This window comes from Ipomoea nil, unplaced genomic scaffold, assembly GCF_001879475.1.
Source record: "Ipomoea nil cultivar Tokyo-kokei standard unplaced genomic scaffold, Asagao_1.1 scaffold2783, whole genome shotgun sequence".
NCBI lineage: Eukaryota > Viridiplantae > Streptophyta > Magnoliopsida > Solanales > Convolvulaceae > Ipomoea > Ipomoea nil.
This window is the reverse complement of record NW_017619211.1, coordinates 543,543-615,631: the sequence shown is the minus strand read 5'-3', so window position 1 is coordinate 615,631 and position 72,089 is coordinate 543,543. Positions and strand designations below refer to the sequence as shown.

Here is a 72,089-nt window from a genome sequence, read left to right as displayed (position 1 = left end):
GCAGAATAAGTTTGAGATGAGCATGATGGGAGAATTGAATTACTTTATTGGACTACAAGTAAAGCAACTCAGCGAAGGAATATTCATCAAATCAGGCCAAGTACACAAAAGATCTGATAAGGAAATTTGGTCAAGATGGAAAACCCTCAATCAAGATCCCGATGAGCACATCTTTACGATTAGATAAAGGATGATGAAGGCAAGAATGTTGATGAAACAAAATATCGAGGAATGATTGGATCATTACTATACCTCACTGCAAGTCGACCAGATATATCTTACTCAGTGGGAGTATGTGCTAGGTTCCAGTCAAAGCCAAAAAGAGAGTCATCTTCTTGCTACCAAAGAAAATCATCCGATACTTAAAAGGAACAGTCAATGTGGGATTATGGTATCCAAAGAAGGTAATTTTACACTAACTGGTTTCTCAGATGCAGATTTTGCAGGATGTAAAATCGATCGCAAAAGTACCTCAGGAACGTGCCAGTTCTTAGGGGGAAGGTTGGTTTCATGGTTCAGCAAAAAGCAAAACTCCATAGCTACAAGTACAGTCGAAGCTGAATATATAGCTGCTGGAAGTTGTTGTGCGCAAATTCTTTGGATGAAACAACAGCTGAAAGATTATGGCATGAATTGTGAAAGTGTCATATACTGTGTGACAATACAAGTGCTATTGCCATAACACGTAATCCCGTGTTACATTCAAGAACAAAACACATTGATGTGAGACATCATTTTATCCGGGATCATGTTGAAAAGAAGGAATTATCAATCGAATATATCTCGACCGAGAATCAATTAGCTGATATTCTCACAAAGCCTCTGTGTGAATCAAGATTTCGAAATTGAGACACGAAATGGGCATGATTGAATTGAGCTAAGTTTCTAAACTCTATTCTAATTATAAGCTCAATTTTTCATCTGATATTTCGACACTTTATCTGATTTAAATTTTCGTGCCTATGTGTCACACATGCAAAAAATGTCACATCTTTTTAAAGTCCACCTATATCTATTAAATTGGTGTTAAAGCACATAGTGCTTATATATCTTTCTAACCGTATATCTATATACATATATACAAGTAGAAATCATTTAGATATGCCAAATCTTACCATTTAAGAGTGATAAGATGGTGTGATGATAGAATGTCTTAAATGAGAACACCTTTTTATGGTAGTTGTGCACAATAAATAATCTAGAAAGAATAGATTTCTCTTTCTTCCATCTACATAAAAAACGTGTAGATACATACATATTATTTTCGAACAGATTTAGTGCTCTTTGAATTTTATTTCAGGTAAAATCAGTCCGAGTATCTAAATTTTTGGCGCCACATCAGCAGACAAATTGGATGGAGAATATATAACCTAAACTAACTATCAGTTAGGTCCAAGGTTGGAAGCTATTGGAATATCAAAATACCCCTCACTTATTAAAAGTCAACATTTAATTGTGAGGATATTTGTGTAAAGACACCTCTTTTCTACCCAATCGGTTGGAGAAGCCACCATCACACTCAAATTTTCAAAAGCCTTTTCATCTTCCATAGCCGAAATACAAACCTCTTCTTCCAAAAATTCTCAATCCCTCAAATCTCCTAAAAATATCAATCGCATTATGGCCACCATTGGAGATACAAGCTCACAACCGAATGAAGAACACACCACACAACTCAACCTTACAAAGCTAGCAGTGGGAATCAAGGCCGGAGGAAGTTTTGACCCTCAAGGATTCCTCAAAGAAGCCGAGAACTCTCATCTTGCACAAAGAATCATCAATGCACTTCAACAAAGCAATCTAATGAGGTTATGTTCTTACTCATATTCTGGATTTTATGATGAAGATGTAGCAGAGTTTTACATGAATGCCAAGGTTGTTGGATGGACCATTGAGTCCACTATGAATAGAACTCTCATCACCATTGATGAACACGAGTTACACACAACCTTTGGACTGCCCATATCTAGTCCAGAACAACCACTGTTGGACTTAGATGTTCATTTATATGATCATACGGAGATTTGGACAGAAATTCGGAATGAGAATGCCTCTCTCGAACCAAATCTTTCCGGTCAAAAATCTGAGTTGAAGTTGGAGTATGAAATGCTTGTTAAAATTCTCTATAAATGTGTGTTGTGCAAATTGAATAGTATGGAGGATATTTCACTCCGTAAGAATTGGTTTATGTACATGCTATCATGAATGTTGTTAGGGGTGATTGGAGTAAGCTTGTCTTGAGCTGAATTGCACACTTTGTGAAAGGTGCAAAAATAAGGAATGGGAAGTTCAACCGTATATTAGGGTTCGGTTTGCTCATTGGTGAGATTATCAAAAGAAAAGGGTTGACTATGAGGTCAAAGAAGCCTTTTGGGAGTAATAGAATCTTGTTTAAAGATCATGAAGTGATTAGTGATCTAAATTCCAAAAGAAAGAGGAAGCCGAGAGGTATCCCAGCTAGAAAAAGACCAGTTGCAGAAATTCTTGGTCTACCCTCTCAATCCCATGAAAACCCTACATCAAGCCAAAATCCAAACACAAGCCATAACCCTACCTCAAGCCTTAACCCTACCACAAGCCAAAATCCTATCACATGTCTTAACCCAAATGCAAGCCAAAGTCTCTTAAATCCTTTTTCCCAAATTGCCGAATTGGAAACAATGTTGAATGAGGAGATTCATCAAGTTGAAGGATTAGACTTTGTATTAGTGAATGAATACCGTAGAGTCCTAAATTGGAGAAAATGGAGACTTGGTCCTTATGATGAGTTGATGACTAAGGGACCAAGTATGCATGAAGAAGAATTGTTTTCATTAAATTGGATTGGCAATTTTGATGTTTGCCATGCAACCTTGTTGTCTACGGTGAATGGAGCATTTGTGAATAAATTGAAAGCCAAATTGGCCGAAGCTACTGTTGACTGCACTGTTCAAGGTGATTTGCCTACTGAAGAAAATTTTTTAGTTGATATGGCCGAATTTGTGACAAGGGATGTTGAAGAAAATGTCACGTATGGTGTACATTTGATGGATAGTGGCTTATATGATGTGAGTGTGTTAAATCTCACTGAAATAAGTCAAGACCAAAATGCCATGCAAGCTAGTCAACATACGGAGGAAATTCAATCTATTAATGCAGAAAGTGCACATGGTGACACTCACGTGCTACACACTCCGGAAAGGGAAGGAAATCTAGTGGAAAATCAAGCTCAATCTCACATGCTTGAAGCCAATTTTGCTCAAGAAGGAGCAAGATGTTTTCCCTCATCCCGAGAAGAGTAAGAACTTGATGGCACAGCTACAAATGAGAAATTAAAAAATCTAGAGAATGTTGTCTTAAGCCTTGTTGACCGAATGGAGAGCATGTTTCAAGGGATCTACACTCATGTGGATCAAGTTGTCAATATTCAAGGTGGAAAATTCGAAGCATCTTTTGATGAAAATCGGAGAAGTCAACAACATTTGATTGATACCCACCAAGCACTTGAAAGACAAGTTGGAAGTTTGAATAACAATGTCAAAGGGCAACTCAATGAGTTCTATATCCAACTTTCCCAAATCCTCAAGAATTCTGGAAAGGCAAATGAAGCAATTGCCGTGAGCCAAAGCCAAGGTATTCTCAATGTTGTTCATCAACATGAAAAGCAGATTATTGATGTCCACACGGATCTCATCTCAGTTAACACCAAAGTGGGCTGTCTTCGGGGTTCTTATGAGAATATTTCCGAATCCATTTCATCTCTTCGTGAATCGGTTCATACACTTCTTGATTACGCCAAAAAGGGGGAAGAGAGATTCAGTCATTTGGAGAGCATGATTGAGGTGATGATGACTGCCATGGCTAGCAGAAATGTTGGCACAAGCAGTAGTAGAGGTGGAGGAGGCAGATCTGCTGGAAGAAATGCACCAAGAAGAGGAGGATTGGAGTATTGGTTCAGTGGTGGTGAAGCTGGCAGTCCAGGAGGATCAAGCAGTGCTAATACCACTAACCGTTCTTTTCGTGATATTGTTTGTGCAGGAGGAAACATTGAGCAAATAAATTGGTACAACCGTGCAGCTCTTTATTTGGAATCCACACCAAGAGATGGTAGAGTTGAAATGCCAAAGTTGGTGACTTTGAATGATCTACCAAAGGGTATGAAGAAGAGTGGTCCAAGTGATCAAAATTTGTGGCTTTCGAATGAGAATTTCAGAAGAATCAAAAGCTATGCTAGAGCTTTGATGATCATGGTTCTAAGGGACAACATCAAAGTTAATGATGCCGAGCTACAAGATGGAAAAAGTCTAGAAGAGTGCATCATATGGTATGAGGAAGGTATACTGCCCGGGAGCAACATCACTGAAGCTTTCAACTACTATTCAGTTGGGCAGGTATGCAACAACTTTGCCATTAGTGACAATTTCGTTGATGTTCAGAACCATATTAACAATGTGCTCAAGGAAAAGAGAAACAAAGTGATTAGATGATTTGTATGATTGGTACAATTTTTGTGGTCCACGGGTACATGAACCCATGAAACAATTTGGAATGATTTGAATTATCTGTTTATGATGCTATTAAGTTGTTTCTTAATTTTATTATTTGTCTTGAAAGGTTACTTTTTAGCTTAGAGTGTATCAAATCGCATGAATTGGAAAAATGCAAAAATTCATTATCATTAAAATTCCAAAAAATGCAAAATAGGAATATAGTGGCTAAAAATACCTTTCCTAGAGTCAAAATCATTTGTTAAACTCATCTTGGCTATGTCAATGAAAATAAAATCTTTTGAAAAATAATTGTTTTAAAAGACAAGCCAAATGACTGAGTATAGGTTTTGGCGTCATCAAAAAGGGGGAAAATTGATAGGAATATTTTTGTAAGTTTTGATGAGCCAAATGTATCTTTAGATCCCCTTAGTTTTTAAGTCTTTAGTACAAGCATCATAAATCAGAATATTGAAATCAGAAGGAATCTACCATAGGAAGAACAAAATTAATTTGCGAAATTAATTTTGGTCCTACGAGTATTCATCCGTGAAAGAAGCATAAAGCAATGGCGTTGCAAGGAATGACCGGATGAGCCTAACGGCGAAATGGTAGAGGTCCTTACTTTAAACGATCACACCTGAGATCAATTTCCCCCCAAGGACCTATGTTTTTTATAAGGCAGATTTTAAAAGAGCACAATGTGTGCTAAAGGAGCATGATGTGTCTAAAAGAGCACAATGTGTCCGAAGGAGCACAATGTGAAGGAGCACAATGCCACCTAAGAAGCACAATGTTGTCAGAGGAGCACAATGCCACCTAAGAAGCACAATGTTGTCTAAGAAGCACAATGCTGTGAGAGGAGCACAATGCCACCTAAGAAGCACAATGTTGTCTAAGAAGCACAATGTTGTCAGAAGAGCACAATGTATCGAAAGAAGCACAATGTTCAAAGTCAAGGAGCACGATGTTCAAGTCAAAGGAGCACAATGTGGCAAAAGAGCAAGATGATCAGAAATTGGATAAATTCGAAGGAATTTACTCCAAGTCCACCCACATGCCACAAGACTCCAAAATTGCCTGAAAGACATTTGATCAGAACGGAAAAATATTTATGAAGGCATGAATATAAAAACTTATCCTAGAAATAAATTCTATCAGATGAATTTATTTCAAAGATTCGTTGGATATTCAAATTGACAATTAAAGTAATATTTTTAGAAACAACTAGAAAATTAAAGTTGTGCTAAAGAATTACTTTGTCAGGCAAGTTGACAAATCAAATCAAAATTGAAGATCTACTACTGTCAACAATATCAGGCTATGAAGATTCAAATTTCAAATTATCCCACTCCAACGGATATATTTGATTGACTATAAAAAGCCATGAAGACTTGAAGACAAAGTGTGTGGAGCAGAGGTGAACGAGATAGAAATGCAATACAAGTGCAAAATTCAAAAGTGCTAGTGCTCAAAATATTCTAAGAGACTTAGTCTGAATAGTCTCAAATCTAGTTGGAGAGAGAATTAGAGAAATACAAATCCTTGTATTTGTAAATTGTAGAAAGAGTGTAGCTGTGTGCAAAATACTCTAGTGAGTGTAGCTGTGTGCAAAACACTCGTAGTTGCTAAGTGTAGCTGTGTGCAAGACACTTAGTTGGCGTTGAGTATAGCTGTGTGCGGAATACTCGGAGTTGAGTGTAGCTGTGTGCGAGACACTTGGAGCAGGGTGTAGCTGTGTGCAAGACATCCGGAAGAAGTGCATGTGTAGCACTTGTTCACTATTGTAACTGTGTGTGGAAAATAGTGAATTTCTTCTAGACGTGAAAGGAGAAAAGTGGACTAGGAAGATTACGCCACTTCCGAACCACTATAAATTGTCTCTCTTATTTACATACCGCACTTACATTATTTGCTATATCTATCTATCTCATCCGACTAACCCGTTTACTATTCACAATTAATCTTAATCATCCGGGTTTAGTGTGTTCTCACGTATGCATGTGACTCAAACTTCTCAAGCTTAAATACTAATTTATTCTAAGCAAGTTTGACGTGCTGCATGTAACATTCGTTACACGGACGACGTGACACGATATTTATTTACAATCTTGAATATTGTTATTATATATTGAGTGCACCATCTCCTTTATATATTCAAGATATCTCTGCCACTTTACATATCACTTGTACCTATCTTACTTATACTTGCACACTTAATTTACTAGTTGGGCATAACTCTTTACTATTATTCCGCTGTGCAGTACAAACTTGCTCTATTTACTTGTTACTTAGAGTTGAAGTTACCGAAGAGTTATTTAATTTGAAAAAGCTTGAAAGTCTATTCACCCCCCCCCCTCTAGACTTTCACCAACCTATCGGGACCAACAATTGGTATCAGAGCGGTTGTCTATTTGAGTCAATTTTGACTGCTAGACAGATCTCGAAAAATCAAGATGATGAAAAGAGATAATGCTCTTGCCCAAAATTTATTATTTTCCTTAGAAAAATTTGACGATTGGAAAATTCGCATGCAGGTACATTTATCCGCATTACACGATGAAATGTGGGAAGTAGTTACAAGTGGTCCTATTGAGATTTTACAAGTCAACACTTCATCTGTACAAACAAGTGACACTCCACAGTACATTCCAAAACCAAAAGTGGAATGGTCTCGTGAAGATAGAACAAGAAATAACTTGGACAATATTGCCAAGGATATTTTGTTTAAATCTATCGATGACACGATATTTCCAAAAGTTCGAAAGTGTCAATCCGCGAAGGAAGTATGGAAACGCTCATTCAAATTGGTGAAGGAAACGAACAAGAAAAGGATAATAAACTCACTATAGCATTAAAGAAATTCGAGGATTTCAAAATGCTAACCGGCGAGAATATTACCGACATGGAAACAAGATTTGCCAAAATCTTAGGATAGATTAATGATCTTGGAAAAGATATTAATCAAAAAGAAATCTCACTCAAAATTCTACGTGGTCTACCATCTACATGGGACATGAAGGTCACAGGCATGAGAGATCATAGGGATCTAAAAACCCTATCAACCGATAAGCTCTTTAGTGATCTAAAAGCTTATGAATTTGAGATGAAATCAAGATTAGAGGAAGATCATGAAGAAAAGAACAACGCGCTTATAGCTGAGCAACCATCAACCTCAAGGTCAGTACAAAATGTTGAATTATTGCCTAATGATCAATTTGCTCTCTTTGTCAAGAAATTCAGGAAATTCATGAAGAGAAGCAACTACAAGAAAAATCCACAAGGGAAATCATGGAATACAACGAAGAATTCGAAGAAAGAAATTATTGAGGAAGATTCAAATTTGTGTTACAACTGTAGAAAACCGGGACACTTTGCAGCAAGTTGTCCATATCCCAAGGTGAGTAAAAGTCAGTACACAAATATTACTAACCCTCAACAGGAAGAATTCAAGCCCAAAGATAAAAGATTAAAAGAAAGAAGAAAAGCACTCATCAGTGACCCACTTGAAATAAGTGAGTCAGAAGAATCTTCAAGTGATGAAAGTGACACCTCAAAGGATGACAATGCAATGTTTTGCATGAGCATCTCCAACAACACACCACACGAGGACATGTGTCTTATGGCTAATGGACATGAAGAAAATGAGGTAACATCTAAATCTTATGACTCTGTTAATTCTTCATTTTCTATAGAGTCCCTCTTTCACTTAATGGAAGAATGTCAAACCGTAATGGACACTCACTCTCAACTCAAAGAGCGCAATAATCATCTGATTCTTGAAAAAGATCAATTAAATGAAAAATTGCAAAATGCTCTACTTGAAGTGAAAGACTTGAAAGATAAAATTATTTGTCTTCAAGAAGAGTGTAAATCAAGGGAAGTGAGAGAACACAACCTCAGAGAGGTTATAGCAACATTTACGCATTCATCCAAAATAATGGACAAAATGGTAAATATGCAAAAACCCTCAAGTGATAAAACCGGACTTGGTTATGATCCATCGTGTTCTCAAGCCTCCGAGAAATTGACCAATTCTACTACTACTTTAAGTAATAAAGTTCAAGTAGTAAAATTTGTAAAAGGTCAAGAAAGCACAGTGAGACAAGGAATTGGTTACCAAACTGATGTCAAAATTAACACTGTTGGACCAAAGCCTCAAAGAAACAATATTTCGTCCAAACAGTACACTAAAAGACAAAAGTTTGTTCCTAAATGGAAATACACCAATGAGTCTAGTGCACAAAGTCCTCATAGGAAAATGGGAAGAAATCCGAGGATTGGGGCAGGGAGATTATATCCCTCTAAACAAGATTGGTTTGGAAATATTAAACCATGGACTAAGTCCAGATTTAATGCTTATCACAGGCCCAAACAATCTATATCCCACGTGCCAAGAAATCGAGTCAATTTTCAAAAACCGGCACAAAAATTGTTTTCAAAAATTAAATATGATTATAATGTGTTTAATGGTTACCAATCACCTAAACTTATATCAGTGAGTACAAGGTGGATTTGGGTACCAAAAATGACTCACACCCAAGGACCCAAGTCAAGTTGGATACCTAAAAATGTTTAATTCATTTGCAGGAAGTTTGGTACTTCGATAGTGGATGTTCTAGACACATGACTGGAAATAAATCAAGTCTTGTGAATCTTAAAAATATCGAAGGACCAAAAGTCGTATTCGGTGGAAATGAACGATACGGCATAACAAAAGGAATCGGTACAATATTTCGAAATGGTTTGAAAATCAAAGATGTATCCTTTGTTGAAGGTCTAAAATTCAACTTGTTAAGTACAAGTCAATTTTGTGACAAAGGATATCTAGTAGAGTTCTTCAAAGAGAAGTGCCAAGTGAAAAATAATTCCACAGGAGAAATTGTTCTCGAAGGAATAAGAAAGAAAAATATGTACGTTGTGGATTGGAACACAACAAAAGAATCAGTGTGTCTACTAGCAAACAACTCACACGCAACAAGTTGGGAATGGCACAAGAAGTTGAACCATCTAAACTTCAAGACTATCAACAAGCTAGCAAGAAACAAATTAGTTGAAGGTCTACCCGACATTGTCTACAAGAAAGATCAAATATGTGATGCTTGCTAAAGAGGAAAGCAAGTCAAGTCATCTTTCAAATCCAAAGCTCAAGAATCTACAACAAGACCGCTAAGTCTACTACACATGGATCTATTTGGTCCAGTAGACCCAGCAAGTCTAAGTGGTAAGAAATATACACTAGTTGTTGTTGATGACTTTTCCAGGTACACATGGACAATATTTCTCAAAAAGAAAAACGAAGTGGAGCAAAAGTTGCCAGAGCTACTAAAGCTACTACAAAATGAGAAAGACTTGAAAATTGCAAAAATCCGAACGGATCGTGGAACTGAGTTCGTAAATCAAGTGATTGAAGCCTACTGCAATTCCCAAGGAATTCTACATCAACTATCTGCCGCATGTACACCTCAACAAAACGGTGTAGCCGAAAGAAGAAATAGAACGCTAAAAGAAGCCGCACGAGTGATGATTACGTCAGCCGAGCTACCTAAAAGATATTGGGCTGAAGCAATCAACACCGCTTGCTACACACAAAATCGGAGCTTGATACATAAGTCTTACAATAAGACTCCGTACGAATTATGGAAAGGGAGAAAACCTAAACTCAACTATTTCCATACTTTTGGTATCAAATGTTTTATTCTTAATAATGGAAAAACATATCTAAAGACTTTTGATGAGCGTGCAGATGAAGGAATATTTTTGGGATATTCATCTACCAGTAAAGCATTCAGAGTATTGAACAAGAAATCAATGGTGGTAGAAGAATCAATTCATGTCACATTTGATGAAGCTCATATGAAGGAAACCCAAAGCAACAAAAATGATCAGGAGATTTGTCAAGTTGAAAAATCATTTAATGATGCTGACATATCTTTTAAAGATCAAATTGTACAGGGTATGGAGCAATTGGACATTGATTGCAATAGTGAAGGACACGTGGAAGCCAATGAAGATGCAGACGTGGAAAATCAAAACTCTCAAGTCAATACACAAATTGGAGATCAATCTGATGAGCAAAATGTGTCTACCTCCAATTTACCTACTGAACAGGGAAACGTGGAAAGCTCATACAATCTACAACCTGACTTGAGATGGCTCAAAAATCACCCTCCAGAGCTAGTGATTGGAGATCCACGAGAAGGAGTAAAAACAAGGTCCTCAAGTATAAATTCTTTATTCTCTTGTTTTCTTTCTCATGTGGAGCCCACAAGCATTGAAGAAGCACTAAGTGATCCAGATTGGATCAATGCAATGCAAGAAGAGCTTGAACAGTTTAAGAGAAATGACGTATGGGAATTAGTTCCAAGACCTGAAAATTACAATGTAATTGGAACAAAATGGGTCTTTCGGAATAAAGCTAATGAGGATGGAATCGTCATTCGAAATAAAGCACGTTTAGTGGCAAAAGGATATTCACAAGAAGAAGGCATAGATTTCGATGAAACGTTTGCACCCGTTGCAAGACTAGAAGCCATCAGAATATTTCTAGCTTATGCCGCATACAAGAATTTCACTGTCTATCAAATGGACGTGAAAAGTGCATTTTTAAACGGATTACTTGAAGAGGAAGTCTACGTTGAGCAACCTCCCGGTTTCGAGGTAAAAGGTGATATTAATAAGGTCTACAGATTAAAGAAGGCGTTATATGGGTTAAAACAAGCATCGAGAGCTTGGTATGACACCCTATCAACGTTCCTAATTAACTGTGGTTTCACAAAAGGCCTTGTTGATAAAACCTTATTTAGAATTCAAGAAAATGATCACATTTTATTGGTACAAATTTATGTTGATGATATTATCTTTGGAAGTACTAATAAAATTCTTTGTGAGAAATTTTCTAAGCTCATGCAGAATAAGTTTGAGATGAGCATGATGGGAGAATTGAATTACTTTATTGGACTACAAGTAAAGCAACTCAGCGAAGGAATATTCATCAATCAGGCCAAGTACACAAAAGATCTGATAAGGAAATTTGGTCAAGATGGAAAACCCTCAATCAAGATCCCGATGAGCACATCTTTACGATTAGATAAAGATGATGAAGGCAAGAATGTTGATGAAACAAAATATCGAGGAATGATTGGATCATTACTATACCTCACTGCAAGTCGACCAGATATATCTTACTCAGTGGGAGTATGTGCTAGGTTCCAGTCAAAGCCAAAAGAGAGTCATCTTCTTGCTACCAAGAAAATCATCCGATACTTAAAAGGAACAGTCAATGTGGGATTATGGTATCCCAAAGAAGGTAATTTTACACTAACTGGTTTCTCAGATGCAGATTTTGCAGGATGTAAAATCGATCGCAAAAGTACCTCAGGAACGTGCCAGTTCTTAGGGGGAAGGTTGGTTTCATGGTTCAGCAAAAAGCAAAACTCCATAGCTACAAGTACAGTCGAAGCTGAATATATAGCTGCTGGAAGTTGTTGTGCGCAAATTCTTTGGATGAAACAACAGCTGAAAGATTATGGCATGAATTGTGAAAGTGTCAATATACTGTGTGACAATACAAGTGCTATTGCCATAACACGTAATCCCGTGTTACATTCAAGAACAAAACACATTGATGTGAGACATCATTTTATCCGGGATCATGTTGAAAAGAAGGAATTATCAATCGAATATATCTCGACCGAGAATCAATTAGCTGATATTCTCACAAAGCCTCTGTGTGAATCAAGATTTTCGAAATTGAGACACGAAATGGGCATGATTGAATTGAGCTAAGTTTCTAAACTCTATTCTAATTATAAGCTCAATTTTTCATCTGATATTTCGACACTTTATCTGATTTAAATTTTCGTGCCTATGTGTCACACATGCAAAAAATGTCACATCTTTTTAAAGTCCACCTATATCTATTAAATGGTGTTAAAGCACATAGTGCTTATATATCTTTCTAACCGTATATCTATATACATATATACAAGTAGAAATCATTTAGATATGCCAAATCTTACCATTTAAGAGTGATAAGATGGTGTGATGATAGAATGTCTTAAATGAGAACACCTTTTTATGGTAGTTGTGCACAATAAATAATCTAGAAAGAATAGATTTCTCTTTCTTCCATCTACATAAAAACGTGTAGATACATACATATTATTTTCGAACAGATTTAGTGCTCTTTGAATTTTATTTCAGGTAAAATCAGTCCGAGTATCTAAATTTTTGGCGCCACATCAGCAGACAAATTGGATGGAGAATATATAACCTAAACTAACTATCAGTTAGGTCCAAGGTTGGAAGCTATTGGAATATCAAAAATACCCCTCACTTATTAAAAGTCAACATTTAATTGTGAGGATATTTGTGTAAAGACACCTCTTTTCTACCCAATCGGTTGGAGAAGCCACCATCACACTCAAATTTTCAAAAGCCTTTCATCTTCCATAGCCGAAATACAAACCTCTTCTTCCAAAAATTCTCAATCCCTCAAATCTCCTAAAAATATCAATCGCATTATGGCCACCATTGGAGATACAAGCTCACAACCGAATGAAGAACACACCACACAACTCAACCTTACAAAGCTAGCAGTGGGAATCAAGGCCGGAGGAAGTTTTGACCCTCAAGGATTCCTCAAAGAAGCCGAGAACTCTCATCTTGCACAAAGAATCATCAATGCACTTCAACAAAGCAATCTAATGAGGTTATGTTCTTACTCATATTCTGGATTTTATGATGAAGATGTAGCAGAGTTTTACATGAATGCCAAGGTTGTTGGATGGACCATTGAGTCCACTATGAATAGAACTCTCATCACCATTGATGAACACGAGTTACACACAACCTTTGGACTGCCCATATCTAGTCCAGAACAACCACTGTTGGACTTAGATGTTCATTTATATGATCATACGGAGATTTGGACAGAAATTCGGAATGAGAATGCCTCTCTCGAACCAAATCTTTCCGGTCAAAAATCTGAGTTGAAGTTGGAGTATGAAATGCTTGTTAAAATTCTCTATAAATGTGTGTTGTGCAAATTGAATAGTATGGAGGATATTTCACCCGTAAGAATTGGTTATGTACATGCTATCATGAATGTTGTTAGGGGTGATTGGAGTAAGCTTGTCTTGAGCTGAATTGCACACTTTGTGAAAGGTGCAAAAATAAGGAATGGGAAGTTCAACCGTATATTAGGGTTCGGTTTGCTCATTGGTGAGATTATCAAAAGAAAAGGGTTGACTATGAGGTCAAAGAAGCCTTTTGGGAGTAATAGAATCTTGTTTAAAGATCATGAAGTGATTAGTGATCTAAATTCCAAAAGAAAGAGGAAGCCGAGAGGTATCCCAGCTAGAAAAAGACCAGTTGCAGAAATTCTTGGTCTACCCTCTCAATCCCATGAAAACCCTACATCAAGCCAAAATCCAAACACAAGCCATAACCCTACCTCAAGCCTTAACCCTACCACAAGCCAAAATCCTATCACATGTCTTAACCCAAATGCAAGCCAAAGTCTCTTAAATCCTTTTTCCCAAATTGCCGAATTGGAAACAATGTTGAATGAGGAGATTCATCAAGTTGAAGGATTAGACTTTGTATTAGTGAATGAATACCGTAGAGTCCTAAATTGGAGAAAATGGAGACTTGGTCCTTATGATGAGTTGATGACTAAGGGACCAAGTATGCATGAAGAAGAATTGTTTTCATTAAATTGGATTGGCAATTTTGATGTTTGCCATGCAACCTTGTTGTCTACGGTGAATGGAGCATTTGTGAATAAATTGAAAGCCAAATTGGCCGAAGCTACTGTTGACTGCACTGTTCAAGGTGATTTGCCTACTGAAGAAAATTTTTTAGTTGATATGGCCGAATTTGTGACAAGGGATGTTGAAGAAAATGTCACGTATGGTGTACATTTGATGGATAGTGGCTTATATGATGTGAGTGTGTTAAATCTCACTGAAATAAGTCAAGACCAAAATGCCATGCAAGCTAGTCAACATACGGAGGAAATTCAATCTATTAATGCAGAAAGTGCACATGGTGACACTCACGTGCTACACACTCCGGAAAGGGAAGGAAATCTAGTGGAAAATCAAGCTCAATCTCACATGCTTGAAGCCAATTTTGCTCAAGAAGGAGCAAGATGTTTTCCCTCATCCCGAGAAGAGTAAGAACTTGATGGCACAGCTACAAATGAGAAATTAAAAAATCTAGAGAATGTTGTCTTAAGCCTTGTTGACCGAATGGAGAGCATGTTTCAAGGGATCTACACTCATGTGGATCAAGTTGTCAATATTCAAGGTGGAAAATTCGAAGCATCTTTTGATGAAAATCGGAGAAGTCAACAACATTTGATTGATACCCACCAAGCACTTGAAAGACAAGTTGGAAGTTTGAATAACAATGTCAAAGGGCAACTCAATGAGTTCTATATCCAACTTTCCCAAATCCTCAAGAATTCTGGAAAGGCAAATGAAGCAATTGCCGTGAGCCAAAGCCAAGGTATTCTCAATGTTGTTCATCAACATGAAAAGCAGATTATTGATGTCCACACGGATCTCATCTCAGTTAACACCAAAGTGGGCTGTCTTCGGGGTTCTTATGAGAATATTTCCGAATCCATTTCATCTCTTCGTGAATCGGTTCATACACTTCTTGATTACGCCAAAAAGGGGGAAGAGAGATTCAGTCATTTGGAGAGCATGATTGAGGTGATGATGACTGCCATGGCTAGCAGAAATGTTGGCACAAGCAGTAGTAGAGGTGGAGGAGGCAGATCTGCTGGAAGAAATGCACCAAGAAGAGGAGGATTGGAGTATTGGTTCAGTGGTGGTGAAGCTGGCAGTCCAGGAGGATCAAGCAGTGCTAATACCACTAACCGTTCTTTTCGTGATATTGTTTGTGCAGGAGGAAACATTGAGCAAATAAATTGGTACAACCGTGCAGCTCTTTATTTGGAATCCACACCAAGAGATGGTAGAGTTGAAATGCCAAAGTTGGTGACTTTGAATGATCTACCAAAGGGTATGAAGAAGAGTGGTCCAAGTGATCAAAATTTGTGGCTTTCGAATGAGAATTTCAGAAGAATCAAAAGCTATGCTAGAGCTTTGATGATCATGGTTCTAAGGGACAACATCAAAGTTAATGATGCCGAGCTACAAGATGGAAAAAGTCTAGAAGAGTGCATCATATGGTATGAGGAAGGTATACTGCCCGGGAGCAACATCACTGAAGCTTTCAACTACTATTCAGTTGGGCAGGTATGCAACAACTTTGCCATTAGTGACAATTTCGTTGATGTTCAGAACCATATTAACAATGTGCTCAAGGAAAAGAGAAACAAAGTGATTAGATGATTTGTATGATTGGTACAATTTTTGTGGTCCACGGGTACATGAACCCATGAAACAATTTGGAATGATTTGAATTATCTGTTTATGATGCTATTAAGTTGTTTCTTAATTTTATTATTTGTCTTGAAAGGTTACTTTTTAGCTTAGAGTGTATCAAATCGCATGAATTGGAAAAATGCAAAAATTCATTATCATTAAAATTCCAAAAAATGCAAAATAGGAATATAGTGGCTAAAAATACCTTTCCTAGAGTCAAAATCATTTGTTAAACTCATCTTGGCTATGTCAATGAAAATAAAATCTTTTGAAAAATAATTGTTTTAAAAGACAAGCCAAATGACTGAGTATAGGTTTTGGCGTCATCAAAAAGGGGGAAAATTGATAGGAATATTTTTGTAAGTTTTGATGAGCCAAATGTATCTTTAGATCCCCTTAGTTTTTAAGTCTTTAGTACAAGCATCATAAATCAGAATATTGAAATCAGAAGGAATCTACCATAGGAAGAACAAAATTAATTTGCGAAATTAATTTTGGTCCTACGAGTATTCATCCGTGAAAGAAGCATAAAGCAATGGCGTTGCAAGGAATGACCGGATGAGCCTAACGGCGAAATGGTAGAGGTCCTTACTTTAAACGATCACACCTGAGATCAATTTCCCCCCAAGGACCTATGTTTTTTATAAGGCAGATTTTAAAAGAGCACAATGTGTGCTAAAGGAGCATGATGTGTCTAAAAGAGCACAATGTGTCCGAAGGAGCACAATGTGAAGGAGCACAATGCCACCTAAGAAGCACAATGTTGTCAGAGGAGCACAATGCCACCTAAGAAGCACAATGTTGTCTAAGAAGCACAATGCTGTGAGAGGAGCACAATGCCACCTAAGAAGCACAATGTTGTCTAAGAAGCACAATGTTGTCAGAAGAGCACAATGTATCGAAAGAAGCACAATGTTCAAAGTCAAGGAGCACGATGTTCAAGTCAAAGGAGCACAATGTGGCAAAAGAGCAAGATGATCAGAAATTGGATAAATTCGAAGGAATTTACTCCAAGTCCACCCACATGCCACAAGACTCCAAAATTGCCTGAAAGACATTTGATCAGAACGGAAAAATATTTATGAAGGCATGAATATAAAAACTTATCCTAGAAATAAATTCTATCAGATGAATTTATTTCAAAGATTCGTTGGATATTCAAATTGACAATTAAAGTAATATTTTTAGAAACAACTAGAAAATTAAAGTTGTGCTAAAGAATTACTTTGTCAGGCAAGTTGACAAATCAAATCAAAATTGAAGATCTACTACTGTCAACAATATCAGGCTATGAAGATTCAAATTTCAAATTATCCCACTCCAACGGATATATTTGATTGACTATAAAAAGCCATGAAGACTTGAAGACAAAGTGTGTGGAGCAGAGGTGAACGAGATAGAAATGCAATACAAGTGCAAAATTCAAAAGTGCTAGTGCTCAAAATATTCTAAGAGACTTAGTCTGAATAGTCTCAAATCTAGTTGGAGAGAGAATTAGAGAAATACAAATCCTTGTATTTGTAAATTGTAGAAAGAGTGTAGCTGTGTGCAAAATACTCTAGTGAGTGTAGCTGTGTGCAAAACACTCGTAGTTGCTAAGTGTAGCTGTGTGCAAGACACTTAGTTGGCGTTGAGTATAGCTGTGTGCGGAATACTCGGAGTTGAGTGTAGCTGTGTGCGAGACACTTGGAGCAGGGTGTAGCTGTGTGCAAGACATCCGGAAGAAGTGCATGTGTAGCACTTGTTCACTATTGTAACTGTGTGTGGAAAATAGTGAATTTCTTCTAGACGTGAAAGGAGAAAAGTGGACTAGGAAGATTACGCCACTTCCGAACCACTATAAATTGTCTCTCTTATTTACATACCGCACTTACATTATTTGCTATATCTATCTATCTCATCCGACTAACCCGTTTACTATTCACAATTAATCTTAATCATCCGGGTTTAGTGTGTTCTCACGTATGCATGTGACTCAAACTTCTCAAGCTTAAATACTAATTTATTCTAAGCAAGTTTGACGTGCTGCATGTAACATTCGTTACACGGACGACGTGACACGATATTTATTTACAATCTTGAATATTGTTATTATATATTGAGTGCACCATCTCCTTTATATATTCAAGATATCTCTGCCACTTTACATATCACTTGTACCTATCTTACTTATACTTGCACACTTAATTTACTAGTTGGGCATAACTCTTTACTATTATTCCGCTGTGCAGTACAAACTTGCTCTATTTACTTGTTACTTAGAGTTGAAGTTACCGAAGAGTTATTTAATTTGAAAAAGCTTGAAAGTCTATTCACCCCCCCCCTCTAGACTTTCACCACCCTATCGGGACCAACACTCATGCTCTACAAAATCTATTTTGATTACCATATGTGATGATTTCTTGGATTCTACATGTGTTTTACTATGAAATGTGAGTGTTTATGCATTATCTTGTGAAAATGCATATCTAGAGCTTGTGTTTAGGGTTCTTTTGTGCCATTGCTTGGCATTTCCTTTGATTCAAGTCATTTCGTTGTATTTGGTGAGATTTGGCATGTTTTGGACTTGAATTTGAGCTTGGTGTTGAAAATCCCCGAAGGGATTGTTTTGGTACAGGACGTGTACTCGCGGGCGGAACGGCGGGCGGGGCACCACCCGTCGCCTCACCCGCGGGTGCTAGGCTTGTGGGAATGTGTTCCCGCGGGCGGAACCACGGGCGGGGCACTACCCGTGGGTCCACCCGCGGGGAACAAGTTGGTTTTGTTTGGGGATTTGTTCCCCGTGATTCTTTTGACTCGGTATTTGGTCTTTTGACTTCTCGATGTTCTTTTGTGGAACTATTTGAGTGTCTTCTTGATGTTTCGTATGTCTAGAACTATATGGTAGGAATCCATGTAGGTTTTGGTGTCTTGAATCGTGCTAAGTGTTCAACATTGTGTTTCGTTGGACCGTGATGAGTCTTGTGTGTTCTTCGGAACTACGTTTGGCTTACCCGTTTGATAAGCATGCTAGTTCGGTGTTTAAATGCTAGCGTGTGTGTTGTTTGTACCTTCCTATTGGTTGATGATAACTTGTGTTATTCATCGTTGTTGTTGTTGGGTTGTGACCCATTCCTTGATTGAGTATGGTTTCATATTGTCGTTGTGATCCGTTGATTGATTCCTTTTGAGGTGTGATGTGTGCGTGGCTTTACCTGGATTGCACGATTAGTGGTATGGGACACTAGTCACCATGGTATTGCAGCGGTCCTTGTGGTGGCCGTGACGTGATTATGGAGTTGTGACCTTTGTGTAAGGTTCACGTATTTCTAGGGTGGCATGTGTTGCCGTGTGTGTGTACGGTACCCTCGTGTACTATGAAATTTTTGGTCTTGTTGGTGGTTTGTTGGTGGGGGACGACGGTCCCATGTGGGAAAAGGTTGGACTAAGAAGTACAGGGGGTCCTGGAGGTAATGGTTGGAAGAAGATACAAGGTTGGGGGTAGCCATAAGGTTGGAACCGGGCATAAGGATGGCATATCAACTCGTGATGAGTGATGTCACGAGGGCTTGTGTAATCGTTGTTGTGAGTTCTCTTCTTGTGACGTGTGTAGTCACAAGGGCATGTGTTGCCTAGGCATGTGTTGCCATCAGTCTTGTCTTTATCCTTGTGTTGTGGTATCCTTTGTGTTTTGGGATGTGTTCCCGTATCCTTGTTGAGAGTGTTGTGTCTTGTGTTGACTATTGCTCTTGGTTTTGTACTTATATACTTATGTATTCCGTTTCGAAAATGGCTTTACAACTTATATCTTATCTATGTATGTTATTTCACATGTATTGGTGGGTTACCAGCATTATTCGTTGACCGGGCGTCATCCCATGTTTTATTGGGTTCTTTCAGGTGATTTCTATGCGAGTGCGCAGTCTAGTACTTGCTAGTGTAGCTCCTACCGCTTGTTTTATGGCCTGTGTGCCGGTTTAGTTGTAGACCTTTGAGACTATGGATTAGTTGTAAATAATGCAGATATTGCCGTAGCGTTCATCCTTTTTGGTGAACATGGCATAACACCCCGTGTTTTGGATTTATGTTTATCTAGTTACCTTTCTGTCTTCCACTGTGTTTGTTGTTTAGTTCAGTTATCTGCATGTTAATGCTTTTAAATAGCTTGTTTTTAGGGGGTGTTACAGTTGGTATCAGAGCCTAGGTTTGAGCCTAGGAAGGAGTTAAGTATAGACTTACTAAGTGGCTAAGTGTGGTTTGAGACCTTTAAGCGACCTTAGGAATCTAAGTGTTAGGCTTAGGACTCTAGGTTGCACGGTTAGTTGAGTGTTGCTTTCTGTTCCTTGCTTGTTTTCTATCTTTTGGTAACCGTGTTGTTGTTGTAGAAGTTTGCGATGCCTCCTCGTCCCCGAGCTCGCACCCCGGAGACCCCAACAAACGAGCAGCTCGCTCAGAATCTCCACCAGCTGACGCAGATGATGCAGACGCTCAGTGAAGCCTTGCTGAACAACAACCACGCTGTGCCGCCTCCTCAACTTGCTGGGCAGCGCGATATGGGTCGCTTGGTGTCGGGACATAGGCCGCCAACCTTCGTGGGTGAGGAAGACCCGGTGGTTTGGAAGAATGGATGAGGGTGTTCGACAAGATCTTCGCGGTTGTAGGTTGTCCCGATGAGAGAAGGGTAGAACTGGCAACGTTCTACTTCTGCCAAGAAGCTGATTTGTGGTGGGTCCATGAGGGTCCGACCTTCCTTGAAGAGCCTGAGTTTGGTTGGTCCGCGCTTAAGGATAGGATGCGCGAGAGGTTTTACCCAGCGCATGTGCGAGCCGCCATGTTTGATGAGTTCCTTCACCTGCAGCAAGGATCCCTGTCGGTGGTCGAGTACCACAAGAAGTTTTTGGAGTTGGCGCGCTTTGCTCGGATGCTTGTGCCTACGGAGCTTGCTAAGGTTGAGAGATTCGTTGCCGGTAGCGTTGACGGTGAGTAGGCCAAGTTCCCTTAAGGATGCGTATCTGAGTGCCGCGGATCTGTATCTCGTTCAGCAGCTTCAGAAAACATCTTATGAGCTAGCTAGGAAGAGGGTTGAGAGCGGAGGTTCTTCCACCTTCAAGAAGCCACGACCGAGTTTTCAAGCCAAGAACGTGTCATCCTCATTTCAAGGACCTAACCGGGTGGAACAAGGGAATCAAGCTAAGTTGTTTCCATGCCGAAGATGTGGGAAAGTGCACGCGGGCCAAGATTGTCATGGCCAAGTGCTTCGGTGTTTTCGTTGTAGAGATCGTGGTCACAAGGTCGCGGAGTGTCCCCAGCAAGCCGGTCAGAGAGCGTTGCCACCACCCCCGGGAGCCGGAGGAGCCCAGGGAGGTAGTTCGGGTCGTGGAGCAGTTGGAGCTAGGCCACTAGAGAGAGTCTTCGTGATGGGGCGTTCGCAGGCAGAGTCTGAGGGTTTGGTAGAGGAGGAGTTGACAGGTAATCCTATCCTAGCCTATCCTTGTTTTTTCGCGAATACCGTGTTCTTTGTTGTCTTGAGGTGTTATATTTTGTTTCGTTGTTGTTATTTGAGTTACTTGGCATGTTTTCCTTTGGTATTGATTCCTTTGGAGTTATGTGTAAACTCTTCTTGTTAAGTGACTTCTTTAGTTTGGTCTATAAGTTTCGTTGTGGAGTTAGCTATCCATCTTGGAAATGAGTTGTGCTTGGGTCAATTCTACAACCCTTATATTTGGTCAATCTTGCAACTATCTTTTTGAGAAATCCTTTAAATTTTCCCAAGTATCCTTTGAAAGTTGAAATTAGTAAATCCATACGAAAAATCCTTTCTTGTGTAGCTTAAAAGCCAAGCCAAAATGTTTAATTATAACCCTTGAGTTTCAAACCCGGGCCTATATTCTTTACCAACCCAACCTCTAAACCACTTGAGCTAATTGTCTTCCTTGGAACTTACTCAATTTTAAATCCATCTAAACCATAAATTCCCACTTTACCCAAATCCCCAAATTTAATCATCTTTTCCCCAATTTTTCCCACAATCCCTAATTCCCCAATTTTTCCTTTCTTCTTCTTCCCTACCGTGAACCCCCGAGAACCCACCCTCACCCGTCGCCACACCATCCAACCGCCGACGCACCACCTGCCGCACCACCACCGTCCGCCGCTGTGACGCACCGCCGGAGCTACCCCCACCGTACCGCCTGGTTCGCCGGAACCGAGAGAGGATCAGCGAGAGAGAGAAGGGCAGCGAGAAAGAGGAGAAGAGGAGGTAGAGTTGTGGGCTTTGTTTGTTGAAGCTTTGGGTCATCATCAATCATGCCTAGAAGGTCAAGTTTGGCAAGAAAAGCGGAATGGGTGGACGCCCATTACCTCGTCCTTGAAGGTAAAGCTTTTGATCTGGAATATTTTCCTGATTCTTTGTTGGATATGCTTAAATTCCAAGGTTTGTTGGATGGATTTCTCGCCATAAGGGCCGAGACTTACCCGAGTTTGGTTAAGGAATTTTATCGTCACATGGTTGTGACAAAGGAAGGTGATAAGCTTGAGATCACTTCTAAAGTGAGAGGTGTGAAGGTTGTGCTTTCTGAGAAGAGGCTGGCTCAGCTTTTGAGTTTATCTGCTTCAGGAGTTGCTCAGTATAATAGCCATTCATGGATTAGTACGGATACCTTGGGGTACCGGGACTATTTAAGTTATCTGTTGGGCCGTACGAGTGGTTTCACTCAAGCTTCAAGGCCGGAGAAAAAGTGGTTGTCCGCGGAGCAACGGATTTTGGTTATGTTGGTATCGGATTGTTTATTGCCTAATAACAACAAAAGCAGTTTGTTGGGAAAGTTGGAGTGCACCTTTGCCTTTTGCCTCAAGAATATGGTTAAGTTCAACTTGTCATCTTTGATGTTGCAACATATGGTTTTCTGTCGGGATCATAACCGGAAAAGTCTACCGTATGGGATGGTGTTGAGCTGGATTTTGGTTAGAAAAGGTGTAAGCGTGGATGGTTGTCTCCCGAAGGCCGTGGGAAAGATGGTGTTGGATGCCACCAATCTTCGGAGTTGTAATTTGTTTCAGTTGGAAGATGGTGACTACATCATGTTGGAAGAAGTAGCAAGGAAAGCACCTGAAGAAAGGGCAGAGTTGGCAACGGAGCTTGGGATTCATGCCGGGAAGTTGAGCCTCGCAGTCCAGAGTTTGGGCGGTGACGAAGAAGTTGAAGAGGAAGCAGGCCAAGAAGAAGAAGTGGAAGCACTGGAAGCTGCCGAAGCCGAAGAAAGTGATTCTGATAGTGAGGAAAATCGAAGAAGGAAAGAAGCTCGCACCAAGAGGGAGCATGATGTCATGGCGCATGAGGAGCGCGTTGTCACCTTGCTTCGCCAACAGAACAGCATGATCGCAGAAGGCTTCGCGTTTATGAAGGCGCAGTTTGTCGCAGTGTACCAGAGGTTAGACCAGATCAAAGCCAGTTCAAGCCGCAGAGGAGAAGATGAAGAGGAGTCTGAGGAGGCCGAGGAGTCGGTGAGTGAGGAGTTCTAGCTTGTGTTGTGGTAATCCCGTTCGCCTTTTTCCTTGTTGTTGTTTCCTTCTTAGCCGTTGTTAGTTTGGTAGTAGTTTGCTGTTTACCTGGGATGCTTGTTTTTGCTTGTTGCTTTGTTGTTTAGTTAGCCTAGTAGTTGGTGTTGGTTGTCTAGTTTTTAGTCGTTGTCTAGAAGTCGGTGTTTGTGTTGAGGCTAAAGTTCTTGAATGCTCAATCTATCCGTTTGTTAAACTCTTGCCAATCCTTGATTTGAAACGCCTTCTTTCTGGCTTTGGAATACTTCATTGCCTTGAAATTTTGTGGAATCTTTTGGAGTCTTTGACCAAAAGAGTCTGTTCTTGAACCTCTTGTCACAATTTTGTTTCTTTTCACCGTTTGCCTTTAAATCGTCGTACCCAAGCTTCAGGGACGAAGCTTCTTTGAAGGGGGAGAGGATGTGACACCCCGAAATCCAAATTCAATTAAGGGATTAATTGAGTAATTAATCCTATTTCAATTTGTAATTTAATTCCTTAAATTCCTGAAATTTAATAGTTGGGAACTAGTAATTGACTAGTCAACCCCAAAGTCAAAGTTGTACATTGAGCTTTGTAAGGAGTTCCCTTGTCCCCTACACTTCCTTATGTTAGTAAGGGTATTCTTGACCTTTCACTTGTGGTTGGTATTGTAACCTAACCTAGTAGACCACCTTCATTCTCTCCTTACACTTTTCTAAAAATCTAGCTCCACCTTCTCTCTAAAAAGGTGAGTAGCTTTTCTTCCAAGCCAAGTTGGAACCTTGCCAAAACTTCAAGAGTTGCTTCCAAGATTCAACCTTTCTTATATTTGGGCATCTAGAATGGTAAGATCTAAGTTCATCTTGTGTTTTTGGTTTTATCTAAGGTGTCTTTTCTTAAAGATAGGATCTTTATGATCTTTTGGTATGTTCTTGAAGTGGGTTTGGAAGGTGAGCCTAGTGAGGAGCTTGTTGAGGTGTAAAGTGAAGTCTTTAGTCTACAAGAGGTAACTCATGCTCTACAAAATCTATTTTGATTACCATATGTGATGATTTCTTGGATTCTACATGTGTTTTACTATGAAATGTGAGTGTTTATGCATTGTCTTGTGAAAATGCATATCTAGAGCTTGTGTTTAGGGTTCTTTTGTGCCATTGCTTGGCATTTCCTTTGATTCAAGTCATTTCGTTGTATTTGGTGAGATTTGGCATGTTTTGGACTTGAATTTGAGCTTGATGTTGAAAATTCCCGAAGGGATTGTTTTGGTACAGGACGTGTACCCACGGGCGGAACGGCGGGCGGGGCACCACCCGTCGCCCCACCCGCGGGTGCTAGGCTTGTGGGAATGTGTTCCCGCGGGCGGAACCACGGGCGGGGCACTACCCGTGGGTCCACCCGCGGGGAACAAGTTGGTTTTGTTTGGGGATTTGTTCCCCGTGATTCTTTTGACTCGGTATTTGGTCTTTTGACTTCTCGATGTTCTTTTGTGGAACTATTTGAGTGTCTTCTTGATGTTTCGTATGTCTAGAACTATATGGTAGGAATCCATGTAGGTTTTGGTGTCTTGAATCGTGCTAAGTGTTCAACATTGTGTTTCGTTGGACCGTGATGAGTCTTGTGTGTTCTTCGGAACTACGTTTGGCTTACCCGTTTGATAAGCATGCTAGTTCGGTGTTTAAATGCTAGCGTGTGTGTTGTTTGTACCTTCCTATTGGTTGATGATAACTTGTGTTATTCATCGTTGTTGTTGTTGGGTTGTGACCCATTCCTTGATTGAGTATGGTTTCATATTGTCGTTGTGATCCGTTGATTGATTCCTTTTGAGGTGTGATGTGTGCGTGGCTTTACCTGGATTGCACGATTAGTGGTATGGGACACTAGTCACCATGGTATTGCAGCGGTCCTTGTGGTGGCCGTGACGTGATTATGGAGTTGTGACCTTTGTGTAAGGTTCACGTATTTCTAGGGTGGCATGTGTTGCCGTGTGTGTGTACGGTACCCTCGTGTACTATGAAATTTTTGGTCTTGTTGGTGGTTTGTTGGTGGGGGACGACGGTCCCATGTGGGAAAAGGTTGGACTAAGAAGTACAGGGGGTCCTGGAGGTAATGGTTGGAAGAAGATACAAGGTTGGGGGTAGCCATAAGGTTGGAACCGGGCATAAGGATGGCATATCAACTCGTGATGAGTGATGTCACGAGGGCTTGTGTAATCGTTGTTGTGAGTTCTCTTCTTGTGACGTGTGTAGTCACAAGGGCATGTGTTGCCTAGGCATGTGTTGCCATCAGTCTTGTCTTTATCCTTGTGTTGTGGTATCCTTTGTGTTTTGGGATGTGTTCCCGTATCCTTGTTGAGAGTGTTGTGTCTTGTGTTGACTATTGCTCTTGGTTTTGTACTTATATACTTATGTATTCCGTTTCGAAAATGGCTTTACAACTTATATCTTATCTATGTATGTTATTTCACATGTATTGGTGGGTTACCAGCATTATTCGCTGACCGGGCGTTGTTCCATGTTTTATTGTGTTCTTTCAGGTGATGTCTTGGCGAGTGCGCAGTCTAGTACTTGCTAGTGTAGCTTCTCCCGCTTGTTTTATGGCCTGTGTGCCGGTTTTTAGTTGTAGACCTTTGAGACTATGGATTAGTTGTAAACAATGCAGATATTGCCGTAACGTTCATCCTTTTTGGTGAACGTGGCATAACACCCCGTGTTTTGGATTTATGTTTATCTAGTTACCTTTCAGTCTTCCGCTGTGTTTGTTGTTTAGTTCAGTTATCTGCATGTTTAAGGCTTTTAAATATCTTGTTTTTAGGGGGTGTTACACAACATATTGTGTGTCTTATTTTACGAATTTATGTCTGTGCCTATATCACATAAATTATTTACATAAATCATATCTGAGAATAAGTTAAATAGAAAATATGTGTATGTATATCGCGTTATGTGTTTCGGTAAATCATGTTGCAAAATTCTGTACATTAAGCGTAAAGATTCTGTACCTGAAATTGATTAGTAGCTGTATAACACAAAACAAATTGTGTGTCTTATTTTACGAATTTATGTCTTGTATTATGCAATTATATGCCCTTATGACATAAATTATTTACATAAATCAGATCTGAGAATAAGTAATAGAAAGCATTTGTATGTATATCGTGTTATGTGTTTCTATACATCACTAGTTTTTTACGCGCATTGCGCGATTGAGATAATGCCCAATATTTTTTTAAATAAGTATTTTAAAGTATATCAATGCAAGATTATATTGAAATTGTTCATGCATAGATAATTGAATGTTAAATTGGTGTATTTAAATAGGCAATTCTAAGTTTACAAATGCAAGATAATATAGTCAAGATTGATTATAGTTGTCAATAAAATAATTGTATAGGTATGGTTGAAACCAAATACAGAACATAAGGGAGAGAAAATAAAAATTAGGGCATAAATTATTAAATACTCCGTATATACTAATATTGAAGAGCTAACTACTGATTGCCAAACAAGGACATTGCGAGATAGTTTCCCACTTCAATTTGTTGTGTGATTTGAATACTCTTTTGTCAATAAATCTCTCAACTAGTTAATATGATTGACTTAATTATATTTTTTATTTATTTTTATTTTTTTAAAACAATTATTATTATTATTATTATTATTATTATTATTATTATTATTATTATTATTATTATTATTATTATTATTATTATTATTATTATTATTATTATTATTATATCATATCCTTAGGTCATTTTACATGTTAATCTAAACAACTCATTTTTTCAAACATCTGTTTACCAACCATTGATATAATTCGCTGGTCAAATTCGCTAATATAATCCGCTAACGCTAACTGCTAACTGCTGATTGTCAAACAAGGATATTGCGAAGTTGTTCTCACTTCAATTTGTTGTGTGATTTGAATAGTCTCTTTGTCAACAAATTCATCAAGTAATTAATATGATTAGCTTTATTAATTATATTTTTTAAATTTTTTCATGGTATTAATAAAATACTTGGTAAATAAATATATAGCATTATTTTGTATTATAACTTTGATATTTAATTAAAAAAAATAGTGCACAAAAAAAGGTAATAGACAATGTGTGAATATAATCAATTGATGAATTTGAATGTAAAGAATTTTTACATTGGAGAAATATAAAGACAATATAACTAATAAAATTATTTCTCTTAATTAATTTATTAATAATGAATTATTTTTTTAATAAAGACATTGCAGGGACAATGTAGCAAATATAATCAATTGATGAATTTGAATATAAAGAATTTTTATATTGGGGAAAAATAAATACAATATAACTAATGAAATTATTTCTCTTATTTAATTTATTGATAATGAATATTTTTTTTTTGAATAAAGGCATTGTAGACACATAATTCTAAATTAAAAAATGATATGTATTATTTTTTGTTGTAGCTACTAAATTATTATTTAATTAATTTAATAAGAGTAAAATAGAGTACTAATTATGCCAACTTTAATGGGATTAGATTCGAACTTAAGACCTTTAAATTCTTATTAAAATCAATGAGTAAGTTAACGGTGAACTAACAAAAACTAACGGAAAAGATAATATTTAACGGGAAAGTTAACGGAAAATCACATTCATTAAGGATAAATTAGGAAATCTTAAGGAAAAATTAAAATCTGATCAATCTGAGCCATTCATTTGATTAAAAAATTTGACCGCCATTTTTTCTACCCATTATAGGTCTAACTCTCTTGGGCTCTTATTAGTATAGTAGATAGTAGATGTTACGAAATTTTGTACATTAAGTGTAATGATTCTATACATAGAATAAATTAAAATTTTGTAACATATCTTGACATAACCGGCTAATAAAAAAGAACATTCATTACTTGTCCTTATTCAAACACTTTCAAATATAAAGAAAAATTAAAACACTTGTGTTTAGATTAACTCTTCGTATCATTCTTAACTCTACACAATTGCATAAGAACAACCATAGGATTGCTAGGCTAGAATTTAAAAAAAAAAAAAAAAAAGGTTTCAACTCTTGGTATATGTTGATCTCACACGGTAGCCTTCAATTGATTGTCTTTATAAACAAATAAACTACTTAATAAAAAATACATATACAAAATACAATAAAAATAACAAAATTAGATAATTTACTTTGTATCCACGTACAATTAGAAAATCAATAAGTTAAGAAGGCTTCCCTGCAATCATCTTTTCCAATGGGGAGTATATCTCAACGACCCTACCAATAACGTCAAACATGTTAATAAAAAAAAAAAAAAAAAAAGCAGACGTAGATTAAAATTGTAAATGAAACTTACCAACGAACTGTTTATTATCTACAGACTTCAAAGATGAAAATGATTTCAATAAATAAATTTGTCTAGGAAAGTCGTCATTTTTTTTTATTCTTTAACCAAAGTAGCATAGTTGAATTACAACATAAAATAATGAGGGCTGTTTTTGTAAATATAGAAATTACTTATCACCATAAAATTTTTAATGGCATAAACTTTTCATTCCTTGAAAAGCTTACAGTACTTACCAACATGCTCCCTTGGCATATGAGCATGAAGTTCCCTACAATGGAGTAAAAAAGAAAAGTGTTATTTTGCAATTTATTTTACAGTATAGGAAACAACTTTGTAATGCGTCTTTTTCCCAATTTCATATACAACACGAGTTATAGAAAAAAGTAGAATCGAAAAAAAAAAATACCATTTGATCGTGAAATATGCACTCTCTAGATTTTATGGAATCACTCCCCTTTCTCTATGAGACTTCATATAGGTGCACCAATCACCATCTAATAGCTCTGAAAGTCTTCAATGGAGAAATATCCTGTGCAAGAATAAATATTGGAGTCGTAGATAAAAGCAAAATTGAAAAAAAAAATACCTCTTGATCGTGAAACATGCACTCTCTAGATTTTATGGAATCACTCCCCTTTCTCTATGGGACTTCATATAGGTGCGCACCAATTGCAGTCTAATAGTTCTGCAAGTCTTCATGGGCAAGGATAAACATTGGAGTCGTAACAGTTGTATGTTAGTATACATATCTATATCTCTATATATAATTACTCAATATAACTAAATGAATAAATGAATATAAAAAAATATTACCAATTAATAGATTTACCAATTAGGTTAATACGTGAATATGGAAACAATATTATCAATTAATAGATTTTAATTAATTTTTATTTTACATTTGGTTACCAAATAAGTTTTACTATAAAAGTTTGAGCGGGAAAACGAAATAGGATGATTTTACTTTTATATATATATATATATATATATATATATATATATATATATATACACACACACACACACACACACACACACATATGCTACTTAATATATAATATTATATAGAGAAAATTTCAATTTTGGTCCACTGACTATTAGAGGTGTGTTAATTGCAGCACTTGACTTTTAAAAATGTTAATTTAGTACCTTGACTATGCGGTTTCTATCAATTTTGGTCACGCCGGCCAAATTAACGGCGATTTATGACCGGAAAAACGCAAGTCAACTAATAGCCCGATTTGGCAGGGGCAAATTAGTATTTTCATGTTGTTTCTATGATTTGGGAAAACGAATTGTTGACCAAATGTTAACCCGACCCGCAGAAATAAATTTCTACCCGTCTAATTCTAATTGACTCCACTAACCCACCTATGAAACCTAATTCATTCGACGAAGGAAGAAAGCTCAAGTGAAGAGAATCAGACTCCATCGACGAAGGAAGAAAGCTCCATTTACTCGCGCTACAGTGAAGTGAACCAGTCTCCATTTACTCGCGCTGCATACCAGGCAATTTAATGGCTGTCAATGGTAAGACTTTGAGATTACTTTACTTAATTTGTGTGAAATTGACAGTGGGTGCTAGTGTGTTTTAAATATGCTCAGAAACTTACACGTGGGGACCAATTTTAGCTTAAACTTGATTGTTCAGTTCAGTGTTCAGTGGGTGTTAGTGTGCTTTAAATATGCTCAGAAACTTACATGTGGGGACCAAATTTAGCTTAAAGTTGAGTGTTCATTTGAGTGTTCAGTGGGTGTTGTGGAATCTTGTTTGTATGTTTCTGTTGATATATTATTCTTTGTGGGGACCAATTTGTTTATGTCTTTGTTGTGTTCTGTGTATATGCTGAGCTATGTGGGACCACTATGTCTATATTTGGACATTATTTTGGTTGATGTGTTTTGTGCATATATTGGAGTTAGGAGTAATTATATGTCGTTTATATTGTTATTTTATTATGTGGCTGCTTTATAGGAGATGATCTTGGATTCTTGGCCCTTTTCATGTGTTTATCTTCCATAATGGTGTAATTAATTGGCAAGGTGAAATTAAATACATGGGGGTGATGTAGAAATATATGACAAGGTGTAAGCTCAGGATCTGTGTTTACAATTCTTTAAGGATAAGATTGAAGATCTAGGGTATTCTTCAATAGGAGCATACATTTATCATGGTGGACATGGTATGTGTAAGTTACTACAAAATGATATAGATGTTGCAGACTGTCTTAGAGAAGCAGAGGATGAAGGTAAAATGTTGGAGATTTGGATAGAAACTATGGATGAAAATGATTTTTTTCAAGCTGAAGTTAATGAACTTGAGTGTGAGGGTGAATGGGAAAGTGAGTTGGAGGTTGAGGTTGAGTGTTTGAATAAGGATGACAAGGGTGGTGTTGGGAATAAACTTCAAAAAGTTGTGGTTAAAAGTGAATTCAAGGCAGAGTTATCCATGAATGAGGCAGAGTTAACCATGAATGATCCAGAGTTAAACATGAATGATCCAGAGTTAAACATGACTGATCCAGAGTTAACCAAAGAACAGGAAGAACAATGTGAAATAGTCTCATATGATTGGGATGAGATAAATTTTTCTGATGATGCTTCTGTAGTTGAATCTGACAGTGATGAGGAAAGTAAATGGCCTGTTTTTAGAGAAGCTACTGACATGAATGATCCAGAGTTTACATTAGGCATGACCTTTGCCTCTAAGAAACAGTTTAGAGAAGCAATGCAGAATTATGGTTTCAAAAATGGGAAAGATATCAGAACTATTAGGAATGATGCTTTGAGGGTTATAGTTGAGTGTTCACAGGATGGTTGTCCTTGGAGAATAAGACTGAAGAAAGTGCTTCACTCACATGCTTGGAGGATTTTGAACATGGTTGATGTGCATGAAGGTTGTTCTTGGGTTTGGGATAATTCAATGGTAAAAGCTGTTGGGTTGCAAAGAGGTGGGCCAAACAATTAAATAACAACCTAGAATGGATGATGAAAAAATTCAGGGATACAGTTACTAGTGAAGATGAGTTCTATTTAAGTGATCAACAAGCTTACAGGGCTATGTGGAAGGCCAAGAAACAAATAATTGGTGATGCTGAAGACAACTTCAAGAAGATATGGAGCTACTGTGCTGAAATGGATAGGACAAACCCTAGGACTAGGTATTTTGTGAAGCTCGGTGACTTGCAAGATGGAGAAACTGGGCAGGAAAGATTTTTAAGAATGTACATTTGCTGGGATGCTTCCAAACAAGGGTTCAGACATTGTAGACCCCTAATAGGTGTGGATGGATGTCATTTGAGAAGTGGATCAGGTGGGATGCTTTTGACTGCAGTGTGTGTTGATGCTAATGACAGTCTTTTCCCACTTGCCTATGCTATTGTTGAAGGGGAGAAGAGTGAGTCTTGGTCTTGATTTCTAAAATTCCTAGCTGAAACTTGGGGATAACAAAAGATACAGAACAAGACTATACTTTTATAAGTGATAAGCAGAAAGGTTTGATCCCAGCATTTGAAGAAATCATACCTGGTGTGGAGCACAGGTTTTGTGTGAGGCACCTGCACTCAAACATGAAAGTGGCAGGGTTTCAAGGGAAGGCATTGAAGGATGCTCTTTGGGAATGTGCTAGGGCAACAACTCTGAATTCTTATACTAGTGCACTACACAAGTTTAGGGCCTTAGATGAAGAAGCTTATCAATGGTTGGGTGACAAGTCTCCAACAGAGTGGAGTAGGTCTCACTTCTCAACACACACTCACTGTGATATGTTAGTAAACAACATATGTGAGTCATTCAATGCAGCATTACTTGGTGCTAGGGATCAACCAATCATAGACTGCCGAGAGACTATAAGGAAAATGCTAATAAGTTTTTTGAGGAAAGACAAAAAGCAGCTGGATGGAAGTCAATGATATGTCCATCCATTGTTGAAAAATTGAAGAAAATAGAGAAACAGGCATCAGGTTGTTTGGCCACTCAATGTGACTTTTTCATATTTGAGGTGCAACAGTTATATGGAGGCCAACATCATGCGGATCTGGAAAGGAAAACTTGTTCATGTAGGAATTGGGATTTGTCTGGGATTCCTTGCAAGCATGCAATCACTACTTCAGAAAATAGCTTTAACTTCGGCTAAATGACCCCATTTAACGTCGGCTAACCTTCGACGTCGACTAAAGAGACGTTGTAAAAAAATAAATAACCGACGTCGTATGTTTTTTAAAATTAAAAAATAAATATACGACGTTGGCTAATAGGCTATTAGCCGACGTCGTATATTTATTTCTTAATTTTAAAAAACATACGGCGCTGGCTAATAGACTATTAACCGACGTCGTGTATATATATATATATATATATATATATATATATATATATATACACGACGTCCGCTAATAGTTAGCAGACGTCGTATATTTATTTTTTAATTATAAAAATCGTACGGCGTCGGCTAATATACTATTAGCCGACGTCGTATGTATTTTAAAATTAAAAAATAAATATACGACGTCGGCTAATAGGCTATTAGCCGACGTCGCATGTATTTTTTTTTTATATTAAAAATGTTTTATGATTTCTAGCCCAACCTGCTGTATCAATCAGAACCTGTGCAGCTAGCAATTTAACATTCAACATCAACTAATTCAAGCTACTAAACATGAAACTAATTAAGCTACTAAAAATAAAATTAATATAAATAACACAATGCAACAAAACTACTAATTAACATCAAACCAATAAACACAAACTAATTTTAAACATAAAGTATCAATTGAACAACGTTTTATTAACCCATTCATCAATAAGAAACTTAGACCATTTGTTTCTAACGTTATCAATCTCTTGTTTGTTGTAAGGCAATCTTCCTTGTCTTTCCAAAATCTACAAAGTTCAAAAGAAATAAAAATAATAAATAAGCAAATATTTTAAACAACATTTGAAGAAGAAATATATATTATTAAATTACTTGCCTTATCCATTCCTTTGCTTAGGTTGTTAGAAACAATTTCCCACATGAATTTCATCACATAATAACCACATTCGGTGGTTCATTTTTGTATAGCACACTACATTTGAATTACAATAAAATTATAAAAAATTAATAAAAAACAATAAGTTTGCCTGTTTTACAAAGTGAATGAAGTACTTACCAAACATGTAGTCCATTTCGGTGGACGAGATTGTTTCTTTCCACTCATCATGCTTGTTGCAGCCATACACCTATTCATATAAGACATAAAATATATGTAAATATTTGGCATCACTAGTTTAATAATAACTATTAATTCATTATATAAACTTACATACGTTTCCATTATATGTTTAACGTCTTCACGCGGCCCATGACCAAGTGAATCAAACCAAAAAATTTCATTTAATCTAAGACAAATCGCCATCAGCATCCAATGCTCACTACAAATAAGTAATTTATTAGTTATAAGTAAATATAATATATAATAAAAATATATTATATATAAGCACTTTTATTTAAAACGTAATTAAAACTTACTTGAGAACGTATGGGGCTAAATATACATTTTTCTTCCCATACTGCATGGTGGCATTTATATATGATTTCCTTTCTTCTGTATTATTCATTTTTGGTTGAATCCAATATAGATCTAGGAAGCCATACGTGTCTTTTGATGCCAACTCAAAACTGATGTAAATACCCCTATTAACAAACACAACCAATTATATATAGATTACCAATTATATAAATATAAAACTATATTATGCATAAATAATCATAACGAACTTATTATTACCTTATAAAGAACTGAACTAGAGAAACATCGATGGTGTCTAGGGATGGCAACGGGGCGGGGCGGGGGAGGGGATTATACTCCCTGTCCCCGTCCCCGGCCCCGCGACCCCATCCCCATCCCCGTCCCTGTCCCCGTCCCCTACGGGGAATTGAAAATATTCCCCATCCCCGTCCCCGCTCGGAATTAAGCGGGGACGGGGATTCCCCATTCCCCGTCAACTCCTAGTCAAAATATTATATAATTATAATTTTAAATAATAAAACATTTAAAAACTATATCCTAGTTTCAAAAATTAAAATACTATATATATATATATATATATATATATATATATATATATATATATATATATATATATATATATATATATTCGGGGACGGGACGGGGCGGGGAGGGGTATCCCCATCCCCGTCCCCGTCCCCGTCCCCGTTTCCCGAAAATTTTCCCCATCCCCGTCTTTGTCGGGGTGGGGATCGGGGATCCCCATCGGGGACGGGGCACATTGTCATCCCTAATGGTGTCCATACTTAAGAAACACATTATCTCCACACTTTCAAGGTGCAAGTCATACTCAATCTTGCCCATAATACCACGAGCCATATGGATCACAAGATTCTGTTCGAAACGGCGAGCTATTGTAAAAGCCTTTTTGCAATCAGCAGTCAAAGAATCTGGAACAACACTACTGGTATTGTCTTTTAACTATGAATTATAATACAAGTAAGAATTATTATTTTAAATAGAAATATTATCAGTGTACATACCGCATTAGCTTCAGTACATAACTCTACCCGCTTCTTTGGCCAAATGATGAAGTGTTGAATTGCATCACTTACAAGCTGAACCTCACTTGTGGGGAATGGTACATGTGCAGTTGGATCACAAACTTCATTTACACTCACTTTCACATTATTTACATCCAGTACAACCCCATGAACTTGTCCACCACTGTAAGCTGTCCCATATGCCACTGGACGTCTAATTGGATCTTCTAAGAACAATTGACATCGTGCCCCTAACTACAATAATTTTTAATTAAAAATCATATAAAATTTTATTGATAAATAATAATAAGATAACTATAAATGAATACTTACAGCCGGTAAATTACTAAAAGGGTCTGGGGAACTAGCTTTGTCACTTGGAGGTGGTGGCACAGCATCCACACATACGTCATCCACCTGCTTTGGTTGTAAAGGAGTCTGCATAGCACTAAATTGCATCATCATACTAGCTATTTTTGCCTCAAATTGCTCAGTTAATCGTTGACCAAATTCCTCCCATTCAGAAATATTTTGCTGCTTTTGTTTTTCTAACGCTACTGCAACAGCAACATCAACCATTCGTTGAACATCTTCAGGAGTCTTTTGGCGACGTTTTGCATGGCCAAATACACTTTTGATGTCATGTCCTCTTCCCATGGCTCTAACACGTCCACAATGCTCATTGGTACCCAATGCAACAGTCAATGAATCCTTTCTTCCATCCTCAACAAATTCTCCTTGAGAAATTTGCAACTCAAGAGCATCCTAACATATATAAAAATTATTCAATAATAATTACTATTACTGTAGTAAATGACAACATATTTACTTACAATTTTTTCCACCACCAATCTAGTTGAATCAGTGCGATAATTTCCTGACTTGTCTATTCTTGCTTTCTTCCATTTTTCAGCTCTACGTATCGGACTTGGATGACTCATTGTATACGACGGATCTGCATCAGCACATGCTTGTTGTTCTTTCAACTTCTCGTCCATCATCATCTTCTCCAACCTTTTATAACCTCCTCGAGCTAAAAGATGTGGATGAATATTCTTAGCTTGTATGTCTTGATATTTTTTCTGAACATCCTAACTAACCAAAGAACATGCCAAACACAATGTGAATTGAATCTTGCTAAACACAATAGACAAATTGCGTATCCGAGACCGGCGGAGAACAATAAAGGAGGAGAGCGGCAAGGACTGAACTTAGTCAAACCCGAATGACGCCTAACAAAAAATAAACCAATCAAATATTTTCACCTAAAGAAGTGAAATCAAACGAGAAATAGAACATTTACTCATTAATATATTATCATAAAAACATAATAATATATTTAACTCGATTAGTTTCTCTTTCTGCCTAGCTCATGAGTCAAGAATCATTTTTATCATTGCAACCAAGTATTGATTCAACCTAGCATCAAGATTAGAATTGTAATAAGAATCACATACTTAATTACTTATTAATTGGAATAGGTTTTAGTAAATGCAATTTCTTCTTTTGGTTTTATAGTATATAAGATAATTGAAATTGAATATATGATAAATAGGTGTGGAAGTTCATGAACAAAACATCCACATCTAGAAATTATAGCTTAATGAAATCTTAATTATCTATAATTTTCTACACGTTACCCTACACTAAAGTAATGATTTGCCGTCCAAAAGAATGATTTTCCCCTCTTAATCGCATTATATAATATAATGTTCTCCAAAAAGCATATAATAATACAATAAAATGTGACATTTGACTAATAATAATAATAATATATACTCCGTATAATATATAAAGTTACTTTCAATACGACAATTATTACTTAAAAAAAAAAAACAAAAATCACAAGATTTCAACAACTAAATCACTGTGTAAATTACAAATTACAAATCTTATAAAATCATAGCAAAAAGGGCAAGAAAATAACCTACGCGGTGAAAATTTAGACAGCAACATCACCAAAATCACTAAGTGTAGATCCCCAAAATTATCAAAAAGTACATTTTTACACAATTATTCCTAAAATTTTGAAATATACACCATAATAATTTATAAAATTCAAAAAATATAAAAAAACTAAATACAAAGTATATAAAAAATGATTTTTAATATATATATATATATATATATATATATATATATATATATATATATATTATGTACCGGCGTCGGGCGTGTAGGAGGAGAGCGGCGGAGGAGAGCTGTGGCGACGGGCGTAGAGGAGGAGAGCTGTGGCGGCAGCGAGACACGCGACCCGAGCGTCCAAGCTGTGGCGGCGGAGACTAGGGCGGTGGATGGCGACGGCGAAGAGCGGTTACGGTTCGACGACGTGGATGACCGTCGGCGGCGGGCGTAGAGGTATGGTGGTGAGGATCGGAGGTGTGGCGGCAGAGAGATTTGTTTTTTTGTATGAATTCAATCTGAACGCTCACAGCTTCGTCTAGGGTAGATAAATGGAAAATATACGACGTCGGCTATATAATTAGCCGACGTCGTATATTTTTTAATTTTTTTATTAACGATACGACGTCGACTAATTAAATTAGCCGATGTCATAAAGTATTTAAATAAAGAAAATAGAAATTAAAATACCATACGCCGTCGACTAATTAAATTAGCCGACGTCGTATGGTATTTTAATTTCTATTTTCTTTATTTAAATACTTTACGACGTTGGCTAATTAAATTAGCCGACGTCATACCTCTTTTAAATTTTTTTTATTACGATTATATATGACGTCGGTTATTTACTTTAACCGACGTCATATGTATTTTAAAAAAAATAAAAAATAATTTTAAATATTTAACGTCGAATTTTTTAAAATCTGACGTTAAAGCTGTTTTCTGTAGTAGTGAATCTATTCAATTTGGAAGAAATATGGGCAAGGAGCACACTATGATTATGTCCATCCTTGTTATTTCAAGGAAACGTATATGTGAAGATATATAGTTGCTCCATTAACCCCATGGCAGGGCCTGATGAATGACCACTAATTACCAGAGATCCCCCACTGCCACCTATCTATTCTGCCAAGGTTGGAAGGCCAAAAACGCTTAGACTGAGATCTGGTGGAGAGGTGCAGCCAAAGTTGAGTGAAGATTGGTTTAAAGTGTCTAGAAAGCATATCCTATTGCATTGCACTATTTGCAAGAAAGTTGGCCATAATTCAAGAAAGTATTATACTCTATGATTTTATAGTTGCTACATTAATTTATACTGTTGTTTTTAAACTCCCACTTACACAATGTTATTGTTTTACTTGAAGCCAAAGAAAAGGGTAATTTATTCCACCAAACAAATCCCCATCAAGATCACTAAAAAGGTTCCTAGGCAGCAACATCAGCAGGGGGAAGCTACTGATCAAGTTCCTAGCCAGCAGGAGGAAGCTACTAATCCAGTTCCTAGGCAGCAGGAGGAGGAAGCTAGTCATTCAGTTCCTATTAAGCAGGAGGACTCCACTGATCAAGGAGGCAACAGCAAGGCCACAAAGACAAGGCAATCGAATCGTAAGAAGTCCTACTATACAAGGAGCAAGACCACATTCAAGTCCAAATTCCATGGAAACAATGATGACCCTATCAACATTGAGTGAATTAAGTTTAGACTATGGTTTTTGGTTTTTTTAAACTGTACTGGAGAATTGCAAATGTATTGGTTTTTGGCTTTTGAAAAGCAAATGCTAAGTTGTATTGGTTTTTGGCTTTTCAAACTGTATTGACACTAGACTTGCAAATGCAAATGCTAAGTTGTATTGGTCAGTTTCTATTCACAGTTTGAATTCACAAGACCAATGAATGAAGATGATGACTTTGCAAATTTTCATTACTTGATCACCTGTTTTGACAGTTTGCAATTCATTACTTGTTTTGACAATTTGCAATTCATTACCAAATGACAGTTTGCAAATGATCAATTCATTACTAGTTCATGACTTCACTCAAATGAGCAATTCATTACCAAATGGATAACTTCATACATTACAATTCAAAGGTCATTTCATACAACTACACAATTCAAAGATCACTGCCACAATACTGACTACCAATATAACCTACAAAAATTAAAAGCATTATTCCTACAATCTTCTTCAACACATTTCCAGCCTCCTTCTTGTCACCTTTAATCTTCTTCATATGCAGTGTTCTTATATCTTCCTCTAGTCTATTAATGCGTTTAAGCAATCTCGGAATTATTCGCTTCGAACGGTAACACATTGGTAGCTCATACCAATCCACAAATCCACACCCAACCTACCTTTGACTCTGATTTAAACAAAATTCAGAAACCAAACAAAAACGAAATCAAATTCTTTTCAAACTGGAATACTGGAAAAAAAAAAAAAACAAAACAAAAAAAACAAAACAAAAAAAAAAACAAAAACAACGAAATTTACTTACACTACCACCGGAGCACTGCCAAAATCTCCGACCTGGATTCTCATTAGTCCATGAAGTTCGAATCTTGATTTGGTGACCACATCTACAATGGAGAATTGGGAACCTTTCCCCAAATTCATAGTACTCATTACCAGTATTGGAAGAAGAAGAATATACACTACTCATACCCACGTAAGAAGAATTGCAGCGCTGAAACCTTCGTCTACGTTGAGCCAATCTTCGTCTTCATCTTCCTTCTAAATGCCTTTGATTCGTTTGGGAAGGAACAACAACCAGCGACACACAATTGATGTAGGGCAAATTGGTTATATGCGGGTCGGGTATGCTGCTACTTTGGTCAACAAATCGTAGAAACAACATGAAAAATACTAATTTGTCCCTGCCAAATCGGTCTATTAGTTGACTTGCATTTTTTCGATCACAAATCACCGTTAATTTGGCCGGCGTGACCAAAATTGATAGAGATCGCATAGTCAAGGTACTAAATTAACATTTTTAATAGTCAAGTGCTGCAATTAACACACCTCTAATAGTCAGTGAACCAAAATTGAAATTTTCTCTATTATATATTTATATACTATATATATCCACACGTTAGACTATATCTATAATAGCATTATTATTATTATTATTATTATTATTATTATTATTATTATTATTATTATTATTATTATTATTATTATTATTATATGGTTAGTTAATAATTATGAGTATGGTTTTACAAAAATGCTCCTAAATTTTTGGGGGAAAATTTTTGTGCCAACCATTTTGCTTTAATATATATATATAGAGATAGAGATATAGAGATAGAGATAGAGATAATTGTATATCAATCTAAATATTCTTAATATATTATAACAAATTCATTCCGTGCATTGCACGGGTAAAAATACTAGTATATTAAAAAAAAATTATCGTGCATGTGTAATGAGTTAATTTCACCAGAGGTCCCATGTATTTGGTGGCAATTCCAAATTTAATCCTAGACTGTTGTTTTTGCCATTTTACGTCTCAGACTATCATTTTTTGGGCACTTTTAGTCCTTTCCATAATTTTTTTCTATTTTTAGTAAGGACGTTTTTGTCTCTTCATATTTTTTTGTTATTTTTTCAATTTTAACCACTTTAATTGGTTTACGAAAATGCGATATTCACTGGCCAGAAGGGCTGCATTAAGCACTTGTTAAATTGAACAGGTGGCTGTCTTCCTGTGGCACTAGAATTGCTGGAATTCTAGGGAAGAGAGAGAATTGCTGGAATTCCTGCGATTGAGTCGTGCAGTGTATGGCACGTGATTGGCGCCTTGTGTAAGCTGTCTGTTCCATTGTCCATTAGCCATTAGGCAACCAAATTTAATTTGGTCCAATGCTAATAAATCAACTTTAAAACTAATCATTACTAATTAAATTAATAGTATACAAATTTCTAAACATTAACATTGCGTCATTGGTCAACTACCATGTAATATAATGACATTTTAATTATAATTTCAAATGAGTAATCAAAAATTTAAATTTCAAAGATAAAAGTTTAAATGTTTTAAATTAAAAATAATTAAGAAGTATAAAACAGATACTATCTTGTAAAGAATCATTAATATTATTTAAAAAAAAGAAAACATTGCATCATGGCAGCAGACATATATGGTATTATAGCTTTATAGTAGAAAATCAAACAATGATCTCTGTTTAAACGTGTCCCGTGAAGAGCGGCGACGCATCATATGAAATGCACAAACTTTTTTCTTGTGCCCACTTCAATGTTCAGCATGGGATCGATCGACCAATTAAAAATGTGAATTCACCGCGTCACCTTCCGCCCATCACCAACATTGACCACACAACATTTTTTTTTACTTAGTAATTAAGAATTGTTTAATGTTTAGGTGGCTACCTCAGTATCTTGATATATAATTTCAGATCCACTAAAATAGTTGTGCGTGTTAACATTAATGCATTTGACTTAAGTTCTATTATATGATTTCGAAAAGAAAATTACATTTAGAAAAAATAAAAATAAAAATCTAACATAACTATTTAACCTGCAATTGATTAAATTTTTAATTTATTTTCATAAGCTCCCTATAACCACTTTGACTTAATATAAAATCTACTTAATAATTTAATATAGAAAATTAAGTAAAATAATGACCCGTCAAAAACATTAAATATTATATGAATAATAACTAGTTTTTTTACGCGCATTGCGCAAATGAGATAATGCCAATGATTTATTTTTAAATAAGTAATTCAAAGTATATATATCAATGCAAGACTATATAAGAGACGTTCATGCATAGGAAATTGAATGTTGAATTTGTTTATTTAAATTAGTAATTAAAAGTATATAAATACAAGGTAATATATGAGAGATTGATTATAATTGATGTCACTAAAATAAATTTTTGTAACTTTGTAATAACGCTAGTTTAAAAACCATAGTCTAAATATACACTACTAGAAATTATAGAATTTCCGACCACTTGAAAGTGATCTTAAATCAAGTCGAAAGCAAAAAGTGATCAGAAATAGCAATAAAAGTTTTTCGGATACCATGGAGTGATACACTGATACATGCATACATACATACATACAAACCTTTCCTAGGTGAAATATGATTCTCATTAACTCAAACTTTCATTAATCAAATATTACACTAAAAATAAAAATATTTTTTCTCTTTTTAAATTTCTAAAAAAGTTCAAACTTTCCTAACTATTAAACATCATATCCTCTTATAGTCTTGGAGTCTTCCCTAAAAAAAACTTTAGGATGTGTTTGGTCAATGGGTTTACACACTAAAAGAATGGAGATCAAAATTATAATTAGTGTTTGATTGATAATTTTTTAAAATATACCTATGCGATTTGATTACCCTTTAAATTAAAAAACTTCATTCCCTAATTAAAAAATGTGTCATTTCATCTTATTGGTAATATAATTTTTAAGTTTATATTACTGTTTTTAAATTTTTGTTTTGATTTTCTTGTTCATATGACTATATGAGTGTTTTGGATGTCATCATATTATGATCAATATAATTGCCTTGAGTTTTTATTTTTATAATTTTAAAACTTTTATTACCATTCTAGAATCATATATAACCAAACACAAATATTAATAATTATTTCAAGTTCACTATGTTATCAAACATGCAAAATACATTCATCAAAACTCATATTAATACTAAATATTTGATTTACATTCTGATTCCAATTCCTATATTCGAACCAAACACACCTTTAAAATAGTACCGCGTGAATTGTGAAATATAAGATCCGTGAGGACGTGAGGTTGAGGAGTATAAAATTCGTAGAATTCGGAGGCGTTGAATTCCAACACGGATCGAGTTAGGCTGGCCAAAGCAAAGTCTCCTGCGCCGCTCTCACTCTCTCTCTACAATCGTTAGCCAACACCAAAAGCTCCTCCTGGTTTCTCCCACAAACCAAGAGAAAAAGAAAAGCGAATTTTTCATATTTTGCACGTAAATATTGCAATACATGCATGTAAGAATTACCTGATACACATATCTCGTCTCTCTCTCTCTCTCTCTCTATATATATATATACATATATACATGTATGTATGCATATTTGATGGAAGGTGAAAATTCATTAATAACCGCGATCAAGGCGAGCTTGACTAGGCCTTCATGGGTGATCGTGTTCCTTCTCTTCACTGTGATTGCTCTCTTCGGCCTCCAGATCTCCAAGGACAAAATTATTATCCCGCCCTTGGGTTTCATTTCGGGCCTGCAGGAGAGCCGGGCCGGGCTCGAGGGGTCCCACCACAAAACCACCTGCTCCGACTTCTTCACCCCGCTAAATCCGCCGCTCAGGAAGGTGGTGCGCTCGATTGCCGACTTCGGCGGAGTAGGCGATGGGAAAACGTCCAATACGGCGGCGTTTCGGCGGGCGGTGGAATCTATGGAGGCCTTCCGAGAGAGCGGTGGGGCCCAGCTCAACGTTCCTCCTGGGCGGTGGCTAACGGGAAGTTTCAATCTCACCAGTAATTTCACCCTCTTCCTTCAACACGGAGCTGTCATTTTGGGTTCTCAGGTAATTCTATCTTTTTCCTTTTTCTTTAATTTTTTTTCTTTTTTAAATATCAAATTCAATTTTATTGTTTGGGGTTTAAAAAAATTGTCATTTTTTGCTTGGATGACCCAGAATTACATGTAATATTATTGTAACACTATTTTAGTTAACAATGTCTGCATCAGAATTACTCATCAACAAATTGTTCCATGAATTTTAGCATTTTAAAGTAATAAGTTATTACAAAAAGTTAATTAATTAAACATTCATATTGATTATTTAATCAAATCAGACAGTTAATAGTGATCAAATAAGTTAAAATCGACTGATAAACTAACTATGTTACCAATCAGGCCTATATATTCTTGATTTAATCAACATTTTTTGTTACATAGCTTGCAATTAAGATGTTAAAGTGGGCAATCGTTACATTAAAGTATACTTAGAATGGAAAGGTGCATTTGTGTTTGAATTGACATCAAAAGTATTTTATTTTTTTTTTTAAAAAAAGAGATCATGTAGGGTCGGACATTAATTACAGTAATTACATAGAGATTTGCAATAATTAATATATCTTTAGAAATCTGTCCGTTTTGCAGGGATAAAGAAAGAAAGAGAGACGTTGGCATTATGTGTTGTCCACTCACATGAGAATGTAGGGAAAGTAACCAAGAATATACCCACCCACCCACCCTCACTTAGCTTCACTATATTCTATGCATGTGTGAAAGTTGGGTTGGATCTTTCTGGAATTTAGGCCTAAAGTTGCATAAAATGACAATGGTTGAAGTATAATATAGAATTAAGTACAGCCTGTTGGTATAAGTTATCAATTTCTGTATTCTATATAATTAATAATTTATATATTATATGGTTTTTATATATAGAATATTTAATCTGGGATTATGACTGATTCAATGGCAGCATTTACAGCATTCAAATGAATCTGATCCCCAGGCTATCTTGCTCAATTATATTTATTTCAATCATGAGTAGAGGAAAAGAAAATGACAATTATATTTATTTTAAGGTCTAGCCTCTGTGGTTCATGTTCAGTTGAGTTACCATGATTTACATCTTCCCAAATGCTCTGTCGGGCCGGAGTGTAGGGGCCCTTAGGGTTGGGGTTCAACCTTTTGGAAAGAACTTTATTGAATTATTATTATTATAGGAGGCAGATGAGTGGCCCATCATCAAGCCACTGCCATCCTATGGAAGAGGAAGAGAAAGGTTGGGAGGGAGACATATTAGCCTCATACATGGAGATGGTCTGTCCAATGTTGTAATTACAGGTATTTTCCATCTATGTATATATATATGTGTGTGTGTATGCTTATCAACTAGCTATCCATCATTCTTTATAGATCAGATGTTGAGTCACTAGTAACAACCATCTCATATATTGCAATTTAGTTGAGGGAATAAAAGTTGAGGAAAGATGCAAAGGACAAACATTTACAATTTGATCAATCTATGGTGATTCCAATAATGTTTGTTTCCCACTAAACATTTCTTCGTAAATGTTATACTATAAGTGTTACTTGTACCAAATCTGATATCATTTAGAATGATGTGAAAAAAATATTATTTTCGGCCGCATTGATACCCAACAACTAGTACTTTTACACCAATTGTTTCCAAAATAAAAAATAATAATAAAAAATAGTACTTGTACACCAATTTAGGCTCCCAACATGATATACCTACTGGATCAGTCTCTGCTCAGGCACAGGCAACCACAATAGAAACTTACTCATGGGTGATGATAGGCTCCAGACAATATATTGGCTCAAGTAGTAGTTTCTAACTTGCTATGATGAATCTGCAAATGCTAAAGAATGTACATTCTGTGGTCTAATATCAAGTTTCTCACTCTTAAGATAAGGAATGGTGGAGAATTTAATGATGTTTATACTCGGGGCATCTGATAAATCAATTCCAGTTTATTTTCAGGAGAAAATGGAACAATTGATGGTCAGGGGAAGATGTGGTGGGACCTTTGGTGGAATAGGACTCTGAAATACACCAGAGGCCACCTTGTTGAACTGGTTAACTCTCACAACATTCTCATCTCCAATCTCACTTTCCTCAACTCTCCTTTTTGGACTGTTCATCCTATTTATTGCAGGTGCCTTTTTTTTTACTTTTAATCCTTTTTTTTTTTTTTTTTGGAAAATGAAAAGGGAAACTCTACCTTAACTACCTTTGGTTCTTTCAGTAATGTTGTGATCAGAGACATGACAATCTTGGCACCTCTCAATGCCCCAAACACTGATGGCATAGACCCAGGTATTTCACATTGCTCGATCCCTTTATGACAATATGAAGAAAAGAGATGGAATTCTTGATTTGTATTATTCTGTTATGTTTGGGCAGATTCAAGCACGAATGTTTGTATCGAAGATTGTTATATTGAGAGTGGCGATGATCTTGTGGCAGTGAAGAGTGGTTGGGATCAATATGGGATGAAAACTGCCCGACCAAGCTCAAACATCATAGTCCAGAGAGTTTCAGGCACGACGCCAACATGTTCAGGGGTTGGAATTGGGAGCGAGATGTCGGGAGGAGTCTCAAACGTTGTTATTAAGGATGTACATGTCAGAGATTCAGCAGCCGGGGTAAGGATTAAGACAGACATAGGGAGAGGAGGATATGTCGTAAATGTTACCATACACAACATGACAATGGAGAGAGTGAAGGTTCCCCTAAGGTTCAGCAGAGGCGCGAATGACCACCCCGATGAAGGGTGGGACCCTAAGGCTCTACCGGTAGTGAAGGGTATATCAATCAGCAACATCGTGAGTTTGGAAACGCGAAGAGCTCCTGTGTTGGAGGGCATCAAGGAAGCGCCATTCGAGGGCATATGCATGAAAAATGTCAGCATACTCGGCCTAGCCTCATCGGTTAGATGGAACTGTGAATTTATTTCGGGTTCGAGTCATGGTGTTTTCCCGGCACCATGTTCTCAGCTGAAGAGAAATAACTCTACTATGGATTCATCATGTTTCCATTCGTGAGATTTATAGGGGTACTAACCAATTCTAATATGCATTTGGAATGATCAATAGATTGTGATTACAGATTTTCCATGAAAGAATAGGTACATGTTCCATTATGAAAGGAAGAGTATATAAATACATACATTCTTAGCTTACACACTTCACCATTTCCAGAAAACATTGGAACCACACTTGTATTTGTCCTTCCCTTCGCATTCCAACTCCAAGTCATCACTGATGAATGGCACTTTCTGCAATTCATAAAACGAAAATAATATATTCATTGATTTCTTTCCTATCCATTAGATCGATCTTGCAGATTAACGGTTTGAATTTGTCTAGGGGGCTGAAACTACTTATTATATATTTGTGTTTCTTAATTCAAAGGGTACCTTTTGTTTGGCAAGGTCTTGGCAGCCAGTGAAGTTTTCAGGGAACTTGCAAGTGCCAAACTGAACAGTGTATGCTCTTGCAAAGTTTGCACCACTTGTGGCCAGTCTCTTCTTGTCATTCAATTCCTATGACCAACACAACTTAATCAGATTATAGCAAGCATACATAGTTGAATGCCATTATATTAATTTTTGTGCAAACGAATTGAAGCTAATTAAGGGAGCTATGCATACATACCTTGTTGGCTTTGCTTTTCTCAAGATAGTCCTCAATGACACCAGCATTTGCAGAAGAAGAAGTGGCAAAAAGGGCAGCTGCAAGGCCAAGAAGGGCAGCTCTTCTGCCATTAATCCCATTTGCAGTCTCCACTACAGATCTCACTTCTTGTTTCTGACACTTGATTGCGGCAGGGAGCTTGGAAGAAGAAGTAGTTGAGATTGGGGTTGCCGCCATTGAAGCATGCTTTGCGATCAGCTCAGATGAAGCAGCACCTGATAGGGCATAGCTGCTGCATGCCAACACACTAGAGTTCGTGGCAGCCATTGTTGCTAGCTAGCTGCTATTTGGAGAATGAATTAATTCTTACCTGGTATTTTGGAGAAAGCAAAAATAAACTAGATCGATGAGAAAAATATGGTATTTGGATTATTATTTCGGATGATGTGGAATTAAGATTGTGGTTGGTGTGTGGATAAGGTGAGATTGCCTCATTCTCATTGGTACATTTGCTTTCTTGGGCTAGGTCTAGGTTTTACTTTAGTAACACTTTGTGTGGTCACCACAAGTCTCAGACCCCACCTTGAGATCTAAGTATGTGATTCGCATCATTCTTCCATTTCAAAGAAAATTGAGGTCGGTCTAAATGATAATAATAAAGAATAATCATCAAATATGTCAATCAACTGCACACTAAATTACAATTAGGTCATCGAATAAGAGACCATCGTCTCCATGGCCAGGGAGATGAAGAGATTATTTTTAAAATCGGTAACCCTCATGTCAGCATAATTTACTAACTCTATTACATTGTAGTATCAATGAAACACAAAGACGCCTCCACTGAGGCTTGATCTCATGACCTCCCCACACGGAAGAGGTCACTACAAGTCATCTGAGCACAAGGTGCTTGACTATTATTATTATTACTAGTATTTTCACCAGTGCAATGCACGGAATGCATTTGTTGTAATATATTAAGAATATTTAAATTGATATATAATTATTTAAATTAGAACATCAAATATTATATAGTATTAAAGATATGGTTTAAATCATTTATGTATTTTTATGTTACCATTGCTTGAATTTATGCAAATAATTGCTCAAATTAATAGCTAATGTTTAGATGTACGCATGCGGTGCTATAACTTTGAAGATTTTATTTATCATTGTTTAGTATTTTTATGAATTAAGCAAATGTGCTCGTTCTCTAACAACTCAGTTATAAGAATGAATTGTTATCCTAATTCATTTGTATGGAGATATATTTTTTGTCTAGATATATAACTATTTTTCCATTTTAAAAAAATATATATAATATCATAGATTATATCACTGTTGGAAATTATGGAATTTCCGACCACCTGAAAGTGATATTAAATCAAGTCGAAAGTAAAAAGTGGTAGGAAATAACAACAAAGGTTTTTCCAAATACCAAAAGTGGTATGAACAAGGCTTTCGACTTGATTTAAGATCACTTTCAGGTGATCGGAAATTCCATAATTTCTAGCAGTGTATTTACACATTATTGAAACCTCTTTGTAGACGACATTGGTAGTGGCAACACAATCTTGTCCATCCTCGTCTAGAGCTAACACCTTCAGTCCATCAGGACGGATAACTCGGGTGAAAATATATAATGGTAGAATATCACTCAATTAGTGATCCTTTTATATTTTCAGTCGATTAGTAATATCATATTCATTTTCAGCCAATTATTCTTTTTTATCTTCAGTCAACTAGTCAATTAGAATATCAAATGCAGTGGTATTTTTGCCTAATCTTCGTTCCATTTTTAACTGATGATGTTGATATTATTATTGAAATATTTCTATTCCATTTTTAATTTACCTGGTAGTTTTATACCCACCGTACGTACAGCTTACCGGTCGGTACCAACAGGACACGCCGAACCCACCAGATTCCGACCGCCCTCAACCGGGTTTGGCATGAAACTTACCCGACCGCCACGGTCGGGGTGAGGTTGTGAAGAACGTTAGCAGGGAATCTGCGCCACGTGCCGTCGTTCCTTGGGCATGGTGTTCGCGGGTGCATGGCGGCCACACGGCCAACAAGCCGAGACCCCGGACCTTGTCACCTTGCCCTCTATAAATAACCGCATTTATGACAGTGAGAGGAACTTTTGGATTCGAAGCTTGATCGGAGCTGTTCGACCCACTGTTGACTGACCTCGAGCTCAAGCCCAGAACATCCGTACGGTACCATAGAGGCATCCGTATATACTTTATCATTTTGACGCCGTCTGTGGGAACCGGTACGAAAAGCCGCTTAGTATAACAACTACCGATCCCGAACGCTATGTATCCATTTGTGAACGTTCGCCCAGAAGCAGAAGCTGAGGCCAGTTCGTCCGACTTCCGCTCTCACCTCAGTTCACGATTGGATCTCAATAGCTCCCCGGGGAGAGCCCCGACCCCAGACCTGGTCAACCTCGTCTTACAGGGTCCGGCTTACCCGGCAATGGCAGGTCAGATGCCGTTCCAGTACCTAGCGTACCCGCTCGGAATGCTTGATCCCGCCTACCAATTTTGGCATAGCCCTGCCAGATTTTATCCCCCGTCGTACCAGTACCCAGCTAATCCGCCGGTACCGCCTGTTTATCAGCCGTACCCGCAGATGCCGGTACCCAACATACCCGAGCCCCTGCAATCAGTAGGGGACTCCGGTGTCCCCATGCCGGAGATCCGCCGAGCCCAGTCTGAGCGTCGCCCTGCACGGTCTAGGCTCGGACCGGGGAATCATCCGGAAGAAGGAAGCGAAGAAGTCAATGTAAGAACTAGCGCTTTCACTCGTCTTCGTCGGCCGGTGCAGCAACGCTTAGGATCCCAAGATGACGTTAGCGAGACAAACGCGCCGGCCTCCAGCCATCGAGAAGGATCGGGCGAAGTCAGCTTGTCCCGACCTGGCCGTCGAAGGATGGGTGAACGAAAAGATCAAGATCGCATCGAAACGGACGCCCGAGGACTGCTTAACCAAGTGAGACGAGAGTTCGCTCGCTGAAAGCGGGAACATGGTGCCAGCCCAAAGGAGGCAGTGGCACCCCTGCTGCGAACCCCTTTCACGTCGGAGGTCAGGAATCAGCCCTACCCTCATGACCTACGCGTCCCAGGCAGTAAGGACTATGATGGCAAAACCGACCCCGAGACCCACGTCAACTCATATTACGGTAACATGCTCATGATGGGCGTCAACGATGCTGTGATGTGCCGAGCTTTCTATTCTACGTTGACGGGGAGGGCGGCCGAGTGGTTTAAGTCGCTAGAACCGGAGTCCATACCTTGCTTCACGGACTTAGCAACGAAGTTTGTACGAAAATTTGTGACATCCAAAGCCGTTCGGAAACACTTCATGTACCTTGAGAAAGCCAAACTGCTGGAAGGAGAATCCTTGTCTGATTTCCTCGTCAAATGGAAAAACGCCGTCAGCGATGTCGAGCCTATGGACGACCTGACGGCGATCAATATGCTGCATTGCTCGCTCTGAGCGGGACCGCTGTATGATAACCTCATATTACACCCTCCGGTGACGTACGATGAAGCCCTGCGACGGGTCGCCAATCACGCTAGCGCGGGAGAGGCCACAGCGGCGAATAGGCTCCAGGAGATGGGCGCAGGTCGGGGACGAGGATGCCCAGACGGCCGACAACCGGAACAGCCCGGGCGCGGGCGGGGCCGAGCAGATTTTACCCCTCTAACCCGGCCGGTGGGCGACGTCCTTCGATATGCCCAACCGTGCAACCTGATCCAGCTACCCGACCCATTCAAGGACAGTAAGGACAAAAGCAAGCATTGTGCGTACCACCGGTGTAAGGGTCATGAAACGGAGGAGTGCACGTACCTGAAGCAGTTGATTGAGGACCTCCTTCAGGCGAGAAAGTTGGACCAGTTCCTCGCCAAAAAGGAAGGCAAGAAATCTTCCTGGAAGAAGGTGTTCAAAGGAAAGAAGGACAAGAAGGACCCGGACCCGGAGGACGAAGCTCGCCCCTTGACCGGCAAGCAAGTGATCCATGTCATCTTCGAAGGATTGGAGGACAATGGCGAGCCGACCGGGCATCTGCCGGTCGGTCTCGTGGAAGAAGGAGAAGCAAGCCAGAAAAGGCAAAAGACATAGCCTATTGTGTTTACCCCAGCCGATATGCCCGCCGGAGCAGACCACGGGGCGGAGGCCCTCGTGGTGACAATTGACGTGATGGGGGTAGACGTGCAACGAGTAATGATCAACACGGGAAGCAGCGTTAATGTGCTCTATTGGGAGGTGTTTCAAAAGCTCAAGTTAGACCCGATCGAGTTGATGCCCATCAGCACCCCGTTGTCCAGATTCACGGGCGATACTATACAACCTGAAGGAAAGATAACCCTACCTGTCGAATTGGGAACACCCCCCCCCCCCCCCCGAGTTGTGCGAACAAGACTAGAATTCGTCGTCGTGAACCTGCGGTGAGTGCACAATGCGATTCTAGGTAGACCGGCGATCATAACGACTAGAGGAATTATCTCTATGCCCCATTTATGCATGAATTCCCGACCCCTTCAGGGGTAGGGACCGTGAGGGGGGACGTCCAGTCGACGCGGAAATGTTACTTGAAAGCAGTAAACTGAAAGGAATCGGGTAGCGCAAGAGTCAATTATTAATATTCGTTTTCTTTTATATTTTCAGTCAATTAGCAATATTACATTCAATTTCATTCAATTATTCTTTTTTTTTTCAGTCAATTAGTCAATTAGAATATCAAATGTAGTGATATTTTTATCTAATTTCCGTTCCATTTTTATTTGATGATGTATAATATTATTATTGAAATCTTTTTTTTTTTCATTTTTAATTTTTGTTCCATTTTCTATTTACCTTTACTATTTTTTAAAATATATCTTTACTATTGATGATGTAGAATATTACTATTGAAATATTTTCTTTCCATTTTTAATTTTCCTTTACTTGATGATGTAGAATATTATTATTGAAATATTTCTGTTCCATTTTTTAAAATTGTGAAAGATTTATGATATAATTGTGATTTGATTTATTATACTATGTAATATTATTGTGAAAAACTAAAATGCAATAATTTGACCGTTTTCTTTTCCATTTTAGTCAATACGGATCTTTTTTTCTTTTCAGTCAATTATTAATATTCATTTCCTTTTCCAATTTACATAATTCTCGTTCCATTTTAATTGATGATTTAGAATATTATTGTGACATATTTATATTCCTTTTTTTAGTTTACGTTCATTTTTTAATTTATATTTACTATTTACTATTGTTTGGGCGGGAAATCAAGTAGATATGATTTTATTTTTAATTATAGTATAGATATAAAGATAGATATAGATTATTATTTATTATTATTATTATTACTATTATTTTTATTATTATTATTATTATTATTATTATTATTATTATTATTATTATTATTATTATTATTATTATTATTAATAAGTTAATTCGGTTTCCTTTTTCATTTTTCCTTTTTCCTTTTGTATTGTTTGGGAAGAAGTGTTTGGGCAAGAATGAAAGAATGATTTTGTTTTTAATAATAAGTATAGATAGATTATTATCTTAGTTATCATAATAACTATTAGTCAATTATACTAATGGTGCGTTTGGAAACTCGGAAAATGATTCCATAAATCATTTCCTGGGTGTTAAGTGTTTAGCTTGAATTGAGTAAACATATTCTTTATCAAATTTGCTCCTAATTGCTAAAAACTAAAACAACACATACACATTTTAAAAAAATATTAAGATTAATCTTTTTTATTTGATAAAGATTATTTTCATTAATTAGTCTATATTCATTATATATATATATATATATATATATATATATGTATGTATGTATGTATGTATGTATGTATGTATGTACGTATGTATGTATGTATATGACTGCATACATACATACATACATATATATATATATATATATATATATATATATATATATATATATATAAAGCATAATACCATATAAGGAATACACGTTAATACAAAAAATTACACAGTAATACCTAATTCATTAATTAGTCTATATTCATAATATTCCGTGTAATGTTAATTAATTAGTCAAAAAAGGTATACGCTAATACCTAATTCATTCATTCCGTGTACGATTACCATAATAATATTTCCATAATTAATTACTCTATATGTTGCCAAATTTAAAATATTTTTTATTTAATTGACTCATTTATGAATTGGTTCAAACATTTTCGTGTAATATTATTATAATAATGTTTTCATAATTAATTAGTCTATATTTTTCCATATTTAAAATAATTTTTATTCAATTGATTCATTCATGATTTGGTTCAACCAATTTCGTGTAATATTACCATAATAATATTTTTTTTATAATTAATTAGTCTATATTCTGCCTTATTTAAAACATTTGTTTTATTCAATTGACTCATTTATGATTTGGTTCAACCAATTTCGTGTAATATTAACATAATAATATTTCTATAATTAATTAGTCTATATTCTGTCATAATTAATTAATCTATATTTTGGCATATTTAAAATATTTTTTATTCAATTGACTCATTTATGATTTGGTTCAACCAATTCCGTGTAATATTACCATAATAATATTTTCATAATTAATTAGTCTATATTCTATCATATTTTAAATATTTTTTTATTCAATTGACTCATTTATGAAATGGTTCAAATAATTTCATGTAATATTATTATAATAATATTTTCATAATTAATTAGTCTATATTCTTCCATATTCTTCTACAATTTCAATTACCATAATTATTTATTCCATAGTCTAAATTTTTTTATTCAATTTACTCATTTAAAACTATCCGGAACTACATACTTAAAATTAGATTTCTAACTTATTTAATTTTCGGAATTTAAGAGTAAAAATGTAATCGTAAATATTGATTTTTTTTTTTACCATCTTAAATTGGTGAGTGTAATATTACTGTAGTATTACCATCTTAAATTGGTTCAAAATATTACGTGATTAATTACTCCAGAATTTCTATTAACATTATTAAGTATTCTATACTCTATCATAATTAAATAATTTGACCAATACAATGAGTTTGAGCGGGAAAATAGTAGAAGGAGGATTTTACTTTTATATTATTATTATTATTATTGTTATTATTATTATTATTATTGTAACACCCCAGATTTTTGAAACTTTTTAAAGCTTATATAATAAAGGTAATACTATTATTAATATCGAAATAGAACATACTAAACATCAGAGTTTGGGGTGCTATGCCACATCTGAGCTGGAGAACTGGTACATGAGAGCAAAATACTTCGCACTGTAAGCCGTTAATGAACGCTTCGTACTCGGCTTCGTTGTTGGTCGGGTGGAACTGGTACATGAGAGCAAAATAGACCTTGAATCCTTCCGGGCTTGTGACCACCACTCCTCCTCCTGCCCCTTTCTTGCTACTTGACCCATCTGTAGCCAGCGACCACCACTCAGCCTCGGGATCTGCAACCTCAGGAGACCGGGTATCCCGGGCGGTGCACTCGACCAAGAAGTCAGCAAGAGCTTGACCTTTAATAGCCGGTCTCAGTCGGTATTCGATCGCGTACTGGGTCAACATTAACGCCCACTTGACGAGGCGACCGGATGATGAAGCAGTTCGGAGGACTGGCCCGATCGGCTGATCGGTCAACACGCGAATTGCTCGACCTTGGAAGTAGGGAGCCAACTTCTTCGCGGCAACGTATAAGGCATAGACGACCTTCTCTAGCCGGGAGTACCGGAGCTCGGGACCATGTAGCGCATGGCTTACATAGTATACCGGTCGCTGGACCCCTTCCGGATCGGTTCGGCACAACACTGCGCTTACTGCACGATCGGAGACGGCGAGGTACACGTCTAGCTCTTCTCTGAGCTCGGGCTTTGAGAGCACGATCGGTGACATGAGATATTCCTTCAGCTCATCAAAAGCCGCTCGACACTCTTCGTCCCAGACGAATCCATTAACCTTCCGCAATACCTTGAAGAAAGGTAAAGCGCGCTCGGCTAGCTTGGAGAGGAACCGGCTGAGGGCTGCCAACCGACCGGTCAATTGCTGGACTTCCCGAACGGTGGAAGGTGGCTGCATGTCCAGAATCGCTTTTACTTTGGCCGGGTTAGGCTCGATTCCTCTCTTGGTCATCATATAGCCGAGGAACTTGCCGGTCTGAACCGCGAATGTGCACTTGGTCGGGTTCAGCCGCAACTGGTACTTCCTCATGATCTGGAAGCACTCCCGGAGGTCCCGAGTGTGGTTGGACCGGTCCCGACTCTTGACCAGCATGTCGTCGATGTAAGCTTCCATCGTTCGGCCCAGTAGGTCGGCAAAGAGCATGTTGACCATCCTCTGGTAGGTCGCTCCTGCGTTCCGGAGGCCGAACGGCATCACTCGGTAACAATACAGCCCATCCGGGGTCACGAAGGCTGTCTTGCTCTCGTCTTCATGGTGCATCATGATCTGATGGTACCCCTTGAAGGCATCCATGAAGCTCATTAACTCGGCCCCGGCCGTCTCGTCGACCATCTGGTGAATGCTCGGTAGAGGATACGGGTCGAGCGGACAGGCCTTGTTGAGGTCCGTGAAATCGATGCACATCCTCCATGCTGGGGGCTTAGGAACAAGAACGATATTTGCCACCCACTCGGGATAAACCACCGGACGGATGTGCTCGATCGCCGCCATCTTTTTGACTTCCTCCCTGACAAATTCGCGGCGATCGGAGGAAAGGTGTCGTGTTTTCTGCACGACCGGCTTGGCTGCGGGATCGACGGCTAACTTGTGACAGATGACCGACCGATCGATTCCGGGCATGTCTTCGGGCCCCCACGCAAAGATATCAGCATACTCCCGGAGTATGGCCAAAACTTCCGCTCGAAGCTCGGGGGTGAGGGCTCGGCCAATCTTGATCCTCCTATCCGGGCGATCCTCAGATAGGGGAACTTCTTCTATTTCCTCGGAAGGCTCAGGCTGCTCCTTCCGTTCCTTAGCCTCCTCTTTGGCTATGGTGTTCACCCGGGAAGATGGACCGGAGTCACGTCTATTGACCGCTCGGCTGTAACACTTCCGGGCGGATTGGACATTGCCACGGACCACGCCGACCCCGTTATGGGTGGGGAATTTCATACACAGGTGGGGCATAGAAATTATCCCACCGATCTTCATAATGGCGGGTCGGCCCAAGATAATGCTGTGGACGCAATGGAGGTTGACCACAACAAATTCCAACTCCGTCTTGATCGACTTTGGAGGCGCGCCGATCTCGACCGGGAGCGTTATCTTCCCCTCGGGGTAAATAAGAGCCCCGGTGAATCCTGACAGTGGTACACCGACCGGAGTCAGCTCCTTCCTGTCGAGGCCAAGCTTCTCGAAGACGTCCAAGTAAAGGACGTTCACGCTGTTGCCCGTATCCACCATAACCCTTTGGACGTCCGTCCCCTTAACGTCAATCGTGACCACGAGCGCCTCCATGCCGTGGTCGCTGCTGGTAGGTTGGTCCTCGAGGGTGAAGGTTATGGGCTCCATCTTCCGCCTCTTCCCGGTCTCCCGGGAATCCACTATTGCGACCGGGCAATTAGTCCGCGGTCGGGAAGCATCTTCCAGCCCACCAAAAATGACGTGGATGGTAGGCTTTCCGGACGGGCGGCTACCGGACGGAGGGTCAGGGTCCCGTCGGTCATCATGACGATCGTCCCTTCGATCGTTTCTTCGGTCCTGACCTGACCGATCGGAGCGGTGATGAGAACGCCTATGATCTCTCCGATCGGTATTCTTCTTGTTGTCCTCTCTCTTCCCCACACACTTGTCCAATTTTCCCAGGTTGAGCAGATCTTCCAACAATTGGCACAAGTGGGTACACTCCTCGGTATCATGCCCAGCGCATCGATGGTAAGCACAGTGCTTACTCTTGTCAGGGCCGTCTCGATCGGGATGGGGGAGTTTGATGAGATTGCAGGACTGGGCGTATTGCATGGCCTCCGCTGCGGATCGGTTCAAGGCCGTAAACTCGCCAGGCCTGGTGTGGGATCGGGAATTGTCATCTCCCGACCGATGCTCCGCCCGGTCGGCCGGTTTACGGGACGAAGAGCCGACCTCCTGCAAGCGCTTTACGGCGTTCGCCTCGCCGGCGTTGGCGTAGTCTGTGACCCTCCGAAGGGCCTCCTCGTAACTGGTCGGGGGGTGTAGGATGAAGTCCTGATACAAATGCCCCGCCCGGAGAGATATGTGAAGCATGTGGGTGGCGGTCGCATCGTCCATAGGCTCGACCTCCCCGACCGCTGCTTTCCATTTGATGAGGAAATCGGTCAAGCTTTCCCCTTCTAGCTGCTTGGCCTTCTCGAGATACATGTAGGACTTCCTCACCACTTTGGAAGTAATGAACTTCCTCACAAATTTGATCGCCAGGGTCTCAAATTTATCGATCGACCCCGGTTGCAAGGTACGGAACCACTCTGCCGCCCGACCGGTGAGGGTCGAGTAGAAGGCCCTGCACATCACGGCGTCCGAAACGCCCTTCAGCATCATGTTGCTGAAAAAATCATTCACGTGGGCCTCAGGATCCGCCCGTCCGTCATAACTCTTCTCTCCAGAGACCTTTAAGTCAAGTGGGTAAGGCTGGGCCATTACCGCTGCTGTGAAAGGCGTCTGGTGCAAGGTCGATTGGTTGACCGGGGGTGTTGCAGGGTACGCATTCCTGAGCTGCGCAACTTCCGCCTGGAGGTTATAGAGCAATCCTCGGGTTTCGTTGAGCTCGGCGGCTTGAGCGGCTTGGGCTGTATCCCGAGCACGTCGCCGTCGGTGAGATCTCGACCCGCTATACCCAGATGAAGCCTCCTGACTAGCCTCCTGCATCTGTACGTCTTCTTGCCCGCGGTTCGGGTCTTGGGGTCCCAAACGCTGGCGCATCTCCGGTCGAAGACGATCAAAAGCTACCGCTCGGGCAACTTCTTCAGGGTCCTCCGCTTGGACGGCCTGAGCTGGTGCCTCCATCGCATCAGCACCCCCCGACCCCAACCGCGAATGAGCCGAGCGTCGAGCCCGGGATGCGGACTGATGCTGCGGCTCTACCTGTGCGGTCGGTTGTACTGGAGGGGCGGCGGCTGGAGCTGTATAAGCTGGCGTATATGGTGGATAACCAACCGGGGGAGTGTAGCACATCGGTTGGCCTGGCCAATACCCATACGGTGGAGGTGGGACCGGGTATGGATACTGGGCAGGATACATCATCGGCTGCTGCTGGTATGGCAGACCGGGTGTTGGGTACCCCGGTTGTATGTAATTCACCGGCTGCTGGGCGGCCGGGTATGCATTCGATGGATGCGGTGGTGAGAGGTTGAGGTTGAGGTCCATCGTCTGACCTTGCTGTTGGGTAGCATAGTGGTCAGAGGAGCTCGCCGCATCCGCCTGGTCGTCGGCAAAGTTGTTGTGTGCCCACGGATACATGTCGATATAGAGACCGGGTGCTCGTCAAGACGTTGGTTTCTTGCACGGGTCCCCATAGACGGCGCCAAAATGATACTGCTAATTATACGTAAGCAATATGAAGTAACTCGAGACCAATTAAAGCAAGTAAATGTCTTTATTGATCACGGTAAAGGCCCTAAGTACAATCTACTTGGTTGCTCTGAGTACCGACTGACTGCGGTCGGGATTCTCTAACAACAACCTATCGATCGTCCAAAAGTCCCCTACACTGTAGCTACTGTGGGTATTTATAGCCGCTATGCCGGGGACAGGATTCCAGCCGTTCGGCATGTCCTCCACGTAGCCACCACGTGTCGTCCTCCCGGGTGCCCTGTCTGTCGTCGTAGAGAATCGCCACGTGTCTTTCGTCAGCTCTCTCGCCAAAGGGCTACCGCTCGCCGGTCGACACCGTCGCTCGGGCAACTCCCGGTCGGCCCCCGACCGGGTTCTTCTCAAGGAGCCCGACCTGTTACCTGCAAAGACAAAGAGAAAAAGACAAAGGCTTCTCGGTCGTGGTGAAGCTATGTCGGTCGGGATATTCCCTACCAATTATTTTATTTAATAAGAGTAAAAAATAATACTAATTATGCCAACTTTGATTGGGATGAGGTTCGAACCTAAGACCTTTTCTTATTGAAATCAATGAGTAAGTTAACGTTGAACTAACAAAAATTAACAGAAAAGATAATATTTAACGGAAAAGTTAACAGATAATCATATTCATTAAGGATAAATTAGGAAATCCTAAGGAAAAATTAAAATCTGATCAATTTGAGCCATTCATCTGATTAAAAAATTTGACCGCCATTTTTTCTCTACCCATTATAGGCCTAACTCTCTTGGGCTCTTATTAGTATAGTAGATATATATATATATATATATATATATATATATATATATATATATATATATATATATATATATAGGAAAACCATTTCGAAGCAGGAAGATATATACTTAGGAGACTCTAGCTTTAAAACCAGGAATAGACTCAACAAGTAGGGACAAGCACATTCAACATATATGATCATGCATATATCCTAAGGTCACAAGATTATTTCACGTCATTCATATCGTTATCCAATCATCATCTCAATCACATAAACACACTTTGGTGGTGCCGCATGACCCTTCATGCGCCCATACACGAAGCGCCAGTGCATATAGCATGCAATACATAAGACACTTTTATCCTACGAATGGTACCCGAAACATCGAACTAGACTCAGGCACGATAAACGGAGACTGTTGGGACACCACGAGGGTCGGGGAAACATCAAACGGGGAAACCACCATCCCACATTTGGATTTTCCAGCGGGTGGCCGGCGGGTGGAGGACCACCCGCCGGCTGCCCGCCAGCGGCGAGGCTACTGGGCAGCGGGTGCCCCGCCCGATGCCGACAACGCCTAATAGGGGCAGCGGGTAGGTGCCTGGTTCCCCTACCCCCACCTACCCCCCACTGACTCTTTTTCAATACTTGGGTCCCGGGATCTTTTGTGGAACCCGAAACCATGTTTAGACACTTATAAACGCAAATGACAACACCACGTAGTCAAATAACGGATCAAAATCAAGAATCACATTGAACACATCCTAACATGACTTCTAAACATAATCAACACCCGGACATGCGAATTCCCACCCAAATATACCAAGAATATCACAATACGAAATTCACGATTCAACCTAGGGCTCTAATCATATTTAAATCACAAAATCATACTTTATCTTTAAAATCAGGAACATCAAGATTTATCAAGAACATCACACAATTATCAAGATCCTCTTATAATCATCAAGATTATCAAGATCAACACATAAGATCATCTCATCAATCATCAAGATCATATCATCATCATCATAAAAGATTTATCAAGACACAAGCATAGAGAATGAGCCAAAGAAGAAGATTATAGCAAAGAAAATAGGTTTTGTTGAGACATGGGTTACCTCTTAGCCTTAATTAGAATCCTTGGCTATAAAGGGTCTTTCTTTAAGATCTCTTCTTCTTGATTTCTCCTATGGGAATTCTTGGGAATTCTTGTGTGGTGAAAGTTTTTGTTGTGTGAGTTCTAGGTGCCTCTATGTCCTTATATATATCTAAGAGTCCTAATTAGGGTCTGAATGATATGGATTTACTAATTCTATTTCTTATAGGACTAAGGGTTTGGATCAGGGATAAGGGTCCATGGCTTATGGTGGACTCTTCTTAGTTAATTACTGGAATTTAATTCTATTTTTAGGGTAAGTAATTAAATAATTGGTTGATTTGGAGGCCGTAACACGGGGTGTTACAATTATTATTATTATTATTATTATTATTATTATTATTATTATTATTATTGATGGGGTACGGACCCAACGGGCTTAAGGCCCAAGAAGGGAAGAGAATCAAGCCCAGATAAGGGTAGGCCCAAGAGATGGACCCATGCCAGCACAAGGAGACGGACCGAGTCGGAGGTCGGGGCGAGCACGAGGTTGACGCGAGTGGAAGGTCAGCCCAGAAGTAGCCGTTAGCATTTAAGAGACCTATTAAAAGGCCCGGTCAAACAAGCCGTTGGGAAGACCCAGTAACGGCAGCCCAACGGCTTCCCCATTAATGAAGGCCCACCATGGCCCTTAATTGTAAACAACTTTTAATTCTTCAAAGGAGATCCCTATAAAAGGACTCCTCCAAAGTTGTAGAGGGGGAGGCGAAAAGAAGCCAAGAATACATACACACTTACAACTATTATTTTACTTCTATTTTTGAAAGGTGAATCCACCAACTAAGGTTGTGTTGGACATCCCTATGCCCAAAAACCCTAAAACCAACACTGGCGCTGTCTGTGAGGACGTAACAAGAAGTTACGTTCGCTCTTCGAATCGAGGAAGGAGTCGGAAAATGAAGCAGAAAGCTGAGTAGGCAAGGACGGAAGCTTAAAATTATGGCCGAAGAACGAAGTCATGCCTCCGATTGTAATAGCGTGCCAGAGGCGGACCTGCGGAATCAACTGAATCAACGAAATTCACAAAGTCAATGAGGTGATTCGGCACCTCGAAATCGGCCTCCATCGATGATACCTCTCACCCCTGCGCAGATTGATGCCATCGCCCGCACCGTAGCTACGCAAACCCGGGAGCTAAGGGAACCATCGATCTCCCGATCGCCGAACCCACAGCTGCAAAACCAACATCCGCCCCAAAGGTCTGACAGAGACAGGCGAGAGGACCGGAGGGCGGAAGATCCACCGGCTCGGTCTGTGCATTCAAGGCTGGGCCCAAATACGACTCGTCGATCGGCAAAAGAACGATTGGGTAAGGGAGTACCCAGCCGAGTGCGGTCAGGTCGGCAGAATCATGAGATCACCCGAGAAAGGACTCACACCCGAAGAACCAGAGCTCAGGGGTGACGGACTGAGAGGCCTGCCAAGGACGAGGATCGGTAAGCCGAGTCCCAGGCCAGAGAGAGTACCGAATCCACTGGGAATCATACCAGGAATTCTGGCGAGATGGCTTATCTAGCCTAGGAATTACGTAATCTAAAGGAGCAAGTGGAGGGCAAGACCAAGTCTCCCGGTTAGACTTTGCTCACCACCTTACCTTTCTCGGCCGAGATCATGGCATACAAGATACCTAGCAACTTCAAATTTCCGGAGCAAACTACCTTTGATGGGTCGGGCGACCCGCGTGAACACCTCTTGAGCTACCAAGCGAAAATGCAGGTCTTAGGGGTCAAGGACCCTGTCATGTGCCGCGCTTTCCTGCCGACCTTAAAAGGACCAGCTCAAAGGTGGCTTGTTGCCCTGCCGCCGGGCTCAATCCGCAGCTTTGAAGGATTGGCAGACCGTTTCATGAGTCACTATGCTGCCAAAATAAAACCTCAGAAGGATCTTACGCACCTCGGCGACATCCACCAAGATGATGGAGAATCGCTCAAAACATATTTGGCCTGGTAGCAAAAGGAGATCCAATCTATCGAAGAGGTCGAAGACTAGACTGCGCTCACGTTCTTTATCGAGTCGCTCCGGTCCGGCCAGCTGTACTGAGACCTACGAGATAACCGACCGGCCACGTATGCGGAGGCCAAGAAGCGGGCTAACCCTGAGCAGGCGATGAAATATAAGCGACAGAACAAGGTCAGGGGGGCCTCTGGAGGAAAGCGAACTAGAGCTGAGGTAAGAGAAAAGCATAGGGGGACCCGCCAAGCCATCAGGAGGCCCGACGCGTCTATGACAGAGCCAATACGCACCCTTACCGACCGCCTCCCCCACGTCCAGTGCACGAGGTAAAAGCGAGTGCGCCGCCCCCGCCGCCTCTTCCGAACGAGCATACGGCGGGTGCGGACCTTGGTAAGCCATCTAATTATTGTCGCTATCATAAAACTTACACCCACAACACAGAAGATTGCTATTATTTAAAGAAGATCATAAAGGGAATCATTCAGCAAGGTACTTCGCCTCCTAATCAATGGCGAAGAAGAGCAACATCTCAAACTAAGGGAGACGACGACCCCTCCGGATCGGTCGACTTAAACCGTGGCAAGCAGCCGGTGTCCGCGGAGGATAAAGCACAATGGAGACAGAAGCCGGTCATCAACATGATAGTCGGTAGCTCGGAAGGAGGCGATTCCTCTAATACTCGAAAGACATGGGCTCGGCAGTTATATGTAGGTACAGTATACGGACGTGAAGGCAGCCCGAAGAAAGTGTGCAGGGAGTCTATAACCTTCACCGACCGAGACCTACCAACCGGTCTGATGCCGCATCACGACCTGGTTATCGGGATGGATGTTAACGGTGTAGTCGTTCGGCGGATTCTGGTGGATACCGGGAGCAGCGTCAATATCTTGTATCTTGAGACCTTCACCAAGTTGGGTCTAACACAGGAACGGCTAGCCCCGATAAAGACACCGCTAGCAGGTTTTACTGGAGACTCGGTAGAAGCGGAAGGTTCCATCGTCCTACCAGTGGAGATAGGCAGCTACCCCAACGTTCAGAAGTTGGATATGAAATTCATCATAGTCGACCTGGCATGCTCCCACAACGCTATCCTTGGACGACCGGGTCTGGAGGACTTGGGAGCGCTGATCTCCGTCGAGCATCTGTGCTTAAAGTTCCGCACGTTGAGCATCGGGGCGGCCCATGAATGTTACTTACAGGCGTGCCGACGAATGGGAAGAAGGGAGATGCGGGTGCACGAAATCACTGAGCGGACTACCAAAAAGGCAATACCACCTCGGCCCAAGCCGGCGGTGGAGTTGGAAGAGATTGAGATTGACCCGGCGCGACCCGAGAGACGGGTAAGAATTGGAGTTGGCCTCAATAAGGAAGTACAGACGGAGGTTGTGAGTGTGCTCCGCGAGAACCATCTAATTTTTGCCTGGGGGCCAGAAGAGATGCCGAGCATGGACCGCTCTATCGTTTCTCATCGACTCGCAGTAGATCCTAACCATCGCCCCGTAATTCAGAAGAAATTCTATTTAGCGAACGACCGGCGGGAATTCGTGAAAAAAGAGGTTGACACGCTGCTCGCGGCCGGCCACATTCGAGAAGTAAAATACCCTGATTGGTTGGCCAATGTGGTGTTGGTACCAAAGCCGCCCGCCTGGAGAATATTCGTCGACTATACTGACCTCAATAAGGCTTGCCCAATTGACCCTTTACCTTTGTCGAGGATCGACCAGCTGGTAGATGAGACAACGGGGTCGGCCCTGCTGAGTTTCATGGACGCTTTTCGGGGGTATCACCAAATCTATATGCACAAAGCTGACGAGGAGAAGACAGCATTCCTCACTCCGGACTAGGTGTACTGCTACCAAGTAATGCCCTTCAGCCTAAAGAATGCCAGAGCCACGTACACCAGGATGGTTGCTCGACTATTCCAAGACCTGTTGGGGAAATCTATGGCGGCTTAGTCGATGATATGCTGGTCAAAAGTTGGGAAGAGTTGGACCACGCTCGGGACTTGGTCGAGTGCTTCCAGGTAATGCTAAAGTTCAATTTACGACTTAACCCCAAGAAGTGCGCTTTTGCCGTACAAGGGGGAAAGTTTTTGGTGTATATGGTGACCAAAAAGGGTATTGAGCCAAACTTGGAGAAGGTCAGATCCATCATGGACATGCAGCCCCCAAAAATCATCAAGGACCTCCAGAGGCTAACCGGTCGACTAGCCGCACTCAATCGCTTCCTCAGCAAGTCGGCCGATAAGACGATACCTTTTTTCGAGGCCATGAAGAAGAATGAAGGTTTTGTGCGGAGCGGCGAGTGCCAGGAGTCGTTCGAGGAACTAAAAAGGCATCTCTCGACGCCTCATGTACTCTCCACACCGCAGGTGGGCGAGCCGCTATACCTATATCTCGCCACGTTCGGCAGCGCTGTTAGCTCTGTACTCGTCCGAGAGGAAGAGCGGGTCTAGTATCCAGTCTATTATGTCAGCAGGTCTCTAAAACCTGCCGAGACGCGATATACTCCCTTGGAGAAGGTGGTATACGCCCTGATCGTCACCGTACGGAAGCTGGCACCTTATTTCCAGGCGCACACCGTCCGCGTCTTGACGGACTTACCCTTGGGCAGCGTCTTACGCAACCCCACGTCCCCGGGGCAACTGGTCAAATGGGCGGTGGAATTAACCCAGTATGGAATCGAGTACCAGCCTCGTCCGTCTATTGAGGTGAGGGGCAAGCACTGGCTGACTTTATTGTCGAATGTACGGCGGGAGAAGTCAGTGGAACCCAGGCCTCAGAAGAAGGTCTGGGAGAATGGTGGGAGTTACACGTCGACGGAGCCGCGAGCAGTCAGCATTGTGGCGGTGGAATCATGCTAATCACCCCGGAGGGTTTTCGATTATATTACGCCCTAAGCTTTCAGTTCCGAGTATCCAATAACGAAGCGGAATACGAGGCCGTGTTAGGAGGCCTTCGGCTAGCCAAAGCCTTAGGAATTAATCGCCTGCGCATCAAAACAGACTCACGCCTCATGGTCGGGCAAGTTTCAGGAACCTGGGAAGCCAAGAGCGCTCGGCTGATACAGTACAAGGAAAAAACTAAGGAGCTGCTAAAGGGATTCACGGCGCATGAGATTGAGCACATCCCGCGGAATGAGAGCACGGAGGCCGACATCTTGTCGAAAATAGCTTTGGAAGGGATACCGGATCACCTCCTACGGATCTGCTAGAAAGAAAAATTGCATCAGCCGAGCATCGAGAAGCTAGAAGAGGAAATTCAGCAGGTTGCGATGCCGAGTTGGGATCGAACTGCTAACCCCGAGATGCTCTAGATAGAAGACATCCTGCAATACAAGCAGAATGGAAAGCTGTCGGACGACCCAACGGTCGCCGCTCGAGTCCGCAGAAAGGCCCCTTCCTTTGAAATCGTCGACGGGTAGTTATACAAGAGATCGTTCGGCGGTCCCCTCCTCAAATGTTTGCTAAAACCGGAAGCGGAGAAGATAATGGATGAGGCCCACCGAGGGATATGTGCAGCTCACCAGGGCGCCCACACCCTCGCCCGAAAGTTAGTCGTCCAAGGCTACTACTGGCCCACCATGATGAGAGACTACATCGATTGGATAGCTAAGTGTACAGTGTACCAAGCCTTCGCGCGAAAGGATACTCGGCCAGCTACCTTCTATACCCCGGTCACTACTGCCATTCCGTTCGCTAAGTGGGGAATCGACCTGTTAGGCCCTCTGCCGATCGCACTCGGGCGCTTTAAGTTTTGCGTAGTGGCCATCGACTACTTCACCAAATGGGTGGAAGCCGAGCCGCTGGTCACCATCACCGAGTATCAGTGTCGACGTTTCTTCTGGAAGAAGGTGATCTGTCACTTTGGGTTGCCCGAACACCTGGTCAGCGACAACGGCCGACATTCCGATTGCCAACCCTTCGCGGAATTCTGCCATTCGGCTCACTAAGGTGTCGGTCGCCTATCCTTAGGCCAACGAACAGGTTGAGAACATAAACCGCACCATTGTGGACGGCATCCGCAAAGAGCTAGAGGACGTAGGAGGAAATTGGGCCGATGAATTAGATCGTGTACTATGGGCTTATCGAACTACTCAAAGGCGAGCTACCGGCGAGAGCCCGTTCTCGCTGGCTTACGGCTTTGAAGCGAAGATACCCGTGGAGGTTGTCGAGCCCACCCATAGAGTTTGCCATTATACTGACGAGGGAAATGAGGAGAACCTAAGGATTGAGAAGAATTTCCTAGAGGAACGAAAGGAAACAGCACATGTTCGCATGGTGGAGTATTAGCAAGCTGTCAAACGGTATCGGGATAAGAAAATCCGACCCCGAGCTTTCTAGGTGGGGGACCTTGTCTTACACGATCGACAGGTCAGCCGACCCACCGAGGGAGGGAAGTTCGCGGTCAAATGGGAAGGACCTTACCAGATAGCAGCGGTAGTGTAAGCCGGCACCTACAAGATGGAAACCTTGGACGGGGAACCTGTCGACCGAATCTGTAATGTGATCCATCTAAAGAAATACTATCAGTAAGAGGTTAGCTCCCGTGTATTTGTTAAAATGCAACTTTAAATAAATATCTTTTTACCCCCAATATCGAAGGCCGCTTACGGAATGGAAACTTATAGAGAAACAAAAGGGCACTGACCCTTAAACGTTTCTAAGAAGAAAAAACCTAAAGAGTCGCCTCGACTGAGGGACTCGGAAAGAAAGAGAGAAACAAAAGGGCACTGACCCTTAAACGTTTCTAAGAACAAAAAGCCTAAGGAGTCGCCTCGACTGAGGGACTCGGCAAGAAAGAGAGAAACAAAAGGGCACTGACCCTTAGACGTTTCAAAGAAGGAAAATCCTAAGGAGTCGCCTCGACTGAGGGACTCGGCAAGAAAGAGAGAAACAAAAGGGCACTGACCCTTAAACGTTTCTAAGAAGAAAAAGCCTAAGGAGTCGCCTCGACTGAGGGACTCGGCAAGAAAGAGAGAAACAAAAGGGCACTGACCCTTAGACGTTTTTAAGAAGAAAAAGCCTAAGGAGTCGCCTCGACTGAGGGACTCGGCAAGAAAGAAAGAAACAAAAGGGCACTGACCCTTAAACGTTTCTAAGAAGAAAAAGCCTAAGGAGTCGCCTTGACTGAGGGACTCGGCAAGAAAGAGAGAAACGAAAGGGCACTGACCCTTAGACGTTTCTAAGAAGAAAAAGCCTAAGGAGTCGCCTCGACTGAGGGACTCGGCAAGAAAGAGAGAAACAAAAGGGCACTGACCCTTAGACGTTTCTAAGAAGAAAAAGCCTAAGGAGTCGCCTCGACTGAGGGACTCGGCAAGAAAGAGAGAAACAAAAGGGCACTGACCCTTAAACGTTTCTAAGAGAAAAAACCTAAGGAGTCGCCTCGGCTGAGGGACTCGGCGAGAAAGAGAATGAAGCAAAAAGGCACTGACCCTTAGAACGTTTCCAAGAAAGAAAACTTAGGGAGTCACCTCGACTGAGGGACTCGACAAGTAAGAAGGATCAAGGCTCGAAATCTTTTGAAGTCATACTGATTTTAAAGAAAGCACGAGACAATGAATGCGAAGTAAAAGGTAAAAAGGTTTCTTCATTAAAAAAGGCCCTAAAAGAGGACCAGCCCCTTACAAAACATCGAAGGAAAAGAAAACCTAAGCTAGGGGGGAGGATGCCGCGATTTCTTCACAACCTTCAACTTGCTCACTCGCCGATAGTCCAGCAGGGGGGCCGGTTGAAGGGTCTTCTAGCTGAGGGAGCGCGTTGTTGACCGGGGAAGCCGTCGGACCAAGAGACATGTCAGTCGACGAAGCCGTGTCAGTCGCCGCCGATAGACTTAGTGGAGTTGGAGGAGGAGCTACGGCCGCGTCCTCAGGTGCTGGAAGAGGCTCCACAACCGGCTTCAGACCCCAACCCTCAGGGGTAGAAGAAGGGTCACGGGCCAGCAAGTCAGCGTATATTTCACGTTGCGCCTCACGGTAGCCGAGGCGGAAGTCGCGTTCACCCAGGTCGAGCAAGTAGTCATCCCCTTCCGGGGTCGCCAGCCCCTCCAGTCGACCTTCCACCGCTGACCTCACGTCCGCATCAAAAGCAGTCGACCCCTTGTACTGGGCGACGGCAGTCGCCACCTTCTTCTGCTCCTCTTCCCATAGACGAGTCACCCTGAGGAGCTCGGCCAGGTGAACTCCCTCTCCTTGGCGAAGGCCGCCTGCTCCTCCTTGCGAGCCTTGTGCGATTGAAGCAGACGAGAGTTGAGGCTGCTCGCCCCAGCCTTCAGAGCTCGCATCCGCTTTCTCAGCTCCAACTGAAAGGCGAGGTTCTAAAAAGAAGGAAAGAATAGCGTTAGAGAGTAAAGGAAAAAGAAACCAGTAAAGAAGAGAATTCGAACACTCACCCAGTAAGACTGGCACAAAGATGCCTCTAGGATCAGCTCGTCCTTCAGCTTAGATGCCGACTCAATGTCCTTGGGGAGGATCACGTGCTCGGCCCAGGTCTGAACTGAGAAGTCACCCTGCCATATCTGGGTGCCGGCGTCCAGCTCCAAGCCTACTCGGATCTTCTTTGACGGAAGAACCTCGGACTGCTCCAAAGGTCGCTTGGAGCTTGGACTCTCCGTCGAGGCTAACAGAAGACGTGAGGGGGAAGCCACGGGTGAAGTCGACAAATCGACCACAGGCCCCGACGGAATGGCACGTGACGTCGGGGGAAGAAGCGAGGTCGAAGCGGAAGGAGTACCGGTCGAGCGTTGAGCAATCCGGCGCCTCATCTTTTCAGCACGGTCGCCCATGGGTTCGGCTTGGGTGTCAGTCTCCTCGGAAGAGTCAGACACAGAGTCGTCAAGGCCTGTACACAAATAAAGAGACAGAGGTCCGCAGGTTATCTAAAGAGAAGGCAGGAAAAGGGGTCTGACGAAAGACTACATGTGGTGGCCGCTCCAGCAGGCAGAAGACTCCACTTCGCCATAGCTCGAAGACGCGACCATCGTTGGGCACAGTAGGGCCACATCCTCTTCAGAAACCTGGCACCCCGGGTCACCTCTTTGGAAAAGACAGCTCGTCGGGAGCAGGGTTTAAAGAGGGTGGCCGGCCACATGGTCGGAAATGAAAAAGGAGGCAGGGAAGAAGAGGGACGAACGAAGAAAAAGAAAGGTTTCCAGTCCTTCACAGAATCTGGAAGACCCTCAAATAATACACACCCGGGACGGGCGGATATTTGCACAAAGCCCCAAGAGTGAGGGACGACCTTGTTCACGGTGTACAGACACCAAAACAACTCTATGCATGGCTCGCAGAGCCACCACCGACAGAGGACTGTGAAGCAAACCAGAAGGCGGTGGGAATTGGGGACCAGCTGACCGAGAACCAGGTTGTAATAACGGAAAAAAGAGGGAGAGAAAAGGGTGGGGTGGCACTTGGAAACCAAAGGCCACCAAGTGCAGATGAACGCCCACGTAACCCTCCGGAGGGTAAAAAATAGACCGATTTCCCGGAGGAAGAACATCGGCCGATAGGCCCAGCAGAAAACGAGCCATCTCGAAATCCGCCTCCGTCATCAGCGATGGAGTAGGCACCGGAGGATCTATGGACTCGAAGCTACCCTTAGGCCGTTGAAGGCCGTCGGGAAGAGCCACCACCGTCGTTAGTGGGGCCGGACTCAAAGAAACAGCCGCCCCGGAGGAAGAAGGGGCTGGATGGGAAGAAGACGGAGAAGGAAGGTCAGAAGGTGTTGCCCGGCGGCGAGAAGAAGATGGAGAAGAGGACGAAGAGGATACGGTGGAAGACACCACCGGACGACGAGGGGGGATGAAGATGACGACATTATTTCTGGGAAAAGGTTACCAACCTGGAAGCACCGGATGAGTTGAGAAGAGCTAGGCAGAGGAGTGAAATTCTCTGGTCTTTGTCTTTTGAGAGTGTGAGCGATGGGAGAAGGGAGAAGACGCACTTATAAACTTGGGAGAATCCCAAAGGACCGACACGTGTCAGGAGCCCATTTACTGTTAAGAGAGGTTGATTGACGCGAAGAGACAGGGGCATTTAATGTCCCTTGAAAACTGGAACGGCGGTTAGGCTAGAGTTGGCTCAAGCGGCGCATCTAGGAATACGTAGGGTCAAAGCAACCCGGCCTGTCGAATCCCAGGCCCAATCTGATTCTGAGACAACCCTTTGGGCCATCCGGATGGTTATCTCACTCAGACGACAAGGCCATCCGCGGACAGGCTATAGGCCCGTCCAAGTACACAGTCGGCATCGACGACACGACCACAGTGGGCCCCGGAGTAGACATTGGGCCGACCCCGCTCTACGCTTGGGCCCCGAACCCAGATTATTCCTCGGCCAGGCCTGGTAGTCGAGTAAAAGGAACCCGTCTACCCGGATGATGGGCCGGCCTGCTAAAGGTATGAAGCTATTAAAGAGCACTGTAAAGTCAGGGGGACTCTTTTTCTGGAGAAAACAAGGAAAGCGGGGCGAGGACATTTTATTGATAAAGAGAAAACCATACATAATAGGAGCATGGCCCTGGTACAAGGTAGAAGCATAAAAAGAGAAGTAAGGTCATGGGTTTGCTTTCCCCTCGGAGGGACGAGGTGAGGGCCCAGCAACAGTTGGCGATGGGCCTTCTAGAAACAACCGAGGTCGGAAAGGAGTCGGAGCCGAGGCCTGATCCAGTATGTCATCCACATAGACCGGTGGCTCTCCGTCATCAATCATTTGAAGAGGAATTTCAAGAGCGCTGGGAGACATGGCCACCCGAAAAAGAGGATGAACCTCCCATACCTCTTCCTCGCCCACTGGCGGCTCATTTACCACAGGATCCACCCGTTGGTCAACCGAATCCACAGGGACCACGTCCAGAACGTCCGGTGAAACCACGATGGGGTCTGAGCCGGAATCACCTACCAAGTGACCGTCGTGCGCTAACCTTCGCTGCCTCAGCGCTTCCAGATGAGGTTGCTCCTTCAAGCGAATGGAGGAGCGTCGCTCACCATCCCTGTAGCTCATGTCGAAGGAAAGATGAGAGAAAGAAAGGAGCAACAGATGCAAAGAATACAAGGAAGAGGTGCGGGAAAACAAATGAAGAAGAATGCCATATTTATAGTCAGGCCGCGCGGGTTTTCCGGAGCGAATCATTAGGGAAAATAAAAATTGTCATTACTTGGCAGGAATGCAGGGAGTAGTCAAGAAATCAGGAATCTACGTCAGTGTGAAATCCCATCAATCCCGCTCGGATAAGGCGAGATTTCTGCCATGGCCTGAAAAGCAAATCTCCCTTAGATAAGGGAGAACTGTAAAAAAGAAACCCAAGTGTCAGGCCTCAAAAAGCACGAAGGCCAACCGTTGAGCCAGAAGGTAGCAAATATAATCGCATATTCGAAGAGAAAAGGGAAAAGCAAGGAAGCCAAGATAGTTCA

At 40.5% G+C, this 72,089-nt stretch overlaps 2 protein-coding genes and 1 long non-coding RNA gene across 3 annotated transcripts; 2 read left to right on the top strand and 1 right to left on the bottom strand.

Annotated features, from left to right (window-relative positions):
* Window positions 1-42,953: 42,953 nt before the first annotated feature.
* LOC109157545 lies at window positions 42,954-59,635 on the top strand. The gene is made up of 3 exons (XR_002050240.1): window positions 42,954-43,145; window positions 57,291-57,295; window positions 59,600-59,635. It is a non-coding gene; the product is annotated as an uncharacterized LOC109157545 (long non-coding RNA).
* On the top strand, window positions 43,145-46,758 carry LOC109157543 (probable polygalacturonase). Its single transcript, XM_019305404.1, has 5 exons — window positions 43,145-43,670; window positions 44,821-44,941; window positions 45,603-45,777; window positions 45,868-45,938; window positions 46,026-46,758. The coding sequence occupies exons 1-5, from the start codon at window positions 43,194-43,196 to the stop codon at window positions 46,664-46,666; spliced, it is 1,485 nt and encodes a 494-aa protein (XP_019160949.1). The 5' UTR covers window positions 43,145-43,193; the 3' UTR covers window positions 46,667-46,758.
* Window positions 46,725-47,657, bottom strand: LOC109157544 (photosystem I reaction center subunit N, chloroplastic-like). The gene is made up of 3 exons (XM_019305405.1): window positions 47,279-47,657; window positions 47,041-47,166; window positions 46,725-46,899 (listed from the first exon to the last, which is right to left on the bottom strand). The coding sequence occupies exons 1-3, from the start codon at window positions 47,582-47,584 to the stop codon at window positions 46,810-46,812; spliced, it is 522 nt and encodes a 173-aa protein (XP_019160950.1). The 5' UTR covers window positions 47,585-47,657; the 3' UTR covers window positions 46,725-46,809.
* Window positions 59,636-72,089: the final 12,454 nt, after the last annotated feature.

Coding starts and splice junctions, on each gene's coding strand:
- LOC109157543 (XM_019305404.1), top strand. CDS start 43,194: ATGTATGCATATTTGATGGAAGGTGAAAATTCATTAATAACCGCGATC. Junction 43,671..44,820: donor CTGTCATTTTGGGTTCTCAG/GTAATTCTATCT, acceptor TTATTATTATAG/GAGGCAGATGAGTGGCCCAT. Junction 44,942..45,602: donor GTCCAATGTTGTAATTACAG/GTATTTTCCATC, acceptor GTTTATTTTCAG/GAGAAAATGGAACAATTGAT.
- LOC109157544 (XM_019305405.1), bottom strand. CDS start 47,584: ATGGCTGCCACGAACTCTAGTGTGTTGGCATGCAGCAGCTATGCCCTA. Junction 47,167..47,278: donor AGAAAAGCAAAGCCAACAAG/GTATGTATGCAT, acceptor TGTTGGTCATAG/GAATTGAATGACAAGAAGAG. Junction 46,900..47,040: donor AAGACCTTGCCAAACAAAAG/GTACCCTTTGAA, acceptor TATGAATTGCAG/AAAGTGCCATTCATCAGTGA.